At 44.8% G+C, this 72089-nt stretch overlaps 17 non-coding genes across 17 annotated transcripts; all 17 read right to left on the bottom strand.

Annotated features, from left to right (window-relative positions):
- Positions 1-39236: 39236 nt before the first annotated feature.
- Positions 39237-39309, bottom strand: Trnaa-agc. The gene has a single exon. It is a non-coding gene; the product is annotated as a tRNA-Ala (tRNA).
- Positions 39310-46758: 7449 nt separating this feature from the next.
- Trnaa-agc lies at positions 46759-46831 on the bottom strand. The gene has a single exon. It is a non-coding gene; the product is annotated as a tRNA-Ala (tRNA).
- A 416-nt stretch (positions 46832-47247) lies between these two features.
- Trnaa-ugc lies at positions 47248-47320 on the bottom strand. The gene has a single exon. It is a non-coding gene; the product is annotated as a tRNA-Ala (tRNA).
- Positions 47321-48322: 1002 nt separating this feature from the next.
- On the bottom strand, positions 48323-48395 carry Trnaa-agc. The gene has a single exon. It is a non-coding gene; the product is annotated as a tRNA-Ala (tRNA).
- A 13257-nt stretch (positions 48396-61652) lies between these two features.
- Positions 61653-61725, bottom strand: Trnaa-ugc. Its single transcript has one exon. It is a non-coding gene; the product is annotated as a tRNA-Ala (tRNA).
- A 1002-nt stretch (positions 61726-62727) lies between these two features.
- Trnaa-agc lies at positions 62728-62800 on the bottom strand. Its single transcript has one exon. It is a non-coding gene; the product is annotated as a tRNA-Ala (tRNA).
- Positions 62801-63216: 416 nt separating this feature from the next.
- On the bottom strand, positions 63217-63289 carry Trnaa-ugc. Its single transcript has one exon. It is a non-coding gene; the product is annotated as a tRNA-Ala (tRNA).
- Positions 63290-64291: 1002 nt separating this feature from the next.
- Positions 64292-64364, bottom strand: Trnaa-agc. Its single transcript has one exon. It is a non-coding gene; the product is annotated as a tRNA-Ala (tRNA).
- A 416-nt stretch (positions 64365-64780) lies between these two features.
- Trnaa-ugc lies at positions 64781-64853 on the bottom strand. The gene has a single exon. It is a non-coding gene; the product is annotated as a tRNA-Ala (tRNA).
- Positions 64854-65866: 1013 nt separating this feature from the next.
- Trnaa-agc lies at positions 65867-65939 on the bottom strand. Its single transcript has one exon. It is a non-coding gene; the product is annotated as a tRNA-Ala (tRNA).
- A 416-nt stretch (positions 65940-66355) lies between these two features.
- Trnaa-ugc lies at positions 66356-66428 on the bottom strand. Its single transcript has one exon. It is a non-coding gene; the product is annotated as a tRNA-Ala (tRNA).
- Positions 66429-67441: 1013 nt separating this feature from the next.
- Positions 67442-67514, bottom strand: Trnaa-agc. Its single transcript has one exon. It is a non-coding gene; the product is annotated as a tRNA-Ala (tRNA).
- A 416-nt stretch (positions 67515-67930) lies between these two features.
- On the bottom strand, positions 67931-68003 carry Trnaa-ugc. Its single transcript has one exon. It is a non-coding gene; the product is annotated as a tRNA-Ala (tRNA).
- Positions 68004-69016: 1013 nt separating this feature from the next.
- Positions 69017-69089, bottom strand: Trnaa-agc. Its single transcript has one exon. It is a non-coding gene; the product is annotated as a tRNA-Ala (tRNA).
- Positions 69090-69505: 416 nt separating this feature from the next.
- Trnaa-ugc lies at positions 69506-69578 on the bottom strand. The gene has a single exon. It is a non-coding gene; the product is annotated as a tRNA-Ala (tRNA).
- Positions 69579-70591: 1013 nt separating this feature from the next.
- Positions 70592-70664, bottom strand: Trnaa-agc. The gene has a single exon. It is a non-coding gene; the product is annotated as a tRNA-Ala (tRNA).
- A 416-nt stretch (positions 70665-71080) lies between these two features.
- On the bottom strand, positions 71081-71153 carry Trnaa-ugc. The gene has a single exon. It is a non-coding gene; the product is annotated as a tRNA-Ala (tRNA).
- Positions 71154-72089: the final 936 nt, after the last annotated feature.

The following is a 72089-nucleotide window of genomic DNA, read 5'->3' as shown; positions in this document are numbered from 1 at the left end:
GCTTTTTGCTCTCCATCAGGCCGTTCAGTATGCCCGCCGCCACCGCCATTCATCGTATGTACTCTGCCCTGATTCCCTCAGTGCTCTTCAGAGCCTTGGAGCTCCCTATCCGGTCCATCCCTTGGTGCAACAGATCCAGCAGTCCCTCCATTCTTTCGCTGATAATGGTTCTCCTGTCAGCTTTCTGTGGGTTCCCGGACATGTAGGAGTGCCTGGGAATGAGGCTGCAGCCAAGGCTGCAGTCCTCCTGCCTCGGCTAGCCTCCCATTGTGTCCCGTCATCTGACGTTCGTGGGGTTGTTTGTAAGAGGCTTGTGTCGTTGTGGTGGGATGCTTGGTCATCCCTCCAAGGAAACAAGCTCCGGGCAGTAAAACCGCTCCCAACTGCTTGGACAACCTCCTCCCGACCATCTCAGCGAGAAGAGGTCCTTCTGACCAGGTTGCGGATTGGGCATTGCCGGTTTAGCCACCGCTACCTGCTCTCCGGTGACCCAGCCCCGCAGTACCCTTGTGGTAAAGCATTAACGGTGCGCCATGTTTTATTGTCGTGTCCCCGCTTTAGTCAATCTCGTGTTGTCCTGTCCCTGCCATCTACTTTACCGGATATTTTAGCTGATGACGCTCGAGAAGCTGCTCGTGTTCTGCGTTTTATAACTTTGACTGGCTTGTCCAAAGACATCTAACTTTTTTACGTATTTTATCTGCATCTTTGTCAGGACTTTCTGGTGTCCCACCCTCCCCTTGAGTTTTACTAGATTCCATGTGCTCTAACAACTGTGACTGGGCGCTAATGACCTCAGTAGTTGAGCGCCCTTAAACCCCACCAAAAAAAAAGGAACATTCTATACTAGTCCCGTCCAGAGTCTTCATGCTGAAGCTGGTGAATTGCCACTAACCTACCGGTGCAATATACTGCTTTGTTGGTATGCATGTTGGCTATTATCAATGCCTGACCACCCGTCTTATCGTTCCTTTTTTGACGACTCTCTCGACCATCAATATGGGTTGTATGTATCTGCCCTGCTATCCCCTGGAGTTCGCTTTTGTCGCCTCACTCGACAACTTGATTTTCCACTCCCTGCAACTTTTATATTGGGCGAGAGCCAAACGCCACTTTGGCTCCAGGCTCAGGTTCGAGTTCATCTTGAACTCAGCTCGCTCCCAAAGGAGTTTACCCCTGCTTCGGTATACTGCTCCTGCTTTGTCGAACTTCGTTCGAAGTTCATTAATACGATCTTCATTTATACAGATGGCTCTAAGACCAATGATTGTGTCGGGTGTTCTTTTATTGTCGGGGCACACGGTTTCAAATACCGGCTCCATGGCCATTGTTCGGTCTTCACAGCTGAGCTGTTTGCCCTCTACTAGGCTGTTCTTTACATCTGCTGCCACAGACATTCTGCTTATGTCATCTGCTCTGATTCCCTGAGCGCCATCCGGAGCCTCAGTGATCCGTATCCGGTTCACCTTTTCGTGCACCAGATCCAAAGCTCTCTTCAGCAGCTATCGGACGACTGTTCTCAGGTTACCTTTATGTGGGTTCCTGGCCATGTCGGTATCCCTGGTACCAAAGCTGCAGATGCCACGTCTAAGGCTGTAGTCCTCCAGCCTCGGACAGCTTCTTGTTGTGTCTCTTCATCCGATTGTAGCAGGGTCATTTGTCAGCACATTTTATCGCTGTGGCATGCCGATTGGGCTACACTTACGGACAACAAGCTTCGGGCCTTGAAACCTCTTCCCACGGCTTGGACGACCCCTTCACGCCCTTCTCAGCGGGAGGAGGTCGTTTTGGCCCGGTTACGAATTGGACACTGCCGGTTCAGCCATTGCCATCCGCTGATGGCTGCGCCGGCGCCGTTCTGCCCATGTGGGAAATTGCTGACAGTACGCCACATGTTAGCGTCCTGTCCGAATTTTAATACACTGCGCATTGATCTTTGTCTGCAATGTACTCTGGATGCCACTTTAAAGGATGACCCAGGAGCAGCTGCTCACATTCCTCGTTTTATCCACTTGACAAACCTGCCTATGGACATTTGATTATGCTGTTTTCCTTTAATCCCTTGCCTGTTAATGTGTCTTTTATAGTGTTGTCCTATTTAGTTGCTGTTTCAACATTGTGCCTCACAGTGCATTCATAATTTAGTCAGCACTAATGACCACTGTAGTTGCGCAGCCTAAAAAAGAAAACCAGACCGAATTCACAACCAGTTTCTTTGCCATCTCTCGGCATACTGTCAGGGTGAATTACTCACTCTGTTTAACGGCTTCTGGATGGAGGGCGTTTTTCCATCTCGTTGGCAGGATAGCATTACCGTCCCGGTGCTGAAACCTGGTGCAGATCCACTGGTGGTTGATAGCTATCGCACTATCAGCCTTACCAACGTTATGTGCAAACTCCTGGAACGGATGGTGAGTCGGCAGCTCATGTGGATCCTCGAAGCTCGGGGCCTCCTGGCCCAGCAACAGGGGGGCTTCCGTCAGGGCTGCTCAGCGATCGAATATTTAGTGTCGCTAGAGTTGGCTATTTGTACAGCTATTACTCGGCGAGAACATCTAGTTGCTGTTTTCTTTGCTCTTCAGAAGGTGTACGATACCACCTGGCACCATCATATCCTTGCTACGCTGCACGAATGGGGCTAATGGGGTCCACTTCAGATTTTTCTACGGAATTTTCTCTCCAATCGGTCCTGACGGGTTAGTTGGCACTTATTTTAGCTCTGCTGATATTCAGGAGAACGGTGTCCCACAGGGCTCAGTTCTCAGTGTTCCCCTCTTTTTGGTGGCAATTAATGGTCTTGGGGCTGTGGTGGGCTCATCGGTCTCTTCCTCTCTATATGCCGATGACTTTTGTCTTTATTACAGTTCCCCAAGCATCTGTGTTGCTGAACGGCGGCTGAGGGAGCTATCCTTAAGGCACATTTTTGGGCATCCAACCATGGTTTTCAGTTCTCAGCCTCTAAGACCTGAGTGATGCATTTGTCGGCGGCGAACGGTTCACCTCCATCCAGAGTTTTACCTTGCCAATGCACTCCTTCATATTGAGGAGATGCATCGCTTTCTTGACATGTTGTTTGATGCTCAGCTCACTTGGACACCTCATCTTCGCGAGCTTAAACAGTGGTGCTGGCGGCACCTCAACATCCTTTGCTGCCTCAGCCACACCGTTTTGGGGGCTACACAAACAACCCTCCTACACCTCTATAAGGCCTTAATACAGTCCTGTCTCGACTACAGGAGCCTGGTGTAAGACTCAGCAGCACATTCAATGTTGCAGATCCTCGACCCGATTCTCCATTGTGGCGTCAGACTGGCGACAGGTGTCTTCCACACTAGTCCCCTACGATTCCGCTGACAACAGTTGCTTGCATTATACATAGTCCGCGTCCATACCTTGCCCAACCACCCAAACCACAGGCTCCTTTTTCAATCTTCTGCACTCCCCTCCCCATGACGGCGGCCTAGGTCGTGTGTCTCGATCGCGGCCCGTGGTCGTTCCCTTCTCTCGTCACTTGAGTCCTTTCCCCCTATCTCCATCCTTCCGGCCCTCTTCTTCTACCCCTCCTTGGTCCCTCCCTCGCTTGCGGCTTTGCTTGGATTTGTCCTGCGACTCCAAGTCCTCTGTTCTACCTGCCAGTCTTTGTCAACAATTCATGGCTTTTCTTGCCTCATTTCGCGATGCAGATGTAGTCTACACCAGTGGTTCTGTGTCTGATGGACGCACTGTGTTTGCTTTCATCCACGGTGACTACGTTGAGCAGCATTCCCTGCCTTGTGGGAGCAGTGTTATCACTGCGGAGCTGGTGGCTTCTTATGGTGCACTCACTCACCTTTTCTCCTGCCGTGGGGAATCATTTGTCATATGCAGTGACTCCCTGAGTGGATTGCAAGAACTCATCCAGCGTTTTTCTCAGGACCTTTGGTGGGCAGTATTCAAGATGCTGTTTTTGCTCTCGCCGAGTGGTCGTTCAGCGACATTTGTGTGGACCCCGGGCCAGGAAACAAATGTGTTGATCAGTTGGCCAAGCAGGCCACCACTTCGCCATCCCTTGAGCTTGGTCTTGTGGAAAGAGATCTCCAGTCAGCCCTACATCGCAAGGTCTGCGATGTCTGTAGCTCTGAATGGTGTGTCTTGAACATGCCAAATTAGCTCCACATGGTAAAGTCGTCCACGGCTGCATGGAACTCATCCTTGAGGGGCACGCGTAGAGACTCAGTTGGTCTCTGCCGTATCTGAATTGGACATACACAGTTGAACCACAGCTATCTCCTTCGCCGTAAGAATCCGCCCAAGTGTCGCTGTGATGCAGGGCTAACAGTGGTCTGTCTTATGATGGACTGCCCCCTTTTAGCCCCCTTGTGGCAGTCCTTTAATTTACCAGCTGCACTTCCTTTAATTCTAGGTTGGTTGGTTGGTTGGTTTGGGGAAGGAGACCAGACAGCGTGGTCATCGGTCTCATCGGATTAGGGAAGGAAGTCGGCCGTGCCCTTTCAGAGGAACCACTTGCCTGGAGTGATTTAGGGAAATCACGGAAAACCTAAATCAGGATGGCCGGACGCGAAATTGAACTGTCGTCCTCCCGAATGTGAGTCCAGTTTTAATTCTAGGTGACGATGCCACTATAGTAGGCTCAATTTTACGTTTTATCCGTGCAGCTGGGTTTTATCACTCACTCTAGTGTGGGCACTCTCGCATGATTTCTCAGGCTACACCCACTCCAGCGACTTAATTGTGGCGTGGATACCAAAATAGTGTCTTTCATGGTAACAAGTTGTGTTGGTACCTGTATCCACACGTATCAGATTCTGACACTAATGGTATTAACAGCTACTTACCATTAACCATGTACCTCAGTGGCTGCAAGAAAACTGAAATGAAATGTTCGCTACAATAGTCTAGTTTTTCACAAAAAACATCATTCACTTTTCTTTGTACATTTTTTGTCTCACTCTCTTGTATGCAGGATTGCTTCAATGTGTTGCTCAAAGTAAGATGTGCAATGAGTGCTTTGTATTATGTGTGATTCTGAGTAAGAGAAGACTTAATAACAGCATTAACTATTTTTATTGAAGTGAAGTGGAGCGAAGCTGGGTGGATTTCCTTTGTCTTGAGAGGCACTGGTATCCTTGGAGTCAGCTGCCTCCATCTACAATTGAAATGTAAGAGAGCAAGTCCATGGTCCTATTTTGTAAGATAAACAGAAGTATAAGAGCTTTCAGAAGATGACATAATGAAAATAAATAAATAAATAAAAAAAAAAGGATGCAAGGTAAAGTGAAGCAAGACTAGCACAGTTTCGTACACACAGATCATTTACTGATAATGCAATTGCACTATCCATTAATTTTTTTCCCTTTATATTACTGTTATAATAAAACTGGTTAGATAAGTACAACTAATTCAGCCTACCAGTTGTAAGTAGGGTTTGTTAACTATTGTTATAGAAAGAGATTTCTGTGACATTGTTATTACTCATAAAAACTAATCATCTGTATTACCTGTTTACATGAATCACAATGGGGAGCAAGTAAAGCAAAAAGGAAGAAAATTTTGGAGAGAAATAAAAATTGGACCCAGGTTACATGAAATTTTCCAGAGTAAGCCGTTTTGTTCGGCACAGCAAAGATAGGATGGCTTTGCAAGTTGCTTATATGCTTAGGCTTGGTAGCACCTCTCTTGATGTAGATACATAGCATTTCCTTATTATTCCCTTCCTTGAATTTTATTGTGGAAAATTTACCAGAATTTTCCAGTGTGATACACGTTGTCAGTAAAACACAAGGAATTGCGACACAGTAGTTTGCATATCATAATAGATGTAAAACCGGCTTTGACATCTTGTAAATTACAATTAAGTGTAATAATTAGCATATGAAATTTTAGCATTTTTGTGAAACTTTTATTTTTGCATATTCATACATTGCAGAAAAATATCCATTGTTGATAGTGTGGTGTCACTGCCAGACACCACACTTGCTAGGTGGTAGCCCTCAAATCGGCCGCGTTCCGTTAGTATACGTCAGACCCGCATGTCGCCACTATCAGTGATTGCTGAACGCCACACAGCAGGTCTAGTCTAGAGAGCCTCCCTAGCACTCGCCCCAGTTGCACAGCCGATGTTGCTAGCGATGGTTCGCTGTCTACGTACGCTCTCATTTGCAGAGACAACAGTATAGCATAGCCTTCAGCTACGTCATTTGCTACAAACTAGCAAGGTGCCATATTCTTCAAGAATGTATTCTGAATAGATAATAATGTGAATCATGTACCGTCAAGAGTGACATTCATCATTAATGGATTAAAGTTAAGTATGAAACTAATTACGTCCGCTTTCTGAATTCTGCTTCCTTGTGATGTTCCAGACCTCCTGTCAGTATAGTTCTTCCCTCCTCGCGCCAGCCTGCGTGAGCTAAAACGCTTGCATTTCGGCTTCTTCTAGGAACATGGTGTCGGCTCTCCTGCCAACACAACATTGGCGACGAGTGTAAAAACAGTGTTCTTATCTATACTGCCTTAATTTAATTGTGTAATGGCTTCGCCACAGTCTCCAGATGTACTTCCGAATTTTACTGCTTACAGAATCGGCAGATGCATGCGTTACTGGATGCCCTTGGACAGCTCATCCAGGGTCAACATGCAATGCAAAATGATGCGGCAGCTGTCGCTCCACCGCTAACGCAGCCACAACAAGCAGTTGCACTGACCTTCAGACCTTTTGATACTGCACTGGAAAGCTGGACGGAGTGGTCACGCCAATTTGGATTTCGTCTCGCCGCTTACAGAATTCAAGCTAACGAGCGGTAGCCTTTTCTTCTGTCGTCCGTCGGTGTGCAAAACTACCTTGTAATAGTCAAATTATTTCCCCGACGCGATGTAGCAACTCTGTCCTATGAAGAAATTTTGTCTGCATTAGATGCATATTTCAAACAATCAGTCAATGTAGTTGTGAAACGGTATGCCTTCTTTCGTACAAAACATACGGCAGGTCAGACTAATCAGGAGTGGGTTGCAGCCTTGGAAGGCCTTACTAGGGATAGTGCTTTTGAGTGTCAATGTGGACTCCCATATTCAGATATTATGGTACGTGATGCAATTGCACAGAACGTTTCTGATGTTCGTATAAGGGAACAGATTTTGAAACTAGTCAATCCCTCCCTTCTACAAGTGATGGACATAGTGGATAGGCAGGACACACTTGACTTTGCTCAGGAATCATTTGAAACTTCGCCAGCCGTGTGTCAGGTTAACCGGCCCACTGGGCGAGCTGCACGGGGCAGTAAACAAAACCTCGCGCCCAGCCGCGCCGCTGCCACCGGGCTCTCAGCCATGTGTACCGTGCCGGCAAGCAAATGCAGTGCTCAAATCATGCCCACAGTGCGCTACTAAAGACACCCGTGAGAATTGCTCGTCACACCAAGCTATTTCCTTTTACTGTAATAAGAAAGGACATGTTCAGAGTGTTTGCCAGGAAAAGCTCAGATCGGAAACTCAAAACCATTCCAGGCCCTTTGCTTCGTGCTGGAATCAGAATCGAACCAAGGATACTCAGGCTCGCGAAACTTTGCCCATGGAAATTCGTGTCGTTCATTCCACTCCGCCCAGTGCCACTCTCTCACAGTGACTGTGTTCGTCCCAGAAATAGTGTGCGTCAACATTGACGGAACTCCTGTCAAGTCGCAAGTGATTTTGTACCAGTGTCAGTTCATGTTGCATGAGACAGTAGCTCTTCTCGTCAGCAGGACAATAAACTTTTTGTAGACTTGGAGATTAACGGCAAAGATATACCATTCCAGCTTGATACCGGAGCTGCAGTTCCACTGATCAATCAAGACACTTACAAACAGCTGGGCACACCTCCATTGCGTGCCACAAATTTTCAGTTAACTAGCTATTCAGCTCAAGAGAGCCGTGTTAGGATAGTGCAGCCTTCTTGCAACATACAAAGGGCAAACAAAACTTTTGTCATTTTACGTCCTTCGTTCTTCTGCAGTGAACTTGTTTGGTTTAGATTCATTTCAGTTGTTTGTCCATAGTAAATCAGATCCTATCAGTGAACAAGACTATGCCTTCAGACAGGTTTCTCGTCTATGTGAAGAATTTGAGGACATTTTTGCACCAGGCCTCAGTTGCGCTAAACTATAAAGCACATTTAGAACTGAAAGTAAACGCGCAACCAAAGTTTTTCAGAGCACGTAATGTTACCCACGCATTGCGTGATGAGGTCACAAAAACATTACACAATTTGGAATCACAATTTGCAATTGAATGTGTGCAGGCTTCTCTGTGGGCATCACCCTTAGTAATTTTGGCAAAACGTTCCGGAAAACAGAGTTTGTGTGGACTTCAAGGCAACAGTAAATCCACAACTAGTGATTGGAACTTTTCCTTTACCTCGCCCAAAAGATCTTTTTGACAAACTGTGCCCAGACACATATTTTTCGAAGTTGGACCTAGCAGATGCGTACTTGCAAATACCGGTGGACAGAGAATCCCAGTGCGTTTTGGTGGTTAACACGCATCTTCGTTTGTATCAATTCAAACGACTGCTATTCAGTGTGCATCTGCCCCTGCATTGTTTCAGCAATATCTACAAACTGTTTCTGCGTTGGTCTCTACTGCAGCAAATTATTTAGACAATATTGTGATCCCCGGAAAGGCAAAAGAAGAACATTTAGCCAATCTCAGAACATTATTTCAGGTCTTGCGACAAAATGGTCTTCGCTTACAGAAGGAAAAATGTGTGTTTCGTGCTAGTGACTTGCCATACCTGGGCCATGTACTCAATGCCCAAGGCATCCATCCCAGGTCCACGCACCTCCGTGCCATACAAGACTTGCCTTTGCCGCAGAATTTGAAGCAGCTACAGTTTGTGCTGGGAAAAATCAACTACTATCACAGATATGTGCTGCATGTCTCTTCCATTTCAGCTCTGCTTCATCGCTTACTCCGTAAAGGTGTTCCATTCGTCTGGACGACGGAATGCGAATGTGCCTTCGCCGGTTGAAATTGGCGTTGCTTTCCAATACTTGCCTTACGCCATTTGATCCCCGAAAGCCCCTTCTGTTGATGGTGGATGCATCGGATTTCGGGATCGGTGCAGTGCTTGCGCACACAGATGGCTCACACAATTGCCCTATTGCCTTTTCATCCAAATTGCTCTCATCTGCGCAAAGAAATTATTCACAGATCGAGAAAGAAGCATTGGCTCTCATATTTGGTGTTACAAAGTTTCATGACTTCTTGTATGGTCATCACTTTACCATAATCACAGACCACAAACCTTTGACATCGCTTTTTCATCTGAACAAGCCTGTGCCTCCACGTACAGTGCAGAAATTCATTTGCTGGTCTATTTTCCTGTCACAGTACCGCTACGATATCTTGCATCGGTCCACTGCTAAGCACGGAAATGCCGATGCATTCTCCCGTTATCCTGTTGCTGAGGATAGGGCATTTGATTCCTCCAAACGTGCTTGCATGTTCATTGATTCGGAAACCGATGACGTGGTCGAATCTTTTTCCGATTGATTTTCGTCGTGTAGCTACAGCCACAACTGCTGACCCTGTCCTTGCTACTGTTTCGCGTTTTGTTGCTAAGAAATGGCCCTTGTCAAAGTCATGGATTGAGGAACCGTTGGTTCACCGATTTTTGTCTCACAAGGAGAGACTTTGTTCGACGTGGTCTTTTGCTTTTGCGTTCTGAATGATCAGTCCTGGTTCGTGGTCCCATATTCGTTACAGTCCTCTGTTTTAAAGCTTCTCCACCAAGGACATAGGAGTATCGTGCAAACGAAACAACTTGCTCGTCAGCACTGTACTTGGTTCAGAACAGATGCCGCAATTACGAATATGTGCTCTTCTTGCATGGTGTGTGCCGAACAACAATCAGCACCACCGTGGAAACTCTTTGCATGGCCAAAAGCCATTTTCCCTTGGCAATGCTTACACATGGATTTTGCTGGTCCATTCTGGAATTCTCGATGGTTGGTTGAGAAAGATTCATTCAGTAATTTTCCTTTTGTTGTCCGGATGTCTTCCACGACATCATCTGCCACCATCTAAGCATTATCTGCTATCTTTTGGATTGTAGGTCTTCCACAGAGCATTGTTGCTGACAATGGCCCACAATTCATGTCTGCAGAATTTGTCATTCTGCAAGGCCAATGGTATTAAACATCTGACGTCCGCACCGTTTTCGCCACAGTCAAACGGTGCCACTGAACGATTGGTCAGGACTTTCAAGTCACAGATGTTGAAGTTGAAAGAGTCACATTCTCAGGAGGACGCATTATTGCTCTTTATCGCTCTCAGCCCCAAGATGTTCACTCGCCGGCTGAGTTGCTGTACGGTCATGTCTTTGCTACATTCGACACATCTGGTTCCTGTGCAGCAGCAGACACCTGCTTTTGCGCCAGGCGACATTGTCTACTACCGCCACTATCGAGGTTCACGGCATTGGCTCGAAGGGTGCATTCTTCGCTGCCTCAGACGACTATGCATCTTGTTTTGGGGATCTCTGGTGAGGTGTGCCGGCATCTAAATCAGCTGCACCTCTGTCGTCGCATGGGATTTTCCGCTCGCTGTCTGCTTTCAGTGACGGTGCCATCCGGTCAGCGTACCAGGGACCCATCTACTGGCTCACCTCAGCCCCAGGTGTTACCAACTCTGCCTTCCATTTTGCCCCATGGCGACGCACCGCCACCACTGCCTGTTCACCCGCCCGCAGTGGAATAATGTTCTTGAGCCCTTAAGATCAATAATTCATTTCCTGGGTCGGCAATGTTTGCCTTTAAGAGGAAGTACAGATACACTTTTTCAGCTTGCTGTTTCCATGTTTTCGACAGTGAAAAGCTCGTATGAATTCTTCTTGTCCTCCGTTTGACATCAGGCACTGCAGTCATGGACTGTGCGGCTGGTCCTGGTGGAGGTTTGAGTCCTCCCTCTGGTGTGTGTGTGTGTGTGTGTGTGTGTGTGTGTGTGTGTGTGTGTGTGTGTGTGTGTCATTAAGATAATTTAGGTTAAGTAGTGTGCAAACTTAGGGACTGATGACTGTAGAAGTGAAGTCCAATAAGGTTTCACTCACATTTGAACATGTTTGTAAATTCACAATGCTTATTAAAACATCCTAGACGTTTTCAATCAGATTTGACTACATTTTTGAGCTGGTGCCCAGCAACTGTTTTGTACAAATCTGTAGAGTATGTCACCAATCAGTCACAATTTATGTTTTTATTTTCCACATCTACATAGATTTTGGGCACAGTGTGGCTATTCTCAATACCCTGAGTTATGTTTACGTCTATACCGTCATGTTGAACGTAACTGTCAACATGACGATTTAGATGTAAGAATGTACTGAAAGCTTTGAGACCGGCCAGGTAGATCTGAAAAGGAAGAAAAAAACTTGTGATTGACTGCTGAATTTCCTACAGATTTCCTTAAATAAAAATCCACAAAACGGTTTAAAAAAAAAAATAAAATGGGTGGGGGGGGGGGGGGGGGCGGCAATTTAGCAGCTCGTACTGGGCACCACTTGGGCTTGCGCCGTCCCTGGATCATGGTAGTGGATTTTCACCCTTTGGTGGATTTGAACCTAATCTATCAGCCTTGGATAGGTTAGTTCCACTTAAGGGAGAAAAAAAAAGATCAATCAGAGAACAGAAAAAGACAATTGAAAAATCGTTTGATGAACAAAAATGGTCAATTGATGAGCATAGAATCACTCTTCATCAAAACGTTGATTTGATCGATAGAAAATTAGGCAAGTATGAACCCAGATTTGTGAGACAAAAGAAAGTTTACAGAGATGTTGAGAATACCAAAAATGTGTCGACTATAGAAGAAAAAATTGTTGTACCTTAAAACAGGAATACCAAAATATTCGAAGAGAGGCTAGATTCCGTGGAAAATTTCGAAAAAGTTGCTACTGTAGATGTGTTTAAATTGGAAAACGTCAACAAAGATTTCATAAAGAAGGTCACAGCAACTGACCAAAATTTCACTAAAATTGCAAATGAGAATTTCGCAGAGTTAAAAGATGGAGGCACTTGTTTAGGCAAAATTTCGAACATCAAATCTAAATTTCAAGAAATCGAAGTTTCCATTGCTGTGAAATCTTTCTGTAGTTACAGTCCATTGTGGAACACTGTTAACATAAAAACATTTTGAGGGGAGGGCAATATACATCCACTTGATTTCATGTACCAGATAAGACAATTTCAATGATAAAATGAGCGATAATCTGAAAATGAAATTTTTTAAAGTTTTTACATGGGCGAACCAAGCAATCAAACCCGAAATGTCGTTTAATGAAGTAGAACGAGCTTTAATGAACAAATTCTGGTCAGAAACTAAAACCAGAATTAAGTCAGAATTTTAGATTGGGCCAAAATTCAAACTGGGTAGTGGACACATGAAAACCTTTTGTGAACAACAGTTAAGAACTTTAGTACATCTTGATAAACCACTCGATGAAATGATCCAAATAGATGAATTAAAACATAGATTGCTGAGCAGGCTACAGTGTAGTCTTGTCTACAGACCTGACGATACAATTGAAAAATTTCTTAGATATATAGATAAACTGGATTTAGCATGGGAGAGAAATGACATCTGTTATGACAGACCTGATGATAGCAGAAATAACAATAACAGTTTTCAGTGATCATTTCAATAGCAGATTCAGAAATGATGACAGAAGAAATGGAGAAAGGAATAATATGCAGAGACCTGAGAATAGGAATTTCCAACCAAGAAATAGGCAGTGGGGACAAAATCAGGGAAAGAACACCAACAATTTTGAAAATAGAAGAAATGATCTGATAAGCTAAGACCTGCCCCTTTTGTAGCCTGGCGAAATGGGGCAAATAGACATGGGAATTACAATCAGACACATTGCAGTAATTTCAGAAGGGTAAGGGGCAGAACAAATAGGACATACCAAAATTTTGTACCCAGAATACAACCTGAAGTGAATAGAATGACGTTTGATAGGGAATTTTGGGAAAATGTTTTATCTGAAAACAAAGATGAACAAAATGGTAAAATATCTGAATTAGAAGGACAAATTTCTTTAACAGTAGTAATGCAGTAGTAATTGCTGATTGTGATGAGAACAGATCTGATGAGTTTGGTTTAGTGAGAATGTTGAGTGACTGTGAAATGAGCTGTATCTGTGGAAGCTGATGTTCATGGGCTTGGTAATGGAAATGAGAATGACAGTAATTCCAGATGAAATTGCAGTAGATAATAGACAGGAAAATAAGGATGTGGTAGACCAGAGTAGTGACAGTGCTGAGGTTGTTGAAGTGTGTGAAGAGTGAAATGTGTTTGATGTTGGAAATAATATTAAGTGTGATGATAATGCTTCTGGTGAGAATGTTTCAGATGATGATGATGATGATTTTACTTACAGAATTAGTTGGGATGGTATATGTAGAAGTTAAAGTTGATTATTTGATGCTGAATGACTCAGCAAATTCAGATGTGTGTTCAAGTAATGAGTTAGAAACCAGTAGAGCAGTGCCTGATAGATTGTTACCAGTTGATGTTAGTGAAGATGTATCTGAATGTGTTTGTGAAAATGGAAAAGATCTAATTAGTGATAGAGTACTGAGTGTAGTCAATGACTATAGTAACAAATGTCAGTATGGTGATCAAAAGTATAAGGTCTTAAGTGAAATTTGTCAAAGTGTGTACTCAGATGATAAAATTGTCATGAAAAATATGGAACAGTCTCCAGGTGGTAATATGATTAGTAAATGACTTTGAAATTAGAAAAACGTAAGTATCACAATTTCTTGGCCAGTGCATAAATGAAAAAAGGATTTTGCCTGATGGAGAAAAGACTGAGGCCATTGCAAAATTCCCAAAACCTAGAAAAAAAAAGATTTAAAGTCTTATTTTGGATTAGTAAACTTTTATCAAAAATATGTAAACACGGGCACTTTATGCACCATGCTTGAACAACCTGTTAAGAAAAAAATGCAGCGTGGGATTGGTCTGATGAATGCCGGAAAGTGAAATCCTCCACAGACCTGATTTATCTTTACCATTTTGTTTGATGACAGACAGTTGTGATTATCGACTGGGGGTACATTTATTCCGAGAGAAAGAAATGAATTGGAAAATTGAACATAATTCTATAGCATTTGCAAGCAGAATCTTACAGTAACAGGAGAGACATTACATGATAACGCATTATTATGACCAAGATAGACACAAAGCCCATGCCTACTACAGTAGTACAAGTTTATATGCCAACTAGCTCTGCAGATGATGAAGAAATTGATGAAATATATGACGAGATAAAAGAAATTGTTCAGATAGGGAAGGGAGACGAAAATTTAATAGTCGTGGGTGACTGGAATTCGTCAGTAGGAAAAGGGAGAGAAGGAAACATAGTAGGTGAATATGGATTCGGGGGGAAGAAATGAAAGAGGAAGCCGCCTTGTAGAATTTTGCACAGAGCGTAACTTAATCATAGCTAATACTTGGTTTAAGAATTCTCAAAGAAGGTCATATACATGGAAGAATCCTGGAGATACTAGAAGGTATCAGATAGATTATATGATGGTAAGACAGAGATTTAGGAACCAGGTTTTAAATTGTAAGACATTTCAAGGGGCAGATGTGAATTCTGACCACAATCTATTGGTTATGAACTGCAGATTGAAACTGAAGAAACTGCAAAAAGGTGGGAATTTAAGGAGATGGGACCTGGATAAACTGAAAGAACCAGAGGTTGTAAAGAGTTTCAGGGAGAGCATAAGAGAACAATTGACAGGAATGGGGGAAAGAAATACAGTAGAAGAAGAATGGGTATCTCTGAGGGATGAAGTAGTGAAGGCAGCAAACGATCAAATAGGTAAAAAGACGAGGGCTAGTAGAATCCCTTGGGTAACAGAAGAAATATTGAATTTAATTGATGAAAGGAGAAAATATAAAAATGCAGTAAATGAAGCAGGCAAAAAAGGAATACAAACGTCTCAAAAATGAGATCAACAGGAAGTGCAAAATGGCTAAGCAGGGATGGCTAGAGGACAAAAGTAAGGATGTAGAGGCTTGTCTCACTAGGGGTAAGATAGATACTGCCTACAGGAAAATTAAAGAGACCTTTGGAGAGAAGAGAACCACTTCTATGAATATCAAGAGCTCAGATGGCAACCCAGTTCTAAGCAAAGAAGGGAAGGCAGAAAGGTGGAAGGAGTATATGGAGGGTTTATCCAAGGGCGATGTACTTGAGGACAATATTATGGAAATGGAAGAGGATGTAGATGAAGATGAAATGGGAGATAAGATACTGCGTGAAGAGTATGACAGAGCGCTGAAAGACCTGAGTCGAAACAAGGCCCCTGGAGTAGACAACATTCCATTAGAACTACTGATGGCCTCGGGAGAGCCAGTCATGACAAAACTCTACCATCTGGTGAGCACGATGTATGAGACAGGCGAAATACCCACAGACTTCAAGAAGAATATAATAATTCCAATCCCAAAGAAAGCAGGTGTTGACAGATGTGAAAATTACCGAACTATCAGTTTAATAAGTCACAGCTGCAAAATACTAACGCAAATTCTTTACAGACGAATGGAAAAACTGGTAGAAGCGGACCTCGGGGAAGATCAGTTTGGATTCCGTAGAAATGTTGGCACCTGAGGCAATACTAACCTTACGACTTATCTTAAAAGAAAGATTAAGGAAAGGCAAACCTACGTTTCTAGCATTTGTAGACTCAGAGAAAGGTTTTGACAACGTTAACTGGAATACTCTATTTCAAATTCTGAAGGTGGCAGGGGTAAAATACAGGGAGCGAAAGGCTATTTACAATTTGTACAGTAACCAGATGGCAGTTATAGTCGTCGGACATGAAAGGGAAGCAGTGGTTGGGAAACGAGTGAGACAGGGTTTCTAGTATGATAAAAAAAATTATTACTATTAAATATATCTCAATTCTTTCAATTTAAATCTGTATTTCATACTAGAATGTCGTGTTTCCAGTCTGGCACAGCTTTGCCACAGGAGACACGAAAGCGGTCGAAGACGTCCGTCTTCTGGTCGGCTCCTGATCGTTGTCAGGAGGAGGCTAGGTTTTGATTACGCAAAGACTTCTATTATTTGGAAAAGAACAACCCGGGTTTCTTTACGTAATCAGTATGAATATTATAATTACCTAAGGGACCTTTAACAATGAATAGTAAAAAAAATTGCATTTGCGAATGAAATCATTAATAAATGGAGCAGCTATGAGTTGTATAGAAGACAAGGAGCGGCCTTCTGTCTACGACCAGGATGCCGCAGTATTCTCTGCTGTAGTAAAGGCTGTTTGACATTTATAAAAATAATACGGCATGGAGGATAAAAAAGTATAAAGGAAAAAGAACAGAATAAGAAGTCTGGTAAACACTAAATATATTCAAACAATTCTCACTAGCAAATTAGGGCTTATTTATAAACAATATAACTTACATAAGTATTTTTTTAACAGTATGGTGCGATCAGATTTCAGCCTGTCCTGTGCTGTTTCCTTGGTTCACGTTTTTGTCACAAATTACTGTCATTACTTTTCTCCTTTCGTTAAGGACAATTCTTGCACTGTTCAACACCTCCAATAACAATAACTTGCTGATTTACAGTTTCGAACATGAATTACCTTAATTTTATTAATTAATAATGTTGTCTGCACGATAGCAAGACCGCTCACTTTTTTTTAACTTGGGCGACCTCCTTTACGTTTTCACATAACAAGCAGAAGCACATTAAAATCTGAAGATCTACAAAAATTTTTTTTTTTTTTAACTGTCATCTTTTATTTAGATCGAAGCGGAACGACAGTTCAGCTTCCGTTAAAATGTTTCTTTGCGCATCTTTACAGTTATGTAAATTATACAAAACAAATGTCTTTCAAAGAATATGTCTCATCTTATAAGTTGATCATTTAATATACAGATAGATGAATGCCTTTCCAAGGGTACTCAAAGCTTTCATAGGACGGAAATACCAATAATATTACATCGCTTCCTGCGTGAGGAGTAATGAGTCTGAAAGATCGTTACGACTCATGTGCAGTCGTAATATTATTGGATTCACGTACTTAGTGAATGAAGTATTTAAGGATCTCTCCGTGTAGGGAGCAAAACAAACATAACATAAGGCACATGGAATTATATACGTTTCACACTAAGTCGTCAAAGCTACTCACAGTTGCTTGATCATTAACCAACTTGGTTGTGGCATGACGTCATCATAAGTGTTCAAGGATTTAACATAGGTTCTCAAGAATTACTCTCATTCAGTCAATTGAAACATTGAAATACTAACATAGATAGAAGTACAAATTAAATACACATACAGATACAAATATACATAAATATTGACAATAAGAAAAAAAATTCTATTACTGTATTGGTGCATTTCCGCCAATTGTGAACAGAACATAAAACTTTTATCAGTCTTTCTCGTAGCGACATCACTCTTCACTTTGTAGTTGGTAGTATTTCCCATGAACTCGGATGATTTTCACAGGGGAATTCTTTCATCACCTGTCACTTTTCACTGCACTAAAACTGGGGATCACCTTTTCACATTCTGGTGGAAAACACTGGGAATTTCACTATGTGAAGGGGGAAGTGATATTTCTTGACTCGACGATCCATCGGGTCATGTCGGGAATCAGGAAAGTTGATGACTGGTTCAATGACGAATGAGTCAGTTTGGTGGCTGTCTTAATCTCATTCCAATTCATGTTTCAGCACATGAAGATACAGAAAAAAAAAAATCTATATTAGGACTTGCTCATTAACTAGCATCTTAATCTAAGGGAATATAGAGTAAGAATTTAAAACAATAAAAATCACTACATAGACTATGTACATATACATTGTATATTATTCATATCTTGTGTCTAGGTTTTATATTCTTTCGTTAGCAAATATTAGCAAAACACGTTTCGTCTCGTACAGGTCTTTCTTAAGCAATGTATTTAGCAATATTGCCGTAGCTATTTTCATAGTTAAGGAAAAGTCATCATTAGTGTCCTTCTAATGTAAATATAGTAAAATCGTGCGTAGTTTATCAACGTTTTATTATTTTTATGTCCATTTTCATCTCAAATCTGGAGCACGCTTGCGCCCGTTATGGAGAGGAATGCTTATTGTTGAGTGTGAGCCGGCGAGCAGTCAGTCATTGAATGTTGCCACAGTGCTTCACAGTCATGTGGTAACGAACTGGCGGTTTAACAGCGTTGGTAGTCCGCGTCCTGCACGAGTCAGATAGTTCAGTGACTACCAATCGTTTTATAACTTGTGCATTTTGTTGAATCATGGGTACTGGAGCAGCTCGTCAAGGTGACATGGTCAACCTGGACAGTAAATTGACTGCACCAGCGTCGAAGAACAGTCATCGATGAAAATGACTACTGTCACCTCTTGCAGTGAGTACAATAGCTTGTCTATCCTTTGACTGATAGTCACTGTATCGTCGTTGCACCGTGAGAATACTTGTAATGCTACTTCACACGCAGAACATCAGTCGTGTCCATAAGTTTATTACAGTTTTGATTCACACAAGAGATAACTAGTTTTTCGTGTCCATACATGTCAAATCACGATTTTACACACGTGTCCATTATTTTGACACTGAGTCACACGCAGCAATCCATACGTGTGCATATAGGTGTCTCTATACCACAGAGTAGCACAGGTAATGCTAAAATTACTTATCATGAAAGGATCATTTACAAAATATACATAGTTTTTTTTTTTATTACTGTCCAAGACCTAACGAAAAACGTGTTTGCTATTCTGAATGGTGCTTCTGAAGCACGTTAGATTTTATATATATTTTAAATCTGATTCTTTTCCTTTTCTTATTGTTCTATAACAGCCTTTTTTTTTTTTTCTTTGTTCATTTATTCGGTTACATTAATAACCAGTAAAATATACCCACACGTTCAAAACTTCATCTAACAGAAATCGGGAAAATTATTCCTATTTCCTAGGATGCTTTTGCTCACAGCAAATCAGATTTACATCACGTTTCGATAAGTAACTGCAGATACGCATTAACCAACGAGCCACGATCGTGAACACACACAATACACACACGTCAAGTCTTTTGAACCAATTTCCAAATTTCTTTCCCTACCGGGTAGGGTAGAAAGGTAAAAATGCTAAAGAAGAAAAATACAATAGGATAGTGCAAGGAAATAAAAGATACGAAGATAGATAATAGGTGAAATAATCAGTTGAGCAAATTCATTCTTCGGCTCCACCGTTTTTAGTGCCATCCACGTGGCATAACTTGACTTCAGTATTAAAATGTCGCACAAATCCGCTTCCAAAGCATCTTCAAATATATCTCAAAATCACGGCATGCGGACATAGCAGAAGAATATAAGCAGATTATCTCAGTCCTCAAGTAGGTGTCTTAATATCGAAGGTTTCTGTATAATACTCGTGACACAGGAATAGTCTCTCTAAGTTTCTCCAATACAGGACCTAATTCTTATTATAAATGCAAATTTCTTAACTGGTTGACTCATAGTAATAAATAAATTAAAGTTGCTCTCCAGTTGCGGGTACCATTATTCATTTCTTTGTACATTAACTATATGTTGCTGCTTATACTCGGTGTAATCTACAGATTACAATGTATCAGTTTTGCATCGTACATGGTTCTAGCGACTTAAAATATCAATCCTTTGAAGGCTTAACTTAGGTTAATACTTCACATATACGGACATTCTGGTCTGAATGAGGGATTTAAAGAAAACCTTTACTACTTGGTAAAAAGGAGATTTGCCATGACTTAAAACTAAAACAGCAGGTGGCACTTTGGCACATCCCTTACTCAATTCAACGACTGCAGTCTTCTCTTGCTCAAGAAACTTAAAACTACCTTAAAACTAAGGCAAATCTTATTTTCCAAATACGTGGAGTACCTTCTTCAATCACTTCATATCTTTCAAGCTCCATGATTACTTTGTGTCCACCTCACTCAAATGATTTCGTCACCTGCAGAATACATGTACATGCTGTTGATTCACATACTTTCTAAACAGATCACACTCTTGTTTCAAGTTGCAGCTTAACATAATAAATGATATTTTTTTAATGTTTTTCATGGTACTTCTTTAGGTCTACATGGTGGTAAAGTCCTTTTATTCGTCCACTAGCTGGATTTGCCAACACGTAACAACCAATATGTGGCTTCCTGACTATAACAAACGGTCCTTCGTGTAGGTGTTGCCACTTAACGATTGTTACGTAAGATGAGAGATGGTTTGAAGTGTGTCCACAGAAGAACACGCTCGTTCAAACGATACGACAGATTTTTATTGACATGCTTGTCAAATGTCTTTTTTCTTAAATTGGCATGAATTGTGAGAGAGACCAGGGCTTGTCTTAACTTATTATCTAGGTTGACTTCTGGACCTTGTATCTTGCGGATAGGATCAGTCCATTCATTGCTTTCCTTTTGCCTGGAGATTAGTTCTGAAGGTATGAAATCAGTAGAAGTGTGCTTTTAGTTTTCCGCATGATCAGTAGGTTGAATTTCGCTCACAATTACCTTTGAAGTACAGGGCGGTACACTCGGTACGAAGTTTGCTTCCGTATTCCACCTAAGTTGCGAGCTATTTGCCGGAATTTCAGTCGAGATGGTGTGTGTTGGCGGGTTTGCTCGGGCATAATAGATGCGAGAATTTCGAGGTTCATGATTTTGACTTTGATAGTTAGTAAAAGGTGGAGGACTATTCCTAAAGTTTGGAGCATACTGTTGTTTGTATTGCTTGGAAGGATCTGGAGCATTTCTCCCTTGAGAACAGTGCTGGAATCTAGGCTGGTTACAATACTGCTGTTGACCGTTGGTGTTAATCCAACGTCCTTTTCCATTGAAATTATTATTATTTTGGCGATCGTTATTGTAGTGATAGCGATCACTGTAATTAACTGGTGAATTACCGTATCGCTGTTGTGTTGTCTGGTATATGGGGTGGCACCTGTTTTGATCCTGCAATTTATGTTTTTGCTTCCCGTTACGGCGATAGTAGTTGTTATTATCGCACGGAACGTCGTGTCCTTTACTGTTGTTGGGTTGGTATGACATACCTGAGTCTGCGCCTACACCGTGCGGCGGTGTAGTGTGCGGGCCAAGATTACAATTACTCCACGCACTAGCACACACGTCTTCTTGAATCATGTCAAGGTTGTCAAGTACTGACAGAAAAGCCTCCGTGTCGTCGTCATTGACATTTACTAACTTCTTCCTGATTGATACCGGTAGCTTTGACTTAAGGATCATAATTACGTCCTTCGTGGAAATGGGCGTGTCCCAATATTGTATTTTTCGCGGGTATTTCTCGAAGTACCTACGGAGACCAGCACTTCTCATGTTAAACGGTTCAGCATTATATACACTCCTGGAAATGGAAAAAAGAACACATTGACACCGGTGTGTGAGACCCACCATACTTGCTCCGGACACTGCGAGAGGGCTGTACAAGCAATGATCACACGCACGGCACAGCGGACACACCAGGAACCGCGGTGTTGGCCGTCGAATGGCGCTAGCTGCGCAGCATTTGTGCACCGCCGCCGTCAGTGTCAGCCAGTTTGCCGTGGCATACGGAGCTCCATCGCAGTCTTTAACACTGGTAGCATGCCGCGACAGCGTGGACGTGAACCGTATGTGCAGTTGACGGACTTTGAGCGAGGGCGTATAGTGGGCATGCGGGAGGCCGGGTGGACGTACCGCCGAATTGCTCAACACGTGGGGCGTGAGGTCTCCACAGTACATCGATGTTGTCGCCAGTGGTCGGCGGAAGGGGCACGTGCCCGTCGACCTGGGACCGGACCGCAGCGACGCACGGATGCACGCCAAGACCGTAGGATCCTACGCAGTGCCGTAGGGGACCGCACTGCCACTTCCCAACAAATTAGGGACACTGTTGCTCCTGGGGTATCGGCGAGGACCATTCGCAACCGTCTCCATGAAGCTGGGCTACGGTCCCGCACACCGTTAGGCCGTCTTCCACTCACGCCCCAACATCGTGCAGCCCGCCTCCAGTGGTGTCGCGACAGGCGTGAATGGAGGGACGAATGGAGACGTGTCGTCTTCAGCGATGAGAGTCGCTTCTGCCTTGGTGCCAATGATGGTCGTATGCGTGTTTGGCGCCGTGCAGGTGAATGCCACAATCAGGACTGCATACGACCGAGGCACACAGGGCCAACATCCGGCATCATGGTGTGGGGAGCGATCTCCTACACTGGCCGTACACCACTGGTGATCGTCGAGGGGACACTGAATAGTGCACGGTACATCCAAACCGTCATCGAACCCATCGTTCTACCATTCCTAGACCGGCAAGGGAACTTCCTGTTCCAACAGGACAATGCACATCCGCATGTATCCCGTGCCACCCAACGTGCTCTAGAAGGTGTAAGTCAACTACCCTGGCGAGCAAGATCTCCGGATCTGTCCCCCATTGAGCATGTTTGGGACTGGATGAAGCGTCGTCTCACGCGGTCTGCACGTCCAGCACGAACGCTGGTCCAACTGAGGCGCCAGGTGGAAATGGCATGGCAAGCCGTTCCACAGGACTACATCCAGCATCTCTACGATCGTCTCCATGGGAGAATAGCAGCCTGCATTGCTGCGAAAGGTGGATATACACTGTACTAGTGCCGACATTGTGCATGCTCTGTTGCCTGTGTCTATGTGCCTGTGGTTCTGTCAGTGTGATCATGTGATGTATCTGACCCCAGGAATGTGTCAATAAAGTTTCCCCTTCCTGGGACAATGAATTCACGGTGTTCTTATTTCAATTTCCAGGAGTGTACTTCCTTTCTAAGGCGTTGTTGTATACCTGAACTCCAGAATTTGTTCAGAAATTGCTTTTCGAAGTCAGCGTAATTATTACATCTGTCAATTACTTGTGTTCCCCAGACAGAACCCTCTCCTTGAATGTAACCTACTATAAAGCGCATACGTTGCTTGTCATCCCAGATCTCAGGAAAAACACCATTAAATGACTTCAGAAAAACCATTGGGTGGATGTTGCGTTTCTCTGGCAGAAAAGGCTGGAACACGCGGTGCTTGAGAACGCTTTCTTCTTTCATGAACTCGACAAGAGTTACTTGATCATTCTGGTTGCGTACTAACGGATTCTTACTGCTGTGTCCATGTACAAGTGGAGAGAATTCTACACGAGACACGAGATTATTATTGTATTCATGTTCTGAAGAAAGCAAGTGTGAATGCTCACTTCTATTGTCATTAGGAAAATCATTGACTTGTTTTAACTGCTCGATTTCCTCAGTGAGGTGTCGTTTCCACTCGGGAAGATCTCGGTGAAAACTCTACGAATCTCTCCTAATTCAGTGAGAATCATATCTCCTGATGTACCTGGAGCAGCTAAAACTTCAACTGTGGCTGAGTTAACGGCTTCTTTTAAGTCGTGTTGAGCCTTGTTTTCTATGTACTGTTCCTTAGTCTCGACCCATTCTACAAATTCTTTTCCTATCGTGGAACGTACATCGGCTGCAGCATCATTCACCCTCTTTTCAATGTTTATTTCGGATAGCGCCTGTGTCAGGTCATTGACCTGGCCTTGCAGAGTGACGACATTGTCTGCAAGCTTGTTTACTTTAGCTCCGACCTCAGCGGACTTTTTTGAAACTTCCGTTGTAACTGCCTGGCAACTTTCGATTTGTACCTTAATGTCTTTGTGCACATTACCTACTGTACTCTCACATGCATCTACCATCTGCAGAATACCTTCTATCCTTTCATTAACTTTAGTACTTAATTCCGAGATATATTCCACCGTGACTGTCCTTATTCTTGCCTCTAAGTTGGCATCAATATAATCTAACCTATTTTTCATTGTACCAATCATGGTATTCAGGTCAAACCATTTTCGCTCTGTCTCCTGTTCCTTTTCCCTTTCTTTTTGTTCCCTTTCTTGTCTATCTCGTTGTTTTTGTAATTTATAAGCTTCCCTTTCCAGTTTCTCCTGTTCTCTTTCTTGAAAAAAAAATTCTCATCATTTCAACCATCGAATTTTCTCCCGCTTGCTGTGACGATGATTGCTGTGACGATACGTCACGCACACCATCATCGTCTGCCGTTCTCTCCATTCGCGAATCGGGTCTGCCTGTTCCCGTTCGGGAACGTAGTGGGTATGACTTGACAACTGTGTCATCACCGTCATCCAGACTGTTTGTCGGCTTTCCTTTGTCATCTGCCATGTTCATTTTCAAGTTTGTGACGTAACTGCTCAAAGAAATATTTCACGGTACGCCGATCGTCAACTCTCAGATGCGCACGCTGCGACGCTTCCTGATAGTCAAACGTCACACCGCAGTAGGTGACAATTGCAGAGTTATACCGGGTAGAAGACAAGATGGCACCTAACTTTGAAAATAAGTGACAAACACCTACTAGACACTGAATCCTGCTATTATGACATCCATCTTGTGTTCTTAACCGTAGCAACAATGAAGATGCTCATAATACTAACAAATAAACTTCGCATGAAGAGATGACCAGAAATGAATTCTATGTAAATAAGCAATTCTGCAAGGAAGTAACAGCGATAGGGTAAAATGAAGCAGTAAGGAAAGAAATTCCGGAAATCAGTTTTTTTTATACAAGACGCGAGATTTTATGCGTAATGAAAACCGTACTTACATCAGTCGTTTTGCGCACTGCTGTTATTTTTGATTTTTTTTTAAATACTTCCTCGGTTTCGTTCAGTACTTCCTTTACGGCTTCCCGATGTCCATCGGATGATGTCATGAAACAATAACAGAACAGATTAAAAAAATATTTTTTTTCAGGTCCCTGTTCGGGTGCCAGATCTAGTATGATAAAAAAAATTATTACTATTAAATATATCTCAATTCTTTCAATTTAAATCTGTATTTCATACTAGAATGTCGTGTTTCCAGTCTGGCACAGCTTTGCCACAGGAGACACGAAAGCGGTCGAAGACGTCCGTCTTCTGGTCGGCTCCCGATCGTTGTCAGGAGGAGGCTAGGTTTTGATTACGCAAAGACTTCTATTATTTGGAAAAGAACAACCCGGGTTTCTTTACGTAATCAGTATGAATATTATAATTACCTAAGGGACCTTTAACAATGAACAGTAAAAAAAATTGCATTTGCGAATGAAATCATTAATAAATGGAGCAGCTATGAGTTGTATAGAAGACAAGGAGCGGCCTTCTGTCTACGACCAGGATGCCGCAGTATTCTCTGCTGTAGTAAAGGCTGTTTGACATTTATAAAAATGATACGGCATGGAGGATAAAAAAGTATAAAGCAAAAAGAGCAGAATAAGAAGCCTGGTAAACACTACATATATTCAAACAATTCTCACTAGCAAATTAGGACTTATTTATAAACAATATAACTTACATAAGTATTTTTTTTAACAGTATGGTGCGATCAGATTTCAGCCTGTCCTGTGCTGTTTCCTTGGTTCACGTTTTTGTCACAAATTACTGTCATTACTTTTCTCCTTTCGTTAAGGACAATTCTTGCACTGTTCAACACCTCCAATAACAATAACTTGCTGATTTACAGTTTCGAACATGAATTACCTTAATTTTATTAATTAATAATGTTGTCTGCACGATAGCAAGACCGCTCACTTTTTTTTAACTTAGTCGACCTCCTTTACGTTTTCACATAACAAGCAGAAGCACATTAAAATCTGAAGATCTACAAAATTTTTTTTTTTTTTTTAACTGTCATCTTTTATTTAGATCGAAGCGGAACGACAGTTCAGCTTCCGTTAAAATGTTTCTTTGCGCATCTTTACAGTTATGTAAATTATACAAAACAAATGTCTTTCAAAGAATATGTCTCATCTTATAAGTTGATCATTTAATATACAGATAGATGAATGCCTTTCCAAGGGTACTCAAAGCTTTCATAGGACGGAAATACCAATAATATTACAGGTTGTAGCCTCTCCCCGATGTTATTCAATCTATATATTGAGCAAGCAGTAAAGGAAACAAAAGAAAAATTCGGAGTAGGTATTAAAATCCATGCAGAAGAAATAAAAACTTTGAGGTTTGCCGATGACACTGTAATTCTGTCAGAGACAGTAAAGGACTTGGAAGAGCAGTTGAATGGAATGGATAGTGTCTTGAAAGGAGGGTATAAGATGAACATCAACAAAAGCAAAACAAGGATAATAGAATGTAGTCAAATCGGGTGATGCTGAGGGGATTAGATTAAGAAATGAGACACTTAAAGTAGTAAAGGAGTTTTGCTATTTGTGGAGCAAAATAACTGATGATGGTCGAAGTAGAGAGGATATAAAACGTAGACTGGCAATGGCAAGGAAAGCGTTACTGAAGAAGAGAAATTTGTTAACATCGAGTATAGATGTAAGTGTCAGGAAGTCGTTTCTGAAAGTATTTGTATGGAGTGTAGCCCTGTATGGAAGTGAAACATGGACGATAACTAGTTTGGACAAGAAGAGAATAGAAGCTTTCGAAATGTGGTGCTACAGAAGGAAGCTGAAGATAAGGTGGGTAGATCACGTAACTGATGAGGAGGTATTGAATAGGTTTGGGGAGAAGAGAAGTTTGTGGCACAACTTGACTAGATGAAGGGATCGGTTGGTAGGACATGTTTTGAGGCATCAAGGGATCACAAATTTAGCATTGGAGGGCAGCGTGGAGGGTAAAAATCGTAGAGGGAGACCAATACACTAAGCAGATTCGGAAGGATGTAGGTTGCAGTAGGTAGTGGGACATGAAGAAGCTTGCACAGGATAGAGTAGCATGGAGAGCTGCATCAAACCCGTCTCAGGACTGAAGACCACTACAACAACAACTGAATAGGAACTTTTGGCAATTGTATGGGGATTCAAAAAATTTAAAAATTATTTGTTTGGGCATGAAGTCAAAGTTTATACAGATCATAAAGCATTAACTTACTTACAAGAGTGTAAATTGTATCATGGGAGAATTACCAGGTGGTCAATGTTCCTCTTTAAATACACAGTTCATTTTCTAAAAGGTAAGGAAAATGTCATCACTGATGCCCGTCAAGAATGCCAGTGGGTAATGAAAATGATAATGGAAACAATAGTCAGGAAGGAAAGTTTAAAATAATGTATTTTAAAGATGTCAAAGGGGAAAGTGAAATTAGAAAAATCTGTAATCAATTGAGAAGATATCAAAATTGTGATGATTAGTGGAAGCTTGTTAAAAGTTATTTAGGGAGGAAAGGTCATGAGAAAGTACAAATGTATTATCAGGTCTTCAAAGGTATTCTGTTTTATGGGCATAGCACAGATAGTGATGCCTGGAAAGTTTGCTGGCCAGATTCTCATATAAATACTTTGATAAAGTACACACACAAAAGCTTCGAACACTGTGGCACATTGCAATTTTTGTACAAGCGTGTATATACACTCCTGGAAATTGAAATAAGAACACCGTGAATTCATTGTCCCAGGAAGGGGAAACTTTATTGACACATTCCTGGGGTCAGATACATCACATGATCACACTGACAGAACCACAGGCACATAGACACAGGCAACAGAGCATGCACAATGTCGGCACTAGTACAGTGTATATCCACCTTTCGCAGCAATGCAGGCTGCTATTATCCCATGGAGACAATCGTAGAGATGCTGGATGTAGTCCTGTGGAACGGCTTGCCATGCCATTTCCACCTGGCGCCTCAGTTGGACCAGCGTTCGTGCTGGACGTGCAGACCGCGTGAGACGACGCTTCATCCAGTCCCAAACATGCTCAAGGGGGGACAGATCCGGAGATCTTGCTGGCCAGGGTAGTTGACTTACACCTTCTAGAGCACGTTGGGTGGCACGGGATACATGAGGACGTGCATTGTCCTGTTGGAACAGGAAGTTCCCTTGCCGGTCTAGGAATGGTAGAACGATGGGTTCGATGACGGTTTGGATGTACCGTGCACTATTCAGTGTCCCCTCGACGATCACCAGTGGTGTACGGCCAGTGTAGGAGATCGCTCCCCACACCATGATGCCGGGTGTTGGCCCTGTGTGCCTCGGTCGTATGCAGTCCTGATTGTGGCATTCACCTGCACGGCGCCAAACACGCATACGACCATCATTGGCACCAAGGCAGAAGCGACTCTCATCGCTGAAGACGACACGTCTCCATTCGTCCCTCCATTCATGCCTGTCGCGACACCACTGGAGGCGGGCTGCACGATGTTGGGGTGTGAGTGGAAGACGGCCTAACGGTGTCCCGGACCGTAGCCCAGCTTCATGGAGACGGTTGTGAATGGTCCTCGCCGATACCCCAGGAGCAACAGTGTCCCTAATTTGCTGGGAAGTGGGGGTGCGGTCCCCTACGGCACTGCGTAGGATCCTACGGTCTTGGCGTGCATCCGTGCGTCGCTGCGGTCCGGTCCCAGGTCGACGGGCACGTGCACCTTCCGCCGACCACTGGCGACAACATCGATGTACTGTGGAGACCTCACGCCCCACGTGTTGAGCAATTCGGCGGTACGTCCACCCGGCCTCCCGCATGCCCACTATACGCCCTTGCTCAAAGTCCGTCAACTCCACATACGGTTCACGTCCACGCTGTCGCGGCATGCTACCAGTGTTAAAGACTGCGATGGAGCTCCGTATGCCACGGCAAACTGGCTGACACTGATGGCGGCGGTGCACAAATGCTGCGCAGCTAGCGCCATTCGACGGCCAACACCGCGGTTCCTGGTGTGTCCGCTGTGCCATGCGTGTGATCATTGCTTGTACAGCCCCCTCGCAGTGTCCGGAGCAAGTATGGTGGGTCTGACACACCGGTGTCAATGTGTTCTTCTTTCCATTTCCAGGAGTGTATTTTCATAATATATCCAGGAGAGTTATGACCTTACTTGCCTACTGTGATAGATGTCAAAGAACAAAAGTTAGTAACAAAACCAACAACGGACTTCTACAAAATGTAGTACCACATAAATAGTTGGATTTGATAGGGATACATTTGTATGGTCAACTTCCAAGAGCTAAAGGGGGATTTCAGTATATTTTCATCATTGTAGATTTGTTTTCTAAATATGTGAAATTTTATCCTTTAAAGAAAGCAACTAGTAAGAAAATAGCTTCTACATTTGTAAAGGACTACTTCACTAATCTGGGTACACCTAAGGCTATTTTATCTAAAAATGGGAGCCAATTTACTCCTAAATCTAGGAATGATTTTGTAGAAGAACATAACACCAAACAAAGATGGTTCGGGTTGAAGGGACCAAACAGCAAGGTCATCAGTCTCTCGTTGCAAATGTGGTCCATTCCGATAGTGTGACATCTCAGAAAAGTCAGAACGATAAAAGGGAAAAGGCTAGAAATGGTAAAAACAAAATGAGGGAAGTCAGCAAGAGAGTGAATGCAACGCTTTGCTAGAGGCAGGAAATATCCCACATCCGCAGCAGCAGCAGCAGCAGCAGAGGCAAGACCACCTGCGACTTAAAAGGTGCAACCGCTGGAAAGTAGAAGTGCGTGTGGGAAAAGGAGACTAACCAATCCTAGAAAAAAAAATGATAAAAACAGAGTAAAAAGGGAAAGAAAGAGGATCTCGGCCAGGGAGGGGAGTCAGGAATCTCCAAACATGGCTTACAGTGGGAGATACCCCAACACTCACCACCCTGCGCCAACACCAGAGAGAGATTAAAAACCTAAAAACTGAGAATAAAAATCACTTTCCCAAAGGAAACAGACAACCAGATCGACCATCGGCGAATCGTCAACCAACATCAAAGGTAAAGTGCGGGGGAGTCTGTACTTAGCACGCAGAGCCAAAAGAAGGGAGCATTCAACTAATATGTGGGCTACTGACTGGAAGGCTCCACAACCGCGAAATGGGGGTGGCTCACCACGCAAAAGAAAACCATGGAGCAGCCTGGTATGGCCAATGCGGAGATGACACAGTGTGCTCGAGTCCTTTTGGGAGAGGTGAAAGGAATAACGCCACGGGCTTGGTGTCACCTTAATCGCACAAAGTTTATTAGACAGGGAAGTAGCCTCCCAAGAGTTGGCCCATGATTGTGCGAAGTGGGATTTGATGTGAAGCCATAAATTCTCTGCAGGAGGGTTTACAGAAAATGGGGGGGGGGGGTGTGGTAAGGGATACCCACATGGCCAGGGACCCAAAGGAACAAGCAGCACGGTGAAAATCAGCGAGATGGTCCTGGATGGCGAAGACCATGGGGTGGCGCGAAAAACACCAGTCAATAGCCAGAAGGCCACTCAGAGTCTGTACATGAAAAAACACGGTTGTGTTGGGTCTGTTTAATAAAGGTAAGGGCCTGGGAAATTGCCATCAATTCTGCAGTAAACACCCCATATGTACCCCCCAGGGGATCCACAACTCTTTTGTGGATACGTGCGTAGCGAGCACGGGACCCCGAGCTAATGAGGCCTTCTTCCTTTCAGGGCTGCATACCTTCCCTTTCCGCATCCTTCCCCATCCCCCATCTTCACCCCGCCCCCCCCCCCCTCACCTCTGGCTCTTTCTTTCCCTTTCTCCCCCTCTGGGAGTATGGTTTGTGCCTACGTCCGGAGACGGACGCTTGTAAATGTACCGCATTCTTCTCCTTCCTTGCTTGTATGTCTTCATCCTTCCTTCGTCCTTCTCTTTCCCTTACCTCTTCTCTTTACCCTTTTCTCCGCTGCGGCGTTTGAGACCTCTCTTCTTTCCTTTCCCTTTCTCTTTCTTCCTCCCTGTGTGTGTCTGAAGGCCGACCCACACACTTCCATGCGTAGCCGGTGACGGGGTAATGCATAATTCCCCGCCCAGGTAGACAGGTAGGACACTTACGTACCCCCTGGTAATGGCCAGGCCCGGGGAGGGGTGATTACCCAAGCTGATACCTTCCGAAAGTGCCGATTGGTCCCTCCGTCCGTTTGTCGGGAGGTGTGACCTGGGGTGTGAACAATCACCTAAGGCGGGAGTGCCCTCAGAGAGGGCCCCCCACAAGGGAGGAGCATGCCATCGGAGACGCCGGTAATCATGGGGGATTCTTCCGCAATGGTTTCCTCACATTCCACTCTGTTTGCTCACAAACGTAAGTTCACTGAGTCCCAGCCACAGTCAGTTCTTCCGTCATTGCCACAGTTCCTTGTTGTTTCTCGGTCTGACGAAGGTCACGACTTCTCCACGGTCAACCCTTTCATTATTCGGAAAGGTGTCGATGCAATTGCAGGTCCTGTAAAGTCTTGTTCCAGATTACGGAATGGCACCCTGTTGTTAGAAACAGTCAGTGCCCTCCAGGCATAAAAATTGCTGCGTACCTCACTACTACACACCTTCCCTGTCCGGGTGGAACCGCACCGTACTTTAAATTCCTCGCGTGGAGTCGTTTATACACGCTCCTTCGATGGATTGTCCGACGAAGAAATTCAGCACTACCTGTCTGACCAGGGCGTAACAGCTGTTCATAGGGTTATGAAAAGGGTTGACACGAACATCATTCCAACCCGCACTGTTTTCTTGACATTTGACAAAGTTCAACTCCCATCGAAAATCAAAGCAGGCTATGAGATAATTTCCGTTTGCCCTTACGTCCCAAACCCTACGCGTTGCTATCGGTGTCAGCGGTTCAATCACACCAGCCAGTCCTGTTCCAATCCGGCCAAACGTGTTACGTGTGGCAAGGATGCCCATGAGGGTGCTTGTCCACCTCCATCCCCTCGCTGCATCAACTGTATGGGTGACCACGCTGCTTCCTCTCGAGATTGTCCCATTTTTAAGGACGAAAAGCTCATCCAGGAAATTAGAGTAAAGGAAAAGGTGTCGACCTTTGCTGCTCGAAAATTATTCGCCAGTCGACAGCCCACTGTGCCTCAGAAAGGAAAATACAGCACTGTCCTTGCTTCTCCTCGGCCAACAAAGGAGGCGGCCACGCAGACTTGCGACCTCACCTTTAGTGCCACGATAGTCAGATCGGCCAGCGCGAAGATCGCCCGTTCAATCTCACCACTTTCGCCTGCCCACTCTCTGGCTCACCCTTCGTCGGGTTCTGCTAAATCTCGAGCCCAACAGTCAGACACCACGACTTCGAAAAAAGAGCATACTCGTGAAGATTTTTTACGTACCCCAACTTCACAACCATCGGTTCCTCCTTCCTCTAAACATCATACTTCCAAGAAACCCAGTTCCTCTCCTTCTCCGCCAAGGCGTGTCCCATCTACAGCACCACCTGGCGGAAATCGTCCTCGGCCGTCTTCTGTGTCGCCGAGGCGCACTGCTGGTGGCCGATCAACCGGCCGATAGCTGGTGGCAGGAGCTGCTCCTGACCAACCTATGGATCAGGATCTTCTGCCTTCGGCTGAATGCCATTCCATGCTGTCGGTCGCAAGCTCTGAGCAGTCGTTGAGTTGACAGCAACCTTGGTCACATTCCTCCATTTTCTGTTCACCCTATGTCCATTATCCACTGGAATATCCACGGTATTCGAGCCAATCGGGATGAATTGTCGATCCTCTTACGATCCTACTCGCCGGTCATCTTCTGTCTTTAGGAAACAAAGCTGCATCCCCACGACCGCTTTGTTTTCCCCCATTTTCAGTCCATCCGATTTGATCTCCCCTCTGTTGAAGGCACTCCAGCACATGGAGGACTCATGATTCTTCTCCAAGAAACTCTCCATTATCACCCAATCCATTTAAACACTACCTTCCAAGCTGTCGCCGTCCGTCTTTCCCTTTCCGGATACACGTTCTCTCTTTGTACTGTATACATTCCATCGTCCACACCAATGGCACGAGCTGATCTCCTTCATCTTCTTGGTCAGCTTCCACCCCCATATTTGCTGGTTGGGAACTTCAATGCCCACCACCCGCCTTGGGGATCTCCACATCCTTGTCCACGTGGCTCACTATTGCTAGACGTCTTCCACCAAGCAGATCTAGTTTGCCTCAACACTGGGGTCCCTACATTTTTGTCTGCCTCCACGACAAATTTATCTCATTTGGACCTTGCGGTCGGTACTGTTCCGCTAGCTCGGCGCTTCGAATGGTTCGCCCTTGATGATACACACTCGAGTGACCACTTTCCATGTGTCCTTAGACTGCAGCCTCAACTGCCCTACATGTGCCCGTGACACTGGAAGTTTGCCCAAGCCGACTGGACACTTTTTTCGTCTCTTGCGACATTCGGTGATCGTCACTTTCCCAGTGTCGACGATGGGGTCCCACATATTACCGACGTTATTCTTACAGCTGCGGAACATTCAACACCACGCACCTCCGAATTGCCCCGGCACCCCCCAGTCCCTTGGTGGAATGAGGCATGCTGTGATGCAACACGTGAGCGGCGACGTTCTCTCCGCGTTTTCCGCCACCATCCGACTTTGGCCAACTGTATCCGCTATAAGCAGTTCCGAGCGCGATGCCGTCGCGTCATCCGTGATAGCAAGAAGGCAAGCTGGAAATTCTTTATTAGCTCATTTAACACCTTCACTTCCTCCTCGGAAGTTTGGAGTCGGCTTGACGGTTCTCAGGCGCGCCTAGTTTCTCCCCGGTCTCTGGGCTCACTGTTGCGCATGACACATTAGTGGACCCCGTCGCAATTTCTGACTCGTTGGGTCAGCACTTTGCTGAGATTTCGAGCTCTTCAAATTAGCCGCCACCGTTTCTCCCGAAGAAACGTGCAGCGGAAGTGCGACCTCTTGCTTTCTCCTCTCAAACTCGCAAAAGCTACAATACTGTTTTCTCCTTGGGGGAACTCCAACATGCACTCTCTTCTTCTCGCTCATCCGCCCCAGGACCAGATGGTATCCACGTCCAAATGTTGCTGCATTTATCAACCCATAGTATGCGTTACCTCCTTCGAATTTGGACCGACAGTACTTTTCCCAGACGATGGCGGGAAGCTATCATCGTTCCTGTTCCTAAACCTGGAAAGGACAAACATCTCCCCTCTAGCTATCGCCCCATTTCTCTCACGAGTAGTGTCTGTAAGGTTTTGGAGCGTATGGTGAATTACCGTTCAGCTCGGTGGCTGGAATCCCGCAATCTTTTAACACCTGCCCAATGCGGATTCCGAAAGCATCGTTCTGCAGTTGACCATCTTGTTGCTCTCTCCACTTCTATCATGAACAATTTTCTCCGGAAACGCCAAACAGTAGCAATATTTTTTGATCTGGAGAGAGAATACGATACCTGTTGGAGGACAGGCATCCTCCGCACACTGTTCTCTTGGGGCTTTCGAGTTCGGCTGCCCCTTTTTCTTCGCGAATTTATGGCAGAGCGCACATTTAGGATGCGGGTGAACACTACTCTCTCCCGTACTTTCTCCCAAGAAACCGGGGTACCCCAGGGCTCCGTGCTGAGTGGTGTACTGTTTGCCATTGCCATCAATCCAATTATGGATTGTCTCCTTCCTGATGTCTCGGGCACCCTCTTTGTGGATGATTTTGCGATCTACTACAGCTCAACGGACCAGCCTTCTTGAACGACGTCTTCAAGGATGTCTTGATCGCCTCCACTCTTGGAGCATCGAAACCGGCTTCCATTTTTCTCCCAGTAAGACCGTTTGTGTTAATTTTTGGCGACGTAAGGAGTTTCTTCCTCCCTCCTTACATCTAGGTCCTGTCAACCTTCCGTTTTCAAACGTCGCTAAATTCTTGGGTCTTATGTTTGACAGAAAACTGTGCTGGTCCTCCCACGTTTCCTATCTTTTGGCTCACTGTCTGCGATCCCTCAACACCCTCCGTTTCCTGAATGGTACCTCCTGGGGAGCGGACCGAGTGGTCGTTCTCCGCCTCTATCGAGCCTTAGTGTGCTCGAAATTGGACTATGCAAGCATAGTCTACTCCTCTGCTCGGCTGTCTATTCTTTGGCGTCTCGACTCTATCCACCACCGTGGATTACGTTTAGTGTCTGGAGCTTTTTACACCAGCCCTGTGGAAAGCCTTTATGCTGAGACTGCTGAACGCTGTCCAATCGGCGAGCAGTCCTTCTGAGTTGTTATGCTAGCCATCTGTCTTCCATGCCTGCTAATCCAGCCCATGACATTTTTTTCGACGCCTCCTTTGATGTAGGGTATGCAGGCCGCCCCTCCTCCCTACTACCACCGGGAGTCTGCTTCCATCAACTGCTCCATTATCTTTCCTTCCGCTTTCCTAAAACATTCTTGACAACTTGGGGTACAGCACTGCCTTGGCTCCGTCCCTGGATCTGCCTGCTCCGTGACCTTTGTCGATTTCCCAAGGAAGGTACCCCTTCACTTGTTTATCGTCGGGCATTTGCTGCTCTATGTGCACAAATGGCAGAAGCCACATTCATTTACACCGACGGCTCGAAAACATCGTTAGGTGTAGGGAGTGCCTATATTGTTGGCGACACCCCAAATCACTTTCGGCTTCCCGACCAGTGTTCGGTTTATAATGCAGAGCTTTACGCTGTTCTCCAGGCTGTCCACTACATCCGCCGCCATCAGCGGATACAATACGTTATCTGCTCAGATTCTCTCAGCTCTCTCCTCAGTCTCCAAGCTCTTTATCCTGTGCACCCTCTGGTCCACCGGATTCAGGACTGTCTGCGCTTGCTCCACCTGGGGGGCGTCTCGGTGGCTTTCCTCTGGCTCCCAGGACACGTTGGAATCTGTGGAAATGAGGCGGCCGATATTGCAGCCATTGCTGCTGTCTCTCTTCCTCGGCCAGCTATTCAATCGATTCCCTTCGCTGATCTACGGAGCGTTCTATGTCGACGTGTTGTTCATTTATGGCACACGCATTGGTCGACACTTACCCATAATAAATTGCGGGACATAAAAGCTCTTCCTTGTGCTTGGACCTCTTCCTCCTGAACGCGTCATCGGGAGGAGGTAATTTTAACTAGACTCTGGATAGGGCACTGTCTTTTTAGCCATCGACATCTTTTAAGCGGTGATCCTCCCCCACTCTGTCCCCACTGCTCTCAGCTGTGGACAGTAAGACACCTTTTAATTGAGTGCCACTATTTTAATCCATTAAGCTCCCGTCTACAGCTATCGCCTGATATATCGTCGATTTTAGCAGATGACACACACTCAGCCGACCACGTTCTCAAGTTTATTAGTGCCAGTGAAATGACGTTAGTCATTTGAAGCTTTTTTTTGGGGGGGGGGACAACCAACCCCTTTCTGTAGTGGATTTTTAAGCCTTCCTTCTGCTTTTAGTTTCTCCAATTTTATGACTTTCGTTCCCATTGCTGCTGGTTTTCAATTTCGGTTTTTTCCTGTTTCCTAAGTCACGGACCGGGCGCTAATGACCATAGAAGTTTTGCGCCCTAAAACAAAAACAAAAAAAAAAGAACCCCATATGTAGGTGGCAGCAGATGATTTTCCATTCCAACAGAGGACTTTATCCCACATGATCAGCAGATTTAGAATCAGGTGGGTGACTTCCATGCACCAGACATAACTTAATATCATCCTCTTCACCTAAATGCAACCCAACTGAACGGTACATGATGCAAATTGATAGATTATGTAGAACTTGCTGTCAGAAAGATCACACAAATTTGTTATGTTACTGAATTTGAAGACATTATGAATAGCCTACAACATACTACCACAGGATACTCTCCTTATGAGATCATGTTTGACCAAAAACCTCCTTACTTAATCAAAGACCTTATTGAGTCTCCTGCTTGTAAAAGTGTAACAGCAGCTGAAAGAGAGGAAATAGTTAGAAGAACTATGAAAGAATATAATGAAAAAGAAAGAAATGGTATGACAAACAGACAAAACTCTGAATCTAGTCTTGACAAAAAGTTACACCAAATCTAAACCACTAGATACAGAAATAAAGAAATCTTTTGATATTTATATAGGGCCATTTCAAATCGTTGAAAACCCGCACCTAAATGCTTATAGACTTATATATCCTATGTCCAAAAGATTATTTGGACTCAGGAATGTTATGCACCTGAAATTATAGAAACAGCCTTAATCACTTACATAACATCACAAGAATTCTCTTTCCTCAGGAGGTTGCAAGCTCTTTGCAATTTGGGGGTGGTGAACCCAAGGCTTTGAGCTGGTGTGACTCTTTCCTTTTCAAGTCACATCCTTCTTTACTTTTCTGTACAAATTCACCTCTCCCACTTCCTGATTTGGACAAACCGTCCAATTGTACAGTAATAGTTTAACTGAAACTAATATAAACACACAAATTTTAACCAAAAACAGTAATTTCTGACAGGTTTATGGAAATATGTACTTGTGAAAAAAGTTTTGAAGAAAATAATTACAGAATCTTAATAACACTAATGTGTAGAAGTCTGTTAATTGGGAGGAAGATTTTACATGATATGAATCTTCTGCAATTAGTAAATATAACAAGTGTATTGTTAATATTTGATACTTAGGTGTTTATACATGATACAATTAATATAGAGACTAGAATTCACTTGTGTTTAATATATAAAAATCAAGGCAATCATTGAAATGTGTCATTTGTTTTAGGATGAGGGTTTTATTTGTTAATTAATCAAATAATCATTTTAAACAATGCCAAGGATGGTTTGGGATTGTTAAGAAAGTATAAACAGTTACAGCAATGTAGGTCAGTCTGGTTTTGGTTTTTGAGCAATGAGCATGTAGCTGTTCCTTTTGTATTGTAGGCAAATGCAGTAATACTTTGATTTTGTTTTGAAAGTATAATGAAAATGATTAACCTTAACACAAGACTGAACTAAATTAATTCTCCAGTAGTTAATTTACAGTTACTGTCAAGGTACTCAGGATGTCTACTGCGGCAGATCATGAGTAACTATGAACAACCCCATTATTACAAGTAGTTAAGAACGTTATAAGCTAGAGGTATACCTTCATAGGCGAGAGCAGCTTGACATAAAAACAGTATTGTTCCAGATCATAGTAAGCCGTATGTATCTGATCAGATGTGAGGCCAACAACATCAACAATCCAGTCGTGAATTTCCAGTGAACTGGGTTGTACATATCGGGTAGCCTTGTCAAAACCAAAGCGCACAGTAAGCTTCCTGGGAAACATGGTAGACATTGCAGCAGATAAACAGCGGCCAAAACCGCTTTCAAGACAGAAACAAAATAGACGTCGAAAACACAAGTACAAACACACAAAACACTAACACACACGGAACGAAGAGTAACAAGAGCTAGTCGCGACTTCGAAACACAGCAGCTAAGCGGAGCGCTAACACGTCCTCACAGCACGCCGTCTGAAGCGGAACTCTGACTGAGCTACGCCCCCAAGCACAACCAAGCTGCGCTGTTCTCCGTTCTTTGCTACTCTTATGTGCACGGACACGATGGTTGGTTGGTTTGCAGGGGTGAAGGGACCAGAGTACAAAGGCGCGGATACGTTCATATACGCAAGAGTTCCAAGTAGTTTCGATGCTCTGGTATTACGACTGCAAATTCCGTCCGTTTTTAACGTCTTAAATTGAAGGGACAGTCACAAGTTGCTCCGTTTTCACTCCATGTCGACAATCACACAGCACCTGAGGTAACAAGCACATCTGAAGACCCATTGTGCACTCGACTGTTCATGCCAACTCACTGCCTCGCACTTTACTACTGTGTACCACTCTTGTCGTCCAACTGCAAAAGACTGGGCCACAACAACTTTCCGCGTCTCCATTGCACTGCGCAAACTACGAAACGCTCCCCAAACATGGCACTCACCCACGCAGACGACTTTTCCGACTTTACACGACGCTCACGCTAGTGACAGCCTTATTTAGAGCTTGACGTCGCACACAAGCGAATGAGCACATTTCGCCTACGACTTAGGCCGCCCTCCTAGTGTGGCTGTTCGGTGTCTGCAGGCAGCGAGGGGCTGCAAGCTTCCTGTGTTCGCGCCTATGTCACCTCTGCTTGCTTGTCAGAGACAGAGTATCGCAAAACATACAACTCACTCCATGAATTGATTGCTACGGCATCTGTCATCAGCAGTCACAACTAGCAACACCAGTAGCAGCCGACTGCACGTCAAGAATTGGAATGTGCAGTGGGATTTTTGTGAATTCGGCGCAAGGCTGATCTTTGCGACATAGGTTTGAGAATCTTATGGGAACACTTGTACTGTTTCTAAATTAAGTGTAGTGGTGGGAGGAGGGTGCTTCGTGCGCATTACAGCACGCTTGCCAATTGTGGCTGCTAATCGTTGGCTCGTATCTGCCTTGACACATTTTCTGGCTGTGAATTATTCCACTTGCATGGCAGTGTGCGCATGTTGGTGTGTTAAAAATTCTGGAGGCGCTGGGTATCGATCCCAGTACCTCTCGCATGCTAAGCGAGCGCTCTACCATCTGAGCTACGCCCCCTGCTGACGAACTGCGCTACATACAGCCATATCAATGGCACAGACCCTTGCACTCCCATTATTCCGCTGACAAACACTACTCTCAATGTGTCCGTGAGGGTGTCTTTCAGGTTTCCTGCATTCTGTATCGAATCGTAGTTGGCCAAAATCAAAGTGGCACGCACGACGTCGAAAATAGCGTTCGGCCAACGCTCTGAGGTAGACGAACGTGTTGTCCACTCTCTAGACTTCATTGAGGTTAGGCCGTTATACCTAAGGCAGATTTGCACTCGATGACACCTCGACAACAGCCGGTCCTCACATTTACGTCTTGCTCACCTTACGTCAGTATACGAGTCTGTGACGCTGGCTTTGCAACATCTTGCATGCCTTTAGGCTCGCCGCGACCAACACTTACCACGCACTGACCACAAAACATGGAGGCGTCGGGGCTTGAACCCGGGACCTTTCACATGCAAAGCGAACGCTCTACCACCTTTTTTTTTTTTTTGTTTTTTATTTCTTTTTTTTTTTTTTAATTGAAGCTGATAGCTTGTAGCGTGTGCGGTAATTATTTAGTAGATATATATTATTCCCACTGCTTCTTGACAACAAAAAACATGCCTTTTGGTGACAAAAAAGTAATCATGAAGCAATGGATGCTGATTGTGTATATTTGGTTGCTCGTGGTCTAGTTCTCTTTGTTTTTTTTTTGTATTAGTTTGTTTGTTTTATTTTCGCTTTTTTTTTTCTTGTAAGGGAAAAATCTTCATTGAATGCAAAAAATAAGTGTTATGGTAAGGCACTATTGCCATAGCCTTATTGTCTTCTTGATAGGTATAATAATAATAAAAAAAAAAGGAGAAAAATCCTCTTCCATTAAAAGAAATGAGACTTCCATGTTAGTAATAAAATCGTAAAAAAAAACTTATCTGTACCCTACGATGGTGATTTTTTTGTTGTTTCTTGTTCTTAATTCTTTTTTCTTTTTTTTTTTTTCTTTTTAACTTTTTTTTGTTTTTTTTTTTTCGGCTTCTGCTGTGGAACGAACAAAATAGCCTTCTGAGTTAGCAGAGTATAATTGATGGTTATATGAAGCTGGAAAATTGTAATTTTTTTTTTCCTGGTTTTTAGAAAACAAGCGTCCATTCGCTTAAAGAAATGATTTGTGTTTATCTCAGCCGCATGTCAACCAATGCCCAGTCGCTCAAATACTATTTTTAGCATATTGCCGTAGTTCTTCTTGTGATCTTTATATTTCAGGGCTCTATAAAAAGCAAACTTCAAGTTCACGTAAAACTCAATGGAATTGTCAGATCCCAGGTGATTAATTACGTAGTTCACATAGTGTCCCATTAACCAGTGGACGGAGTTGTTTTTTGCTGCGGGAAAATAGCGAGTCTGAGGCCTGAGGAATGTCACAGGGGGAAAATTTTCTACCGAAGACCTCGTAAGAAATGCAAGTTGTTCTCTAATCCAATTACAGATTTGTAGATTCCCACCGCACGTTAATCTGTGCACTAACGTATCGATCAGTTTGCATTTGAGACATAGATTCGTTTCGCTAATGCCGATTGCATGTAGCCTTTCATTAGTGCTGATGGTCCCATTCACTGTTTTATACCATGTTGATTTGACGTCGGATGGAAGACCACGCATATGAATATTTTCCCATATGGCGTCCCAATCAAAATGTGGGTATTTACTTTCTAATTTGTTTCTCCCCTCCATTTTCCTTCGATGACACAGAATATCGCGGGCCGTGATCCGTCGTGAGTTGATTATGGCATTGCCAAGATAGCTGAGTTCCACGAAATATACTCGAACGTGCTGGAGCCGGTTATTTATTTTTTGCACGTTCACCGGTGGCTGTAGACTTACAGGCCTGACAACTTCAAATAATTTAGTTGTAATGCTGTCAGCGTGCTCGCTAAGGATAGTGGCGGTCCTTTTTATAAAAAGTGCAGACGCCTTATTTCTAATGTCAACTAAACCTAAACCTCCTTTCCTGGGATCTAAGGTCGCTGTTGTTGCAGCTACTCGGAATATTTCACCTCTCCACAGATAACTGGCAATGGTAGACATTATCTGTTTTCCAATCATTTTTGGTAACGGGAAGATCTGCGCTGTAAAGTAACCTTTGGAGAGGAGGCAGTTGTTAATGAAAAGTACCCTCTGAAACTGGTTCATATTACGGGAAAGGTTTTCTCTTGTTATTCTAAGAATTTGTCCTGACGTATTTCTCCAATTGATAGCTGCCATTTTCAATGGACAAGGCGTCAGCGTTATTCCCAGTGCTTTGCACTGGGTGACTTTTGTCGCCCAGGCTAATGTGGTGTGTTGAAAACCCCGTAGGTTTAAAAGTTTGCTTTTGTTTGCGTTGAGACTCGCTCCGGAGACGCTACAGTACTTCTTAATTAGTATTTCCAATTTCGAAATGTCTTCGGCATTACGCACTACGACTCCGACATCATCGGCATAGGCGTTTATAACAGTTCGGTGAGCAGATAATGTGAGGCCAGTCAGGGTGACATGAACACTGCGGAGAAAAGGCTCTAAAGACAGCACGAAGAGGAGCATTGAGAGGGGGCTGCCTTGAGGCACGCCACGCCTGATCTGGATCTGCTTTGTCCTCTGGCTGTTGACTGAGATACAAGCGCTGATTCCTGTTGCAATATTTCTAATCACACTTAGGACGCGCTCATTAAAACCTATTTTCTTCAGTGTGGCATTTAGGAATCTATGATCCACACGATCAAAAGCTTTCTGGAAGTCAATAAACATGATAGCACATTTGATATTGGTCACAGCAGTGATTGCAATTACATCTCTATATTCAGCTATGCTTTTAAAAATACTCCTATTAGGAACACATGACTGGTATGGGCTTACTATCTTTGTAGCGAGCTGTGAGAGTCTGTTGTTTATAATTCTGCCGATGATTTTATAATCAGAGTTTAACAGAGAGATAGGACGAAAGTTATTAAGGTTTGTTTTTGCAGTAGTTTTTGGAATGAGTACTATTGTACTCTCTTTAAAAACAGAAGGTATCTGTTTTCCCTGAAGTACCTCGTTTGTGATTCGGGTAAACATGTCACCAACCAAAGGCCAGTATCGTATATAAAATTCAACAGGCAAACCATCCGGTCCCGGTGATTTCTTCAAAGGAGACTTGCAGATGGTTCTGTAGATTTCTTCGTTAGGACACTCGACGAGAAGGTTTTCGTTTTCCTCATCCGACACCTGAGGAGCTATGGAACTAAGGTAATCATCGAAGGACTCTTCACATACAGGACTGACTGAGTATAGGTCTTCGTAATACTTGTGCACTGCATTGACGATGTCTCTCTGAGTCGTGAGTGTCTCGCCATTGTCAGACTGAAGTCCATCGATGAAGGTGCGTCTCCTATTTCTTTCGTGCCTCAGTAGATGGTACAAGGAAGCATGTTCATCCTCCACGACTGTCTTAGCCTTTGATTTTATTTTCAGACCCTCCATCTGCTGTCTTTTAATGCTGAGCAACTTGGCCTTGGTTCGCTTGATATCTACCAGACGGATGTTGGAAGTGTCTGCCTGCTCGTATAGATTTCGCAGCACGGTGTAATAAAATTCTATGGAATTTTTCAAGTCTTTCGATCGTTGTGCACCATAATGGATGAGAACTTTTCGCAGTTTAGGCTTTGCCCTGTTGCACCACCAGTCTAGTACTGAGACATGCCTGTTTACGGAGCGGAGGCACATCGCCCACGCTTCTGTCAAACTTTCCTCTAGTCTGTCTTCCTGCATCAGTGACATGTTAAGGTGCCATTGACTTCTGAAACGACGAGTAGGTTGCGCAGTAAGGCTGACGGTAGCAAGCACGGCACTATGATCAGAAAAGTAGACAGGAGTCGTCTCCGCTTTAATGAAAGAGCTGACTAGACTTTGCGATATGTAGAGTCTGTCAATTCTACTTCGTGATTGAGGACCGATATATGTGAAAGCCACAAATGTGGGATACGTTATTTCCCAAGCATCTTTAAGCTGTAAAACAGTGACAAAACGCTTCAATTCATTGCAGTTATTAAAATTTGGAACCTGGTCTTTTTTATTGATCACACAATTAAAATCACCGCCGATTATAAGATCCGTTGGGTTTTTCCGCAATAAATAAATGATCTCGTCTTTAAAGAACTGTGCTCTTGCCATTCTATTGGATGTGCCGGAAGGGGCATACAGATTGATAAGAGTAAAACCAAAGACTTTTATACCTATCGCTCTGCCGGATTCCAATCTTTCAATATCTGTGACAGGGATCCCCTCCCTGACTAAAATTGCTGTCCCTATGTTAGTGTCAAGCGAGACATTTGAAATAGACAAATATCCTGGCACTGTAAGGTTAGTGAGTACAACTTCTTGTAGGAAAACAATGTCCGTCCCTGACTCATATAGGTACTCTTTGAGCGCCGCAATTTTAGTCGTCGATGTAATCCTGTTAATATTGATAGTTGCAAAAGTATACGCCTGGGACATTTAGTTTACATAAAAATGTGCATAAAGGAATAAAAAAAAAATTGTAAAATAATGATAAAAACAGGGAGCTGTGTCGCTTCTAGAAGGGATAAAATATTCCACTTCAACAAGCACCTGCAAGAATAATCTACAGAGAAATACCTATGAGTATGGAAAATACATGAACCACTGCGTTTGGTTCCTCCGAAAAATGACTAAGACAATAGGACAATCAGAACGTAAAGCGGTTCAACGATATTTTTTCCCCCTTTTTTTTTTTTTTTTTTTTTTTGGTGAATGGTGATCCTCAGTGTGGTGGAGTATTCCTAAGTTCTCGGGTTTTAGTTTTGCAGAGGGGCTTTCCATCAGTAATGGTACTTGAAGGTACATCCTTAGGTTTTTCCGTAATAATTTCATACAGGACATTCTTGGCCGTTGCGTCATCTTGTCCAGGTTGTTGTTTGCTTTGGTTACGGGAAGCTTTGAGATTAGGTTGCGGTTTGAGTCTACGTCTGTGGACATCGTGGTTCAACGCGCCGTCCTTCGCGTTGTCTATCTTCACCACTGTAGAGACCGAAGCTGCCTCAACAGTGTCCTGTTCATGACGTCCACTTCCTTTTCCTTCCGGCACTAACTCCAGGGCACTGACTGAATCGGTTGGTTGGGGGTCGGTAAGTTCGTGAATGCGGTTCTGCTCCGTCACCTCATGGGGTTCGGAGTGCGGCACGTCCGTCGCCGCGACAACCGTTACTGCTTCGCCTCTGTGGTCGGTTGGTACCTGTGCGGCAGCCGACAGCGGTTGGGTTGTCTTAGCCGCTGTCGTCATTTCCATACATGTGCTGCCTGTTTCCTCTAACACATTTGCGTCACACTGCTTCTGTTTGCGGGTGGAGGGGGAGTTGCGGGAGGACTCGCCGTCCGAGCCGTCATCAGTCACCTCCAACGGTCGTTTCTTATTCTGAAGATCGCATTCGGGAACAGAAGGGTGACTTGTTATTACTTGCAGAGGTGGGAACTCTGTGTTAGTTACAGCGGGCATTGTAGAAGTACCTGCACCACTGTCATTTGCAGAAGGAGGGGAGTTGTTGCTTGGTAAGACGTCGCTAGGGGTCAATTTTTGACGCTGTGTTAGATTATTCCGGAGGACAAAAACACGGCGTGGACAATCTTGTCTGAAATGACCTGTCTCGTTACAAATATTACACGTACGCTCCTGTCCAGAATAAACAACATGTGCTTTATGACCTGCAACAGATATATGGGACGGAATATTGGCTTTCACCTCCATTTCGACGGACCTAATGCCATTATAACACTGTATCTTGTACAGCTTCGACCATCTTTCGTTATAGATGGATTTAACTTCCCCATATTTAGATAGAGCGTCTTTGATCAACTGATTGTCAACTTCGATAGGAACGTTCAAAATCCTCACATTGGTGTACATGATATCAGCTTTTCGTACAGAAACATTACTTTTTGAACCATCTCGATGAACAAATTCAACAGAATTACCCCATTTTGCAATTAACTTATCGACAGTCACGGAGTTCAGAAATTTAACATAAACACAGTATTTTTCAGCATCTAACTGCGTGGTGTGAACAGAGTCAGAATTGATACAGATTACCTCTGTGAGCCAGTCATGGATCTCCAGTGCAGTGGGTTGGACCGGCCGGGTGTCCTTCTCGAACGAGAAGACTAACGTATTCTTCCTGACGGTGTCAGACATGATCTTCCGTGCCGACGAAATTTCGGTACAAACCGAAATCGCGACGAAAAACGGAACGGAGAATGGACAATAACACTTCAAAAACACTTATCAGGACCACCAAATGCAATAACACTACGAAAATGCACAGACAGCTGTACGTAAACACAAAACACCGGCGATTGCGCAAGCGTGTGCGGAGCAAGCAACAAGCACGTCCGACCGCGGCGACGGCTAAAGCCAGAATGCCAACTGAGCTACGCCCCCAAGCACAACCAAGCTGCGCTGTTCTCCGTTCTTTGCTACTCTTATGTGCACGGACACGATGGTTGGTTGGTTTGCAGGGGTGAAGGGACCAGAGTACAAAGGCGCGGACACGTTCATATACGCAAGAGTTCCAAGTAGTTTCGATGCTCTGGTATTACGACTGCAAATTCCGTCCGTTTTTAACGTCTTAAATTGAAGGGACAGTCACAAGTTGCTCCGTTTTCACTCCATGTCGACAATCACACAGCACCTGAGGTAACAAGCACATCTGAAGACCCATTGTGCACTCGACTGTTCATGCCAACTCACTGCCTCGCACTTTACTACTGTGTACCACTCTTGTCGTCCAACTGCAAAAGACTGGGCCACAACAACTTTCCGCGTCTCCATTGCACTGCGCAAACTACGAAACGCTCCCCAAACATGGCACTCACCCACGCAGACGACTTTTCCGACTTTACACGACGCTCACGCTAGTGACAGCCTTATTTAGAGCTTGACGTCGCACACAAGCGAATGAGCACATTTCGCCTACGACTTAGGCCGCCCTCCTAGTGTGGCTGTTCGGTGTCTGCAGGCAGCGAGGGGCTGCAAGCTTCCTGTGTTCGCGCCTATGTCACCTCTGCTTGCTTGTCAGAGACAGAGTATCGCAAAACATACAACTCACTCCATGAATTGATTGCTACGGCATCTGTCATCAGCAGTCACAACTAGCAACACCAGTAGCAGCCGACTGCACGTCAAGAATTGGAATGTGCAGTGGGATTTTTGTGAATTCGGCGCAAGGCTGATCTTTGCGACATAGGTTTGAGAATCTTATGGGAACACTTGTACTGTTTCTAAATTAAGTGTAGTGGTGGGAGGAGGGTGCTTCGAGCGCATTACAGCACGCTTGCCAATTGTGGCTGCTAATCGTTGGCTCGTATCTGCCTTGACACATTTTCTGGCTGTGAATTATTCCACTTGCATGGCAGTGTGCGCATGTTGGTGTGTTAAAAATTCTGGAGGCGCTGGGTATCGATCCCAGTACCTCTCGCATGCTAAGCGAGCGCTCTACCATCTGAGCTACGCCCCCTGCTGACGAACTGCGCTACATACAGCCATATCAATGGCACAGACCCTTGCACTCCCATTATTCCGCTGACAAACACTACTCTCAATGTGTCCGTGAGGGTGTCTTTCAGGTTTCCTGCATTATGTATCGAATCGTAGTTGGCCAAAATCAAAGTGGCACGCACGACGTCGAAAATAGCGTCCGGCCTACGCTCTGAGGTAGACGAACGTGTTGTCCACTCTCTAGACTTCATTGAGGTTAGGCCGTTATACCTAAGGCAGATTTGCACTCGATGACACCTCGACAACAGCCGGTCCTCACATTTACGTCTTGCTCTCCTTACGTCAGTATACGAGTCTGTGACGCTGGCTTTGCAACATCTTGCGTGCCTTTAGGCTCGCCGCGACCAACACTTACCACGCACTGACCACAAAACATGGAGGCGCCGGGGCTTGAACCCGGGACCTCCCACATGCAAAGCGAACGCTCTACCAACTGAGCTACGCCCCCAAGCACAACCAAGCTGCGCTGTTCTCCGTTCTTTGCTACTCTTATGTGCACGGACACGATGGTTGGTTGGTTTGCAGGGGTGAAGGGACCAGAGTACAAAGGCGCGGACACGTTCATATACGCAAGAGTTCCAAGTAGTTTCGATGCTCTGGTATTACGACTGCAAATTCCGTCCGTTTTTAACGTCTTAAATTGAAGGGACAGTCACAAGTTGCTCCGTTTTCACTCCATGTCGACAATCACACAGCACCTGAGGTAACAAGCACATCTGAAGACCCATTGTGCACTCGACTGTTCATGCCAACTCACTGCCTCGCACTTTACTACTGTGTACCACTCTTGTCGTCCAACTGCAAAAGACTGGGCCACAACAACTTTCCGCGTCTCCATTGCACTGCGCAAACTACGAAACGCTCCCCAAACATGGCACTCACCCACGCAGACGACTTTTCCGACTTTACACGACGCTCACGCTAGTGACAGCCTTATTTAGAGCTTGACGTCGCACACAAGCGAATGAGCACATTTCGCCTACGACTTAGGCCGCCCTCCTAGTGTGGCTGTTCGGTGTCTGCAGGCAGCGAGGGGCTGCAAGCTTCCTGTGTTCGCGCCTATGTCACCTCTGCTTGCTTGTCAGAGACAGAGTATCGCAAAACATACAAATCACTCCATGAATTGATTGCTACGGCATCTGTCATCAGCAGTCACAACTAGCAACACCAGTAGCAGCCGACTGCACGTAAAGAATTGGAATGTGCAGTGGGATTTTTGTGAATTCGGCGCAAGGCTGATCTTTGCGACATAGGTTTGAGAATCTTATGGGAACACTTGTACTGTTTCTAAATTAAGTGTAGTGGTGGGAGGAGGGTGCTTCGTGCGCATTACAGCACGCTTGCCAATTGTGGCTGCTAATCGTTGGCTCGTATCTGCCTTGACACATTTTCTGGCTGTGAATTATTCCACTTGCATGGCAGTGTGCGCATGTTGGGGTGTTAAAAATTCTGGAGGCGCTGGGTATCGATCCCAGTACCTCTCGCATGCTAAGCGAGCGCTCTACCATCTGAGCTACGCCCCCTGCTGACGAACTGCACTACATACAGCCATATCAATGGCACAGACCCTTGCACTCCCATTATTCCGCTGACAAACACTACTCTCAATGTGTCCGTGAGGGTGTCTTTCAGGTTTCCTGCATTCTGTATCGAATCGTAGTTGGCCAAAATCAAAGTGGCACGCACGACGTCGAAAATAGCGTTCGGCCAACGCTCTGAGGTAGACGAACGTGTTGTCCACTCTCTAGACTTCATTGAGGTTAGGCCGTTATACCTAAGGCAGATTTGCACTCGATGACACCTCGACAACAGCCGGTCCTCACATTTACGTCTTGCTCTCCTTACGTCAGTATACGAGTCTGTGACGCTGGCTTTGCAACATCTTGCGTGCCTTTAGGCTCGCCGCGACCAACACTTACCACGCACTGACCACAAAACATGGAGGCGCCGGGGCTTGAACCCGGGACCTCTCACATGCAAAGCGAACGCTCTACCAACTTTTTTTTTTTTTTTTTCATTAAAACATTTATTAAAAAAACAATGTTACACATTCCAAATACATACTAAGTTATACATACATGAAGTTATTTAAACAAAACAGTTTGATAATTTCAATTATGCTGACGTTAAGGAAAGACAACAGAACATTGTGTTACTGACTAAATTACCAGAAAGAATTACGTTAAACATCAAGAAAAAAAAATTTTTTTAAGGCATTTAAACTTCAACCTGAAGAAGTAAAATCTGCACTTTGAATTACATGAGCTGCAATCTTTACAGAAGCATAATTTCTTTATGATGGATATCAACAAGTTCGTGGGATAATTTTAAATATAAAACAATTTAATAATCATATTAGGCAATTTCTGAAATACTTGAGAATGGCGGAAAGGAGATATATATTACATTTATCAGATAGAATCTCAAGGTTTTAACCAATCGATAAGGACATTTCTATAAAAACTGTCTATTTCCAAATTTCTAGTATAACCAATAATGCACCTTCAAGGTATTGTGTTTTGACACTATTAGTCACACATCTCAATGTCACATAACTTCTGTACATTAGCTTATAAATTTCAAACACTACTCTCTGAAGTAGAAAAAGCACACATCATAAATATACTGTAAAATCGTAAACAGTATCCTTAAGGTAACTACAATACATCATTGTCAACACAGCCTTCTTTTTTATATTAACCAATGCCCATTCTTTCAAATACAATTTTTAACATATTGCCGAACTTTTTCTTGTGATTCGAATAGCTTCTAATTTTGTGGAACTCACACAGCATGTATACCTTGAACTCTATGAGGCTATCGGATCCTAATTTGTTAAGGACGTAGTTAATAAAGTTTCCCAGCAACCAGTACACAGCGTTATTTTTTGCTTCTGGGAAATAGCGTGCTTCAGGCCTGTGTATCAATGACAGCGATACATACTCAGGGGATGTTCTTGTAATCAGAGCTATTTGCTCCCGGATCCACTTCCAACTATTCATGTGACCACTGCAAGTATATCGATGAATTACTGTGTCAACTAGATGGCATTGTTGACATAAATTTGTTTCACAGAGTCCGACTGCATGCAGTCTTTCATTGGTGCAAACTATGTTGTTAACCGTCTTGTACCATGACGTTTTTATATTAGACGTGAGCACATTAGAACTAATGTTCTTCCAAATCTCAGTCCACTCAATGTTTGGAAATTGTCGTTCTATTTTGTTCCTTCCTTCGCTTTTCTTTCGTTCCCGCATTATGGCTCTCGATGTTAAGTGTCGGGACTGCCTGAGTTCGACACTGACATAACTAAACTCAACATAGAAAATCCTCACGTGCTGTAAGCGACTGTTGATATTCTGCACGTCAATCGGGGGAAGCAGGCTTGGAGGTTTAATGATTTCGAAAAGTTGGCTGGTTATGCTTTCTCGCGAGTCTCTTATTAAATTAACTTGCCTTTTGATAAAAAGAGCAGAGGCTTTATCCGTTATATCAGTTAATCCTAGTCCACCATTTTTAGGATCTAAAGTGGCTACTTTAGCAGGTACTCTGAACACTTCACCTCTCCACAAAAAGTTGGTGATTTTAGACATTATTCTCCTCGCTATCATTCTCGGTATTGGAAACAGCTGGGCAGTATAATAAGCCTTAGCAAGGATGCATGAGTTGATATACTGTGTTCTTTGAACTTGGTTCATATAACGAGTTAAATTCTCTACAATGGCTCCTTGCACTTTATCTGCTGCAACTTTCCAATTTAAAGCCGTCATTTTCATAGGGCATGCTGTCAGGGTGATCCCAAGTGTTTTATGTTGTGGGACTAATTTTGCCCACTCGACGTTTATATTATCAAAACCTCTGAGATTTAACATCTTACTTTTTTTTTCGTTTGCATTGGCTCCAGATGCTCTACAGTACGAATCAATCACTGTTGCTAGCTTGGTTACCTCATCATTGTTCCTTATAATGACCCCTATATCGTCAGCATAGGCTCTTATAACGGTTTTATTTCCTGATAATGTTAAGCCTTTTAATCTAGCATGGACATGGCGGAGGAAAGGTTCCAGCGAAATGGCGAAGAGCGACATGGACAGAGGACTTCCTTGAGGAACACCTCGTTGTATTTGCATCGGCCTGGATTGTTGACAATTCACCGCTATTTTAGCATTTATTCCAGTTGCTATGTTCTTAATCAACTGTATGACCCTATCGTTGAAACCTATTTTCTTCAATGTCTGTAGAAGATATTCATGATTTACTACATCGAACGCTTTATAAAAATCTAAAAACAATAAAGCACACTTTATGTTTGTTACCGAAGTTATAGCAATGATATCCCTGAATTCCGCTAGATTTTGAAAAATGGTTCTGCCTTGCGCACAGTTCTGATGTTGACTAATAATTTTATCTGTAAGGCATGAAATTCTCTTGTTTATTATTCTAGCTATTAATTTATAATCAGAATTCAGCAGTGAAATTGGACGAAAATTATTTAAATCTTTTTTTCCATTATTTTTGGGCACCAGAACAATTTTACTCTCCTTAAACTCAGCCGGAATCATTTTACCCTGAATAACCTCATTTACAATGTCCGTGATTTTCGCACCTACTATTGGCCAGTAACGGATGTAAAACTCTGCTGGCAGACCATCCGGTCCTGGGGATTTTTTTGGTGGTGAGGCGCACAGAGTCTCATACACGTCTTCTTCACTGACAACCTCTAGAAAATTTTCGTTGTCATCTTCTGTCAGCTGTGGGGCTAGGATGTCAAGGAATTCTTCCAAGGAAGCATCACTACTTTGATGTACAGAATATAGCTCGCAATAGTAGCGATAAATCTCGTTCATGATATCGTGCTGGGTTCTGAGAGTCGTACCGTGTTTTGTTCGAATTTCATCAATAAAAGTCCTTCTCCCGTTTTTCGTATGCTTCACTAAATGATATAGGGAAGTAATTTCATCTTCTGACACCGAATTTGCCTTCGATTTTATTTTCAACCCTTCCATTTGACTTCTCTTGATATTAAGTAACTTGGCTTTGACTTTTTTGATGTCTGCTATCCGAAGTGAGGAACCTGCGGAGACTTGATCATAGAGATCTCTTAAAACGGAATAGTAATACTCTATAGTGCATTTCATTTCCCTTGCGCTCTGGGCACTGTATTGAATAAGAACTTTCTTCAACTTTGGCTTTGCCATTTTAACCCACCAGTCAATAGCAGTGGCATATCTACTACTGGCTCGCAGGCATATTGCCCATGTTTCTTTAATCAGATCTTCTAAATCATGATTTACTAACAAGGAAGTGTTCAAATTCCACTGATTCTTGAATCGGTGAACCGGCTGTCTTTTTAGATTTATGCAAGCTAAGACACTTGAATGGTCTGAAAAGTACGTAGGAATGGTTTCTACTTTTGTCACGGAAGTTTCAAGATTTTTAGAAATATATAGTCTATCAATCCTGCTACGTGATGTTGCCGTGACATAAGTGAACTCAACAGTGGAGGGGTATTTGATTTCCCATATATCTTTTAATTCTAAACCAGTAACTAGTAGTTTTAGTTCACTTGAGAAATTAAACTTAGGTAACTGATCTTTTCGATTTAAAACACAATTAAAATCACCTCCTAGTAATAACTGTCTTGGCGATTTCCTTAACAAGTATATCAGGTCATCTTTGAAGAAACGTGCCCTGTCAGCTCGATGAGAACTTCCTGAAGGGGCGTACAAGTTGATGATAGTCACATCATAGATATTTAGTCCTATTCCCCTTCCGGATTCCAGTCGTTCCACCTCGCTTACTGTAATCCCTTCCCTCACCAAAATAGCTGTTCCAGCACTTGTTTCGGGAGACACATTTATGTAACTGACAAAGCCGGGAATTACCAACTCCGAAACTAGAACTTCTTGTAATAGGGCAATATCAGTCGCGGATTCGTACAGAAATTCCTTAAGGGCCGATAATTTCAAACCGGTCGTGATTTTATTTATGTTTATAGTGGTGACAGAATAAGATTGCGTCATTGTGTTTTCACTATGTAGTTGTTTTGATGAACTAATTTAGTTTCCTTTGGTTCAGGGTTCAGCTAAGCTGTAACAGTTTTCTCGGAAGGCTGAACATGGAATAACACTTCCATCTGTTTATTAGTTACTGTCCCGTTTTTTTCTGCTTCTGATGTTTTCTCTTGTAACGCAAGCAGAATGATTTCCTGGTAAACTTTCTGATTTTTCCTCCGGTGATTCGTGTACGACCGTTTCGGACTGAACATTCTTTGGGCTTGGGTCGCCCCTACCGGATTTTCCCTTCCCTTGGTTACGAGCTACATTCTCATTTGGTTGCGTCGGTATTTTACTTCGCGGCTTATCTGGAGCAGCAGCAGACGCTTTCGCAATATCGGTTGCCGGCGCCTGCCCTGAGGTGTTGACCGTGATTTCAGTTTGGCCACCACTTCCTCGTTGTTTATGAATTTCACTCACTTTCTGATCGAGGGAAACAAATGGAGACTGCAGTTTTGCAACCTCTCCCTGAATTTGTTTATTATCAGATAGATTCTGATCTTTGCAATCGCCTACTGCACCTGTTGTTTCTTGCAAATTAATGCTGTTTACACCCCCTTCATTTTCTGGTACCGTATGTGTATTATCTTTCTGTTCATTAGTTTCCATTCGCATTTTGCCTTCAGGTTCCTCTGCCTCCTCATCGCACTGTTTTTGCTTGCGTAGTGAGGGAGTGGGACAAGACAGCTCGTCCTCTGAACAACTATCAGTTATCTCCAGAGGTCGTTTTTTCGGTTGCGTTTCAGTTTCACGAGTAGTGGCAACAGGGTTTCCTTTTGTTGCTAACGGGGGAAATTGACTGTTATCGTGAAGGGACACATCAGTTTGGCCTGCTGCGTTAACATCCTCAACCAGTTGTTCCGGGCTATTCTTTGGTAACAGTTCATTTAAGGTAAGCTTTTGACGCTGTATCAAATTACTTTTAAGAACAACAGTTCGCCGCGGACATTCCTGTCTGAAGTGGCCGGTTTCGTTACATATATGACATGTAGCTTCCTGACCTGTATAAACAATTTGTGCCTTATACCCACAAACAGTTATGTGGGACGGAATATTCGTCTTAACGTCCATCTCTACACTGCGGACACCGTTAAAACACTGCAGTTTAAAGCGAGGCGACCATCTTTCATTTGCAATTGATTTAACGTCTCCGTAGTTTGAAAGAGCTTCCTTAATCTTATCATTTTCAATTTCAATGGGAAGATTCAAGACACGAACGGTTTTGTAATGAATGTCCGCTCTATAGATGGAAACCTTACTTTTATAACCATTTCTATGCACAAATTCTACTTCATAGCCCCACTTTCGTAACACTTTATCAACAGTCGAAGCACTGATTAACTTGACAAAAACACAGTATTTTTCCTGATCCAGTTGCCAGGTATGAACGGTTTCAGAATTTAGTCCAATTACCTGTGTAATCCAGTCATCTATTTCCAGGGATGTCGGCTGAACAGGACGGGATTCCTTGTCAAACGCAAATACCAGAGTATTCTTCCTGAGGTTTGTAGCCATGGTTAATTCAGCGAAGCAATTTCGGTTAAACAACCGAAATTCCACGTAGCAGCAGCAAGACCAGAAAGGGCGATCAGATCACAAGGAACAGGAACGAACACGGAGATTAACGGACGGACGGCACTCGGCGAAGCACAAGTACAGCGATGTAAACACTGAAGCGCAGCGCAACAGTTAACAGCGGCCACTCGCGAGCGCGGCTGAAACGGAACTACAGTTTCGATGCTCTGGTATTACGACTGCAAATTCCGTCCGTTTTTAACGTCTTAAATTGAAGGGACAGTCACAAGTTGCTCCGTTTTCACTCCATGTCGACAATCACACAGCACCTGAGGTAACAAGCACATCTGAAGACCCATTGTGCACTCGACTGTTCATGCCAACTCACTGCCTCGCACTTTACTACTGTGTACCACTCTTGTCGTCCAACTGCAAAAGACTGGGCCACAACAACTTTCCGCGTCTCCATTGCACTGCGCAAACTACGAAACGCTCCCCAAACATGGCACTCACCCACGCAGACGACTTTTCCGACTTTACACGACGCTCACGCTAGTGACAGCCTTATTTAGAGCTTGACGTCGCACACAAGCGAATGAGCACATTTCGCCTACGACTTAGGCCGCCCTCCTAGTGTGGCTGTTCGGTGTCTGCAGGCAGCGAGGGGCTGCAGGCTTCCTGTGTTCGCGCCTATGTCACCTCTGCTTGCTTGTCAGAGACAGAGTATCGCAAAACATACAACTCACTCCATGAATTGATTGCTACGGCATCTGTCATCAGCAGTCACAACTAGCAACACCAGTAGCAGCCGACTGCACGTAAAGAATTGGAATGTGCAGTGGGATTTTTGTGAATTCGGCGCAAGGCTGATCTTTGCGACATAGGTTTGAGAATCTTATGGGAACACTTGTACTGTTTCTAAATTAAGTGTAGTGGTGGGAGGAGGGTGCTTCGTGCGCATTACAGCACGCTTGCCAATTGTGGCTGCTAATCGTTGGCTCGTATCTGCCTTGACACATTTTCTGGCTGTGAATTATTCCACTTGCATGGCAGTGTGCGCATGTTGGGGCGTTAAAAATTCTGGAGGCGCTGGGTATCGATCCCAGTACCTCTCGCATGCTAAGCGAGCGCTCTACCATCTTTTTTTTTTTTTTTTTTTTTTTTTTTTTCATTGTTATTAGGAGTCCATCCTTCTACCAACTTTTTTTTACTTTTTTAATTGTATGTACTTTTTTATGTTTTTGATGCCAAGTCCTCATTTTTCTTACTTTTTGCGAGTGCTCGGCCACTTTTTCTTGTTTTGTATTTTTTGTTTTATTTTTTTTATTTTTTTATTTTTTATATATATTTTATTTTTTTATTTTTTATTTTTTTATTTTTTTATTTCGGCTTCTTAATTTTTTTTCTGTAAGCTGGATGTCTAAATTACCTTAGCTAACAGAAATGAGAAATAAATGTTTCTTCTTAATATTAATTAAAGAAATGAATCTTCCTCTTGCTAATGGAAAGATAAGTATATTAAAAGAAACTGATACGTGAAGTCTCTCATCTTCATAAGGAAAACATAAAATCTTGCAACCCCTTGAAGAACGTTTTTTTAGAACTTAAAACTTCTCCGTGTATGGCATAAGATACTTAAAAAAAAAAATACAATACATAAAACTTGATGTCTAATTTCTTCATGAGGATATAGTCCTGTGCGTCTTGCCACGGACTTGATTTCTTTTCTGCTGTGTCTCGTGAAAGGAGCGAAGACATTCCGGTTCCAGGTATCTGTAATCGTGCAAGGCTGACATCTCTGAATTCCGTACCAATCTTAATCTGTTATTGTTCTCTGTTTAATTTTATTCCATGATTCTATGTAGGAAGCATGCGTAATTTTTTTTGTAGTCTTTTGTCCGCATGAGATGATGGTGCTGAGTCGTTAGATACACCCAATAATGTTCTTTGCTTTTATTTTCTGCCTTCAAGATATAGTGCACAGTGTGCCCTTTTAGCCAGTTAACAGCATTTCTTTTCGTATCAGGGTATGGCACTGCGTCTGGAGTCAGAAAATCTGCGGCGGTGAAAACGGCTGGAGATGTTCTGTTAACGGTCGCTAATTTCTGCTTAACTATATGCCATATGTCTCTTACTCTTTCACACACGAATCGGTGTTCTTCAGTGTCAAGAAGGTTACATGACGCGCACAAGGGCGAATTTGTGAGATGTATAGCGTGCAATTTGGAATTAGTTGAAATTTTCCTGTTGACTGCATTATACCAAGTTGCTTTCACCTTAGAGGGTAAGTTCCGATCGTCGATATTTTTCCAAATTGCAGACCAGTCGTTGTTGGGGTATTTTCTTTCAATAATATTTCCGTCCTTAGCTTCCATCAAATATGTATAGATGTCCTTTACTCTCTTCAACTGCTGTTCTGAGAGCCTCGAGGAGATATAACTGTACTCAACGAGAAAAGTTTTCAGGTGACAAAGACCAGCTGGTATATGCTTCACATCTATAGGCGGCTGCATGCTTGTTGGAGCAATTTCATTCAGCAAGTGGGCCGTTAAGCTGTCGGGCATCTGTTTCCATTGCTTGCACATTCGACACACATATAACGCTCGTGACCTGTAACTGACATCAACAAGGTTTAAACCTCCTTTCCTTGTTGGGAGTGTTAGTGTATTGAACTTCACTTTGAAAATGTTGCCTTGGCATACAAAGCTTCCTATCGCGGATAAAATTCTTCTGGCTGTTTCTAAAGGCATCGGAAAAGCTTGGACAACATAGTTAAGTTTGGATGTTATATACACATTTACTAGTTTGATTTTCTGTATCTCGTCCAGTTGCCTCATACTGTTTCCTTGTACAGATGCTCGTATGCTTGCAAGTAGTTTTTTATAATTGACGGCAATAGTGTGTTGGATGTTGCTCCTAAATTCAATACCCAAACATTTCAATGTGGATACTTCCGTCAATTGTTCCCGATTTTGCATGGATATTCCTCTGCCTAGGTTCATGATGCCTGACTTCCTTTTATTTAGTTTGGCGCCAGAAGCAAGTTCATATGTGTGTACAATCTGAAGAGCTTTCGCCACTTCATCTTCATTTATAACCAGGACGCCCACATCATCTGCGTAGGCGTTGCACACTATTTTCTTGCCGTTTATACACAATCCTTGCAGGTGATGCGTGAGTGTCGCGAGGAGAGGTTCTATTGCTATTGCGAAAAGGGCCATTGACATTGGGCAACCTTGACGTACGGATCCAGTCAATTCAATCTCTCTACTTAGTTGTCCGTTTATCATTATTCGTGCTACACTGTTTTTCAGAATATGTTGAATAATCCTCACGAATCGTGGTGGGAATCCCATTACTTCCATGATACCAAGAAGATACTTATGATCGACCCTATCAAACGCCTTCTCGAAGTCTAATGACACTAAAGCACATTTTATTCGGCATACATTTGCGGTTGATATTATATCCCTATATTCGCATATATTCTGATAAATGTTTCTGTCTTTGCCTACACATGTTTGGTACGTGCCAGTTACAGAGTTAATAACCATTTTTATTCTTCTTGCTAATACGCGGGCCATAATTTTGTAATCACTGTTGAGTAATGTTACTGGGCGAAGGTTTTCAATCGCTTTGCTAAGTGAGTTTTTAGGAATTAGAACTATGATCCCTTCAGGAAATTCTTTGGGAGCGGCAACAGTACCACTCATGATTTCGTTGTACATACATAGCAACTTGCTTTTCATTTGTGGCCAGAACACTTGGTAGAATTCCACGGGGATACCGTCAGGTCCTGGAGACTTATTTTTAGGACTCTGTGCTATTGCGTCTTTCAATTCGTCCTCTTCTATTTCGGCCATGAGATTTTCTACTTGCTCTGTACTAATTAGTCCTGACACGTTTCTAACAAGATCACGCCGCGCCTCGTCGACGGTAGGTTTGGTGGACATCATATCTGAGATATATTTATGAACAGCGTTTTGAATTTCATGCTGTTTTGTGTGCCTGGTCCCATCAGGTAACTTAACTTCTGTCAGTATTTTTCTGTTTCCTCTCTTATTCTCACGCATTACATGGTACATAGCCGTCTCTTCCCCTTCTACAATGTTGTGTAGTCTCGCTCTGACTTTAAAACCTTCTGACTGTCGCCGCTTCAGCGCCAAAAGTTTTGCTTTGACTTTCTGAATCCGGCTAAAGTTCTCCATTAATCGTGTGTCCAAGGTGTACAGGTCTCTAAGGCAGCTAAAATAAAATTCAGTCGTCTTTTTAATCCAGAAACTTTTCTGTCGCGAGTAATCCATCAGCATTCTTCTTATTTTAGGCTTCGCACATTGTAGCCACCAAGCTATGGCAGAACTGTATCGCGGGAATCGTTTCTCGCATTCTTGCCACACATTAGTAAATGCTACGCGACATTCCTCATCTTGGAGATGTGTAATGTTGAGTTTCCATATGCCCCTCGCTCGGTAAGTCTCTTGTTTTTCCAAATTTACTGTGGTGATGTACGCGGCATGGTCAGAAAACATAGTGGGCCAGACCTCAGACTGGAGTACGTGGTTCTTAAGGTTGGACGACACGTAAATTCTGTCTAGCCTGCTTGCTGAGTGACTGTTAAAATATGTGAAACCGGCCTGTGCACCATGGGTATGTTCCCAGGTATCGGTTAACTGCATTTGGTGGACTATTCTTTCCAGTTCTACGGACTTGTTGAAATTCGGTGTCTGGTCTTTCGGGCTAAGTACAGAATTAAAATCGCCGGCTAGGATTATATAATCTTGACGTGTACCGAAGAGATGAACGATTTCCCTTCTAAAAAAATCCGCTCTAGCACGCCTGTTATTGTTGCCTGACGGTGCATAAACGTTGATGATGCGGGCATTGTTAACAGTCACTGCAACCCCTCTGCTGTTTTCAAGTTTTGCTATTTGTGTGACACGGATGCCTTCTTTCGTGAGAATTGCGGTTCCCAGCTCTGCACCGTAACCGGGGTTTATTGTGGCGTTGTATCCACGTATCTTCTCTAATTTAATATCTGTTACTTCCTGTAACAGTAGTATATCAACGTCAGCAGCGTATAGAAAGTCTTGCAGATGTTGTAAATGCAGGGAGGAGCGTATCTTATTAATGTTCAACGTAGCGATTTTGTAGGCTTGCGCTGCGTTCATATTGTCCTATTCATTACCGAAGTCAGTATTCGTCATACGAAGTGCTGTCGGAGGAAAATCCTTTTTCACATGTATGTTCCGGCAATGATGTATTCATCGCCTTCAGTTGATCTCTTGGGGCAGAAGTCTGTTCCGTTCCTCCAGTTTCGTTCAATTCTTCATCTTGATGCATTTCATCCGATTCATCAGCCCAGGTTTTGTGTTGATTAGCTTTCGATGTCTCTTTTTCTGCATTTCTAGTATCAGGGAAAACCTTGTCTGCATCGAAATTTACTATCAGCTTCAACCTCTCGTTTGACGACTGCTCCGTTGACATGGGGCATGGTGTATTTGATTTGGCTTGCAAGGGGTCAGGTGCCTGCATACTCAGAACCGGATTACGATGTTGTTCTTCATGCAGTTTGTTGCTAATCTGCTTTGCTTTTTCTCGCAAAGGGGGTGCCAGTTGTTCAGCTCCCTTATGAGCTAGTCTCCTCTTTTTATGTTTCCTTGGAGGACTGACTCTTGGGGAGGTTTCATCGTTTTCCATTACATCTTGGGTTTCTTGCGCTCGGTCTTGTTCTCTGGCAAGTGATGGGTTGATTTCCTTGTGGTTTTCTGGAGACTGCTCATTCTGAAGGACTATAACCGGTTCAGGAGTTTGTTCTATTTGAACAGAGATATTTGGTTCTTTTTCTTGACTCTTTGGCTGTGTTGTCCCCGTCGAGTCGCTAACTTCCATTATCACTTCATTGTCGCGAGCTGCATCATCCTGGGTAGCGTCCCGAGTAGCGTCAGGAGCGTCACGCGTATGGAGTTGTCCAGCGGCTGCCGCTGCGTAAGTTAAAGGCAACGTTGACATGGCCGGGGGTCTCACTGCTTCGCCCACAGGTAGCTGGGCCACTCGGCGTTGTATACACTGCGAGCGGACATGACCTGTGCCGCCGCAAGACGCGCAGGTTCTTGGCTGCCCATCATATATTACTATAGCCCGATAACCACAAACATTTATATACGAGGGTATGTGCTTGTGTAAATCCACTCGCAGTTGCCTGATACCATTCAAGACGGGGAACTTGTGAGCAGCAGACCACTTTTCTGCAAAATTGCTAATTATTCTCCCATAAGGAGCTATCACGGAATTGATCTGCTCAGCGGTGATTTCAAATGGTAGCTCAAAGATACGGACAGTTCTTAATCCAAAGCCAGCATGCGTAACACGAACTTCACTAACATTGCCATCGTGATGTTTGAACTTAAATGTTCCGCCACTAGATTCAACAATTTTGTCACACAATTCCGTGTTTTTAAGCTTGACATACACAATACTACTCACAATTGAAAGGTGAATACCTATAATATCCTCAAACGAAATTTTCACAACTTCTTCTAACCACGTCTCAATTTCGAACGAATTCGGTCTCTGCCCTTTCTGGTCAAAAACAAATTTCAATGTGTCTCTCCTATTAGGCTGATCCATCTCTCCTTCTAATATGAATCCATCAAGAGTCTCAAATAACGCAGTAACTACTGCAACAGGCGCTTGACTTACCGAGCGGAGCGCAGCAGACCGCAGCGCACAGCACACGCCGGAGGTCCGCACACCACGGCCGCCAAAAGCCGACTGCCATCTGAGCTACGCTCCCTGCTGACGAACTGCGCTACATACAGCCATATCAATGGCGCAGACCCTTGCACTCCCATTATTCCGCTGACAAACACTACTCTCAATGTGTCCGTGAGGGTGTCTTTCAGGTTTCCTGCATTCTGTATCGAATCGTAGTTGGCCAAAATCAAAGTGGCACGCACGACGTCGAAAATAGCGTTCGGCCAACGCTCTGAGGTAGACGAACGTGTTGTCCACTCTCTAGACTTCATTGAGGTTAGGCCGTTATACCTAAGGCAGATTTGCACTCGATGACACCTCGACAACAGCCGGTCCTCACATTTACGTCTTGCTCTCCTTACGTCAGTATACGAGTCTGTGACGCTGGCTTTGCAACATCTTGCGTGCCTTTAGGCTCGCCGCGACCAACACTTACCACGCACTGACCACAAAACATGGAGGCGCCGGGGCTTGAACCCGGGACCTCCCACATGCAAAGCGAACGCTCTACCAACTGAGCTACGCCCCCAAGCACAACCAAGCTGCGCTGTTCTCCGTTCTTTGCTACTCTTATGTGCACGGACACGATGGTTGGTTGGTTTGCAGGGGTGAAGGGACCAGAGTACAAAGGCGCGGACACGTTCATATACGCAAGAGTTCCAAGTAGTTTCGATGCTCTGGTATTACGACTGCAAATTCCGTCCGTTTTTAACGTCTTAAATTGAAGGGACAGTCACAAGTTGCTCCGTTTTCACTCCATGTCGACAATCACACAGCACCTGAGGTAACAAGCACATCTGAAGACCCATTGTGCACTCGACTGTTCATGCCAACTCACTGCCTCGCACTTTACTACTGTGTACCACTCTTGTCGTCCAACTGCAAAAGACTGGGCCACAACAACTTTCCGCGTCTCCATTGCACTGCGCAAACTACGAAACGCTCCCCAAACATGGCACTCACCCACGCAGACGACTTTTCCGACTTTACACGACGCTCACGCTAGTGACAGCCTTATTTAGAGCTTGACGTCGCACACAAGCGAATGAGCACATTTCGCCTACGACTTAGGCCGCCCTCCTAGTGTGGCTGTTCGGTGTCTGCAGGCAGCGAGGGGCTGCAAGCTTCCTGTGTTCGCGCCTATGTCACCTCTGCTTGCTTGTCAGAGACAGAGTATCGCAAAACATACAACTCACTCCATGAATTGATTGCTACGGCATCTGTCATCAGCAGTCACAACTAGCAACACCAGTAGCAGCCGACTGCACGTAAAGAATTGGAATGTGCAGTGGGATTTTTGTGAATTCGGCGCAAGGCTGATCTTTGCGACATAGGTTTGAGAATCTTATGGGAACACTTGTACTGTTTCTAAATTAAGTGTAGTGGTGGGAGGAGGGTGCTTCGTGCGCATTACAGCACGCTTGCCAATTGTGGCTGCTAATCGTTGGCTCGTATCTGCCTTGACACATTTTCTGGCTGTGAATTATTCCACTTGCATGGCAGTGTGCGCATGTTGGGGTGTTAAAAATTCTGGAGGCGCTGGGTATCGATCCCAGTACCTCTCGCATGCTAGGCGAGCGCTCTACCATCTGAGCTACGCCCCCTGCTGACGAACTGCGCTACGTACAGCCATATCAATGGCACAGACCCTTGCACTCCCATTATTCCGCTGACAAACACTACTCTCAATGTGTCCGTGAGGGTGTCTTTCAGGTTTCCTGCATTCTGTATCGAATCGTAGTTGGCCAAAATCAAAGTGGCACGCACGACGTCGAAAATAGCGTTCGGCCAACGCTCTGAGGTAGACGAACGTGTTGTCCACTCTCTAGACTTCATTGAGGTTAGGCCGTTATACCTAAGGCAGATTTGCACTCGATGACACCTCGACAACAGCCGGTCCTCACATTTACGTCTTGCTCTCCTTACGTCAGTATACGAGTCTGTGACGCTGGCTTTGCAACATCTTGCGTGCCTTTAGGCTCGCCGCGACCAACACTTACCACGCACTGACCACAAAACATGGAGGCGCCGGGGCTTGAACCCGGGACCTTTCACATGCAAAGCGAACGCTCTACCAACTGAGCTACGCCCCCAAGCACAACCAAGCTGCGCTGTTCTCCGTTCTTTGCTACTCTTATGTGCACGGACACGATGGTTGGTTGGTTTTCAGGGGTGAAGGGACCAGAGTACAAAGGCGCGGATACGTTCATATACGCAAGAGTTCCAAGTAGTTTCGATGCTCTGGTATTACGACTGCAAATTCCGTCCGTTTTTAACTTCTTAAATTGAAGGGACAGTCACAAGTTGCTCCGTTTTCACTCCATGTCGACAATCACACAGCACCTGAGGTAACAAGCACATCTGAAGACCCATTGTGCACTCGACTGTCCATGCCAACTCACTGCCTCGCACTTTACTACTGTGTACCACTCTTGTCGTCCAACTGCAAAAGACTGGGCCACAACAACTTTCCGCGTCTCCATTGCACTGCGCAAACTACGAAACGCTCCCCAAACATGGCACTCACCCACGCAGACGACTTTTCCGACTTTACACGACGCTCACGCTAGTGACAGCCTTATTTAGAGCTTGACGTCGCACACAAGCGAATGAGCACATTTCGCCTACGACTTAGGCCGCCCTCCTAGTGTGGCTGTTCGGTGTCTGCAGGCAGCGAGGGGCTGCAAGCTTCCTGTGTTCGCGCCTATGTCACCTCTGCTTGCTTGTCAGAGACAGAGTATCGCAAAACATACAACTCACTCCATGAATTGATTGCTACGGCATCTGTCATCAGCAGTCACAACTAGCAACACCAGTAGCAGCCGACTGCACGTAAAGAATCGGAATGTGCAGTGGGATTTTTGTGAATTCGGCGCAAGGCTGATCTTTGCGACATAGGTTTGAGAATCTTATGGGAACACTTGTACTGTTTCTAAATTAAGTGTAGTGGTGGGAGGAGGGTGCTTCGTGCGCATTACAGCACGCTTGCCAATTGTGGCTGCTAATCGTTGGCTCGTATCTGCCTTGACACATTTTCTGGCTGTGAATTATTCCACTTGCATGGCAGTGTGCGCATGTTGGTGTGTTAAAAATTCTGGAGGCGCTGGGTATCGATCCCAGTACCTCTCGCATGCTAAGCGAGCGCTCTACCATCTGAGCTACGCCCCCTGCTGACGAACTGCGCTACATACAGCCATATCAATGGCACAGACCCTTGCACTCCCATTATTCCGCTGACAAACACTACTCTCAATGTGTCCGTGAGGGTGTCTTTCAGGTTTCCTGCATTCTGTATCGAATCGTAGTTGGCCAAAATCAAAGTGGCACGCACAACGTCGAAAATAGCGTTCGGCCAACGCTCTGAGGTAGACGAACGTGTTGTCCACTCTCTAGACTTCATTGAGGTTAGGCCGTTATACCTAAGGCAGATTTGCACTCGATGACACCTCGACAACAGCCGGTCCTCACATTTACGTCTTGCTCTCCTTACGTCAGTATACGAGTCTGTGACGCTGGCTTTGCAACATCTTGCGTGCCTTTAGGCTCGCCGCGACCAACACTTACCACGCACTGACCACAAAACATGGAGGCGCCGGGGCTTGAACCCGGGACCTTTCACATGCAAAGCGAACGCTCTACCAACTGAGCTACGCCCCCAAGCACAACCAAGCTGCGCTGTTCTCCGTTCTTTGCTACTCTTATGTGCACGGACACGATGGTTGGTTGGTTTGCAGGGGTGAAGGGACCAGAGTACAAAGGCGCGGATACGTTCATATACGCAAGAGTTCCAAGTAGTTTCGATGCTCTGGTATTACGACTGCAAATTCCGTCCGTTTTTAACGTCTTAAATTGAAGGGACAGTCACAAGTTGCTCCGTTTTCACTCCATGTCGACAATCACACAGCACCTGAGGTAACAAGCACATCTGAAGACCCATTGTGCACTCGACTGTTCATGCCAACTCACTGCCTCGCACTTTACTACTGTGTACCACTCTTGTCGTCCAACTGCAAAAGACTGGGCCACAACAACTTTCCGCGTCTCCATTGCACTGCGCAAACTACGAAACGCTCCCCAAACATGGCACTCACCCACGCAGACGACTTTTCCGACTTTACACGACGCTCACGCAACGCTCACACTAGTGACAGCCTTATTTAGAGCTTGACGTCGCACACAAGCGAATGAGCACATTTCGCCTACGACTTAGGCCGCCCTCCTAGTGTGGCTGTTCGGTGTCTGCAGGCAGCGAGGGGCTGCAAGCTTCCTGTGTTCGCGCCTATGTCACCTCTGCTTGCTTGTCAGAGACAGAGTATCGCAAAACATACAACTCACTCCATGAATTGATTGCTACGGCATCTGTCATCAGCAGTCACAACTAGCAACACCAGTAGCAGCCGACTGCACGTAAAGAATCGGAATGTGCAGTGGGATTTTTGTGAATTCGGCGCAAGGCTGATCTTTGCGACATAGGTTTGAGAATCTTATGGGAACACTTGTACTGTTTCTAAATTAAGTGTAGTGGTGGGAGGAGGGTGCTTCGTGCGCATTACAGCACGCTTGCCAATTGTGGCTGCTAATCGTTGGCTCGTATCTGCCTTGACACATTTTCTGGCTGTGAATTATTCCACTTGCATGGCAGTGTGCGCATGTTGGTGTGTTAAAGATTCTGGAGGCGCTGGGTATCGATCCCAGTACCTCCCGCATGCTAAGCGAGCGCTCTACCATCTGAGCTACGCCCCCTGCTGACGAACTGCGCTACATACAGCCATATCAATGGCACAGACCCTTGCACTCCCATTATTCCGCTGACAAACACTACTCTCAATGTGTCCGTGAGGGTGTCTTTCAGGTTTCCTGCATTCTGTATCGAATCGTAGTTGGCCAAAATCAAAGTGGCACGCACGACGTCGAAAATAGCGTTCGGCCAACGCTCTGAGGTAGACGAACGTGTTGTCCACTCTCTAGACTTCATTGAGGTTAGGCCGTTATACCTAAGGCAGATTTGCACTCGATGACACCTCGACAACAGCCGGTCCTCACATTTACGTCTTGCTCTCCTTACGTCAGTATACGAGTCTGTGACGCTGGCTTTGCAACATCTTGCGTGCCTTTAGGCTCGCCGCGACCAACACTTACCACGCACTGACCACAAAACATGGAGGCGCCGGGGCTTGAACCCGGGACTTTTCACATGCAAAGCGAACGCTCTACCAACTGAGCTACGCCCCCAAGCACAACCAAGCTGCGCTGTTCTCCGTTCTTTGCTACTCTTATGTGCACGGACACGATGGTTGGTTGGTTTGCAGGGGTGAAGGGACCAGAGTACAAAGGCGCGGATACGTTCATATACGCAAGAGTTCCAAGTAGTTTCGATGCTCTGGTACTACGACTGCAAATTCCGTCCGTTTTTAACGTCTTAAATTGAAGGGACAGTCACAAGTTGCTCCGTTTTCACTCCATGTCGACAATCACACAGCACCTGAGGTAACAAGCACATCTGAAGACCCATTGTGCACTCGACTGTTCATGCCAACTCACTGCCTCGCACTTTACTACTGTGTACCACTCTTGTCGTCCAACTGCAAAAGACTGGGCCACAACAACTTTCCGCGTCTCCATTGCACTGCGCAAACTACGAAACGCTCCCCAAACATGGCACTCACCCACGCAGACGACTTTTCCGACTTTACACGACGCTCACGCAACGCTCACACTAGTGACAGCCTTATTTAGAGCTTGACGTCGCACACAAGCGAATGAGCACATTTCGCCTACGACTTAGGCCGCCCTCCTAGTGTGGCTGTTCGGTGTCTGCAGGCAGCGAGGGGCTGCAAGCTTCCTGTGTTCGCGCCTATGTCACCTCTGCTTGCTTGTCAGAGACAGAGTATCGCAAAACATGCAACTCACTCCATGAATTGATTGCTACGGCATCTGTCATCAGCAGTCACAACTAGCAACACCAGTAGCAGCCGACTGCACGTAAAGAATCGGAATGTGCAGTGGGATTTTTGTGAATTCGGCGCAAGGCTGATCTTTGCGACATAGGTTTGAGAATCTTATGGGAACACTTGTACTGTTTCTAAATTAAGTGTAGTGGTGGGAGGAGGGTGCTTCGTGCGCATTACAGCACGCTTGCCAATTGTGGCTGCTAATCGTTGGCTCGTATCTGCCTTGACACATTTTCTGGCTGTGAATTATTCCACTTGCATGGCAGTGTGCGCATGTTGGTGTGTTAAAAATTCTGGAGGCGCTGGGTATCGATCCCAGTACCTCTCGCATGCTAAGCGAGCGCTCTACCATCTGAGCTACGCCCCCTGCTGACGAACTGCGCTACATACAGCCATATCAATGGCACAGACCCTTCCACTCCCATTATTCCGCTGACAAACACTACTCTCAATGTGTCCGTGAGGGTGTCTTTCAGGTTTCCTGCATTCTGTATCGAATCGTAGTTGGCCAAAATCAAAGTGGCACGCACGACGTCGAAAATAGCGTTCGGCCAACGCTCTGAGGTAGACGAACGTGTTGTCCACTCTCTAGACTTCATTGAGGTTAGGCCGTTATACCTAAGGCAGATTTGCACTCGATGACACCTCGACAACAGCCGGTCCTCACATTTACGTCTTGCTCTCCTTACGTCAGTATACGAGTCTGTGACGCTGGCTTTGCAACATCTTGCGTGCCTTTAGGCTCGCCGCGACCAACACTTACCACGCACTGACCACAAAACATGGAGGCGCCAGGGCTTGAACCCGGGACCTTCCACATGCAAAGCGAACGCTCTACCAACTGAGCTACGCCCCCAAGCACAACCAAGCTGCGCTGTTCTCCGTTCTTTGCTGCTCTTATGTGCACGGACACGATGGTTGGTTGGTTTGCAGGGGTGAAGGGACCAGAGTACAAAGGCGCGGATACGTTCATATACGCAAGAGTTCCAAGTAGTTTCGATGCTCTGGTATTACGACTGCAAATTCCGTCCGTTGTTAACGTCTTAAATTGAAGGGACAGTCACAAGTTGCTCCGTTTTCACTCCATGTCGACAATCACACAGCACCTGAGGTAACAAGCACATCTGAAGACCCATTGTGCACTCGACTGTTCATGCCAACTCACTGCCTCGCACTTTACTACTGTGTACCACTCTTGTCGTCCAACTGCAAAAGACTGGGCCACAACAACTTTCCGCGTCTCCATTGCACTGCGCAAACTACGAAACGCTCCCCAAACATGGCACTCACCCACGCAGACGACTTTTCCGACTTTACACGACGCTCACGCAACGCTCACACTAGTGACAGCCTTATTTAGAGCTTGACGTCGCACACAAGCGAATGAGCACATTTCGCCTACGACTTAGGCCGCCCTCCTAGTGTGGCTGTTCGGTGTCTGCAGGCAGCGAGGGGCTGCAAGCTTCCTGTGTTCGCGCCTATGTCACCTCTGCTTGCTTGTCAGAGACAGAGTATCGCAAAACATACAACTCACTCCATGAATTGATTGCTACGGCATCTGTCATCAGCAGTCACAACTAGCAACACCAGTAGCAGCCGACTGCACGTAAAGAATCGGAATGTGCAGTGGGATTTTTGTGAATTCGGCGCAAGGCTGATCTTTGCGACATAGGTTTGAGAATCTTATGGGAACACTTGTACTGTTTCTAAATTAAGTGTAGTGGTGGGAGGAGCGTGCTTCGTGCGCATTACAGCACGCTTGCCAATTGTGGCTGCTAATCGTTGGCTCGTATCTGCCTTGACACATTTTCTGGCTGTGAATTATTCCACTTGCATGGCAGTGTGCGCATGTTGGTGTGTTAAAAATTCTGGAGGCGCTGGGTATCGATCCGAGTACCTCTCGCATGCTAAGCGAGCGCTCTACCATCTGAGCTACGCCCCCTGCTGACGAACTGCGCTACATACAGCCATATCAATGGCACAGACCCTTGCACTCCCATTATTCCGCTGACAAACACTACTCTCAATGTGTCCGTGAGGGTGTCTTTCAGGTTTCCTGCATTCTGTATCGAATCGTAGTTGGCCAAAATCAAAGTGGCACGCACGACGTCGAAAATAGCGTTCGGCCAACGCTCTGAGGTAGACGAACGTGTTGTCCACTCTCTAGACTTCATTGAGGTTAGGCCGTTATACCTAAGGCAGATTTGCACTCGATGACACCTCGACAACAGCCGGTCCTCACATTTACGTCTTGCTCTCCTTACGTCAGTATACGAGTCTGTGACGCTGGCTTTGCAACATCTTGCGTGCCTTTAGGCTCGCCGCGACCAACACTTACCACGCACTGACCACAAAACATGGAGGCGCCGGGGCTTGTACCCGGGACCTCCCAGATGCAAAGCGAACGCTCTACCAACTGAGCTACGCCCCCAAGCACAACCAAGCTGCGCTGTTCTCCGTTCTTTGCTACTCTTATGTGCACGGACACGATGGTTGGTTGGTTTGCAGGGGTGAAGGGACCAGAGTACAAAGGCGCGGACACGTTCATATACGCAAGAGTTCCAAGTAGTTTCGATGCTCTGGTATTACGACTGCAAATTCCGTCCGTTGTTAACGTCTTAAATTGAAGGGACAGTCACAAGTTGCTCCGTTTTCACTCCATGTCGACAATCACACAGCACCTGAGGTAACAAGCACATCTGAAGACCCATTGTGCACTCGACTGTTCATGCCAACTCACTGCCTCGCACTTTACTACTGTGTACCACTCTTGTCGTCCAACTGCAAAAGACTGGGCCACAACAACTTTCCGCGTCTCCATTGCACTGCGCAAACTACGAAACGCTCCCCAAACATGGCACTCACCCACGCAGACGACTTTTCCGACTTTACACGACGCTCACGCAACGCTCACACTAGTGACAGCCTTATTTAGAGCTTGACGTCGCACACAAGCGAATGAGCACATTTCGCCTACGACTTAGGCCGCCCTCCTAGTGTGGCTGTTCGGTGTCTGCAGGCAGCGAGGGGCTGCAAGCTTCCTGTGTTCGCGCCTATGTCACCTCTGCTTGCTTGTCAGAGACAGAGTATCGCAAAACATACAACTCACTCCATGAATTGATTGCTACGGCATCTGTCATCAGCAGTCACAACTAGCAACACCAGTAGCAGCCGACTGCACGTAAAGAATCGGAATGTGCAGTGGGATTTTTGTGAATTCGGCGCAAGGCTGATCTTTGCGACATAGGTTTGAGAATCTTATGGGAACACTTGTACTGTTTCTAAATTAAGTGTAGTGGTGGGAGGAGGGTGCTTCGTGCGCATTACAGCACGCTTGCCAATTGTGGCTGCTAATCGTTGGCTCGTATCTGCCTTGACACATTTTCTGGCTGTGAATTATTCCACTTGCATGGCAGTGTGCGCATGTTGGTGTGTTAAAAATTCTGGAGGCGCTGGGTATCGATCCCAGTACCTCTCGCATGCTAAGCGAGCGCTCTACCATCTGAGCTACGCCCCCTGCTGACGAACTGCGCTACATACAGCCATATCAATGACACAGACCCTTGCACTCCCATTATTCCGCTGACTAACACTACTCTCAATGTGTCCGTGAGGGTGTCTTTCAGGTTTCCTGCATTCTGTATCGAATCGTAGTTGGCCAAAATCAAAGTGGCACGCACGACGTCGAAAATAGCGTTCGGCCAACGCTCTGAGGTAGACGAACGTGTTGTCCACTCTCTAGACTTCATTGAGGTTAGGCCGTTATACCTAAGGCAGATTTGCACTCGATGACACCTCGACAACAGCCGGTCCTCACATTTACGTCTTGCTCTCCTTACGTCAGTATACGAGTCTGTGACGCTGGCTTTGCAACATCTTGCGTGCCTTTAGGCTCGCCGCGACCAACACTTACCACGCACTGACCACAAAACATGGAGGCGCCGGGGCTTGTACCCGGGACCTCCCAGATGCAAAGCGAACGCTCTACCAACTGAGCTACGCCCCCAAGCACAACCAAGCTGCGCTGTTCTCCGTTCTTTGCTACTCTTATGTGCACGGACACGATGGTTGGTTGGTTTGCAGGGGTGAAGGGACCAGAGTACAAAGGCGCGGACACGTTCATATACGCAAGAGTTCCAAGTAGTTTCGATGCTCTGGTATTACGACTGCAAATTCCGTCCGTTGTTAACGTCTTAAATTGAAGGGACAGTCACAAGTTGCTCCGTTTTCACTCCATGTCGACAATCACACAGCACCTGAGGTAACAAGCACATCTGAAGACCCATTGTGCACTCGACTGTTCATGCCAACTCACTGCCTCGCACTTTACTACTGTGTACCACTCTTGTCGTCCAACTGCAAAAGACTGGGCCACAACAACTTTCCGCGTCTCCATTGCACTGCGCAAACTACGAAACGCTCCCCAAACATGGCACTCACCCACGCAGACGACTTTTCCGACTTTACACGACGCTCACGCAACGCTCACACTAGTGACAGCCTTATTTAGAGCTTGACGTCGCACACAAGCGAATGAGCACATTTCGCCTACGTCTTAGGCCGCCCTCCTAGTGTGGCTGTTCGGTGTCTGCAGGCAGCGAGGGGCTGCAAGCTTCCTGTGTTCGCGCCTATGTCACCTCTGCTTGCTTGTCAGAGACAGAGTATCGCAAAACATACAACTCACTCCATGAATTGATTGCTACGGCATCTGTCATCAGCAGTCACAACTAGCAACACCAGTAGCAGCCGACTGCACGTAAAGAATCGGAATGTGCAGTGGGATTTTTGTGAATTCGGCGCAAGGCTGATCTTTGCGACATAGGTTTGAGAATCTTATGGGAACACTTGTACTGTTTCTAAATTAAGTGTAGTGGTGGGAGGAGGGTGCTTCGTGCGCATTACAGCACGCTTGCCAATTGTGGCTGCTAATCGTTGGCTCGTA

Source organism: Schistocerca piceifrons, chromosome 9 (assembly GCF_021461385.2).
Source record: "Schistocerca piceifrons isolate TAMUIC-IGC-003096 chromosome 9, iqSchPice1.1, whole genome shotgun sequence".
Lineage (NCBI taxonomy): Eukaryota > Metazoa > Arthropoda > Insecta > Orthoptera > Acrididae > Schistocerca > Schistocerca piceifrons.
This window is presented reverse-complemented; position numbering and strand designations above follow the sequence as displayed.